Source organism: Apodemus sylvaticus, chromosome 10 (genome assembly GCF_947179515.1).
Source record: "Apodemus sylvaticus chromosome 10, mApoSyl1.1, whole genome shotgun sequence".
In the NCBI taxonomy this organism is placed as follows: Eukaryota; Metazoa; Chordata; class Mammalia; order Rodentia; family Muridae; genus Apodemus; species Apodemus sylvaticus.
The window spans coordinates 65,775,341-65,847,429 of NC_067481.1; the positions used below are offsets into that span (position 1 = coordinate 65,775,341).

The following is a 72,089-nucleotide window of genomic DNA, read 5'->3' on the forward strand; positions in this document are numbered from 1 at the left end:
AAGGCCCATATCTAAACATAGTAAAAGCAATATACAGCAAACTGGTAGCCAGCATCAAACTAAATGGAGAGAAACTTGAAGCAATCCCACTAAAATCAGGGACTAGACAAGGCTTCCTCCTTTCTCCATATCTTTTCAATATAGATCTTGAAGTCCTAGCTAGAGCAATTAGACAACATAAGTATGATAGTGACCCAAAAAACTCTACCAGAGAACTCCTACAGCTGATAAACAACTTCAGCAAAGTGTCTGGTTATGAAATCAACTCAAGCAAATCAGTAGCTTTTCTATACTCAAAGGATAAGCAAACTAAGAAAAAAATTAGGGAAATGACACCCTTCACAAACAGTATAAAGTATCTTGGGGTGACTCTAACCAAACAAGTGAAAGACCTATACGACAAGAACTTCAGATCTCTGAAGAAGGAAATCTAAGAAGACCTCAGAAAATGGAAAAATCTTCCATGCTCATGGATTGGCAGGATTAATATATGGCCAATCTTGCCAAAAGCAATCTACAGATTCAAGGCAATCCCCATGAAAATCCCAACTCACTTCTTCATAGAGTTAGAAAGGGCAATTCTCAAATTCATGTGGAATAACCAAAAAACCCAGGATCGTGAAAAGTATTCTCAATAGTAAAAGAACCTCTGGGGGAATCAGTTTCCCAGACTTCAAACATTACTACAGAGCAATAGTGATAAAAACTGCATGGTGTTGGTACAATGTCAGGCAAGTGGATAAATAGAATAGGATTGAAGATCCAGAAATGAACCCACATACCTATGGTTACTTGATCTTTGACAAAAGAGCTGAAACCATCCAGTGGAAAAAAGATAGCCTTTTTAACAATTGCTGGTTCAATTGGAGGTCAGCATGCAGAACAATGAGAATTGATCCATTCTTATCTCCTTGTACTAAGCTCAACTCCAAGTGGATCAAGGACATCTACTTAAAAACTGACACACTGAAAGTAATAGAAAAGAAATTGGGGAAGACCCTTGAGAACATGGCCACAGGGGGAAAGTTCCTGAACATAACACCAATAGCTTATGCTCTAAGATCAAGAATTGTCAAATGGGACCTCATAAAATTACAAAGTTTCTGTAAGGAAAAGGACACTGTCAAAAGGACAGAAAGTCAACCAAGAGATTGGGAAAGGATCTTCACCAAGCCTAAATTCGACAGAGGGCTAATATCTAATATATACTAAGAGCTCAAGAAGATAGACACCAGAGAACCAAATAACACTATTACAACGTGGGGTACAGAGCTAAACAAAGAATTTTCACATGAAGAATTTCAGATTGCTGAGAAGCACCTTAAGAAATGTTCAACATCATTAATCATTAGGGAAATGAAAATCAAAACAACCCTGAGATTTCACCTCACACCAGTCAGAATGGCTAAGATAAAAAACTCAGGAGACAGCAGGTGTTGGTGCAAATGTGGAGAAAGAGGAACACTTCTCCACTACTGGTGGGATTACAATATGGTACAACCACTTTCAAAATCAGTCTGGCGGTTCCTCAGAAAACTGGACATGACAATTCTGGAGGACCCTGTTATACCACTCCTGGGCATATACCCAGAGGATTCCCCAGCATGCAATAAGGACATATGCTCCACTATGTTCATAGCAGCCCTATTTGTAATAGCCAGAAGCTGGAAAGAACCCAGATATCCCTCAGTGGAGGATACAGAAAATGTGGTATATATACACAATGAAGTACTATTCAGCAATTAAAAACATTGAATTCATGAATTTTTTTAGGCAAATGGATGGAACTGGAAAATATCATCCTAAGCGAGGTAACACAATCATAAAAGAATAGACATGGAATGCAGTCATTGATAAGTGGATATTAATTAGCCCTGAAGCTCTGAATACTGAAGATACAATTAGCATATCAAATGATTCTCATGAAGAAGGAAGAAGAGGGCCCTAATCCTGGAAAGGCTTGATCCAGCATTGTAGGGGAGTACTAGGACAGAGAAAAGGGTAGGGGAAAGATAGGAGAATGGATGGAGAGAACAGGACTTATGGTACATATGGGGGGGGGGACTGGAAAAGGGGAAAGCTTTTAGAATGTAAACAAAGAATATAGAAAATAAAAAAATAATTTCAGATCCATTCACAGATACTGGGATAAATTAATCCACAAAAAATACACTTCATTTCCTAACATATATATATATATATGTTAGGTCCATTTGAATCATAATATCAGGGAGTTTCATTATTTAATCTGTTTAGTTTTGGTTTCAATGACCTGTCCAATGGTGAGATTAAGCTGCTTTTGTCTTCCACTGTTACTATATGAGGTTTTGTGTGTGATTTAAGCTTTAGTGATGTTTCTTTTATGAATGTGTGTGATAGATGCATTTGGGACACAGATGTTCAGAATTGAGAAATCATCTTAGTGAATATGATGCGTCCTTCCTCATGTCTTTGCTTACTTTTGGTTGAAAGTCTATTTTATTAGATTGTAGAATGGCTACTCCAGCTTGTTTCGTGGGTTCTTTTGCTTGGAAATACTTTTTTCATATCTTTAGTCTGAGATAGTGTCCATCTTTGTTGCTAAGGTATGTATCATGTATGCCGCAGAATGATAGATTCTGTTCACACATCCAACCTGTTAGCCTATGCCTTTTTATTGGGAAATTGAGTCCATTGATGTTGAGAGATATTTAAGATCAATGATTATTAGGTCCTGTAATTCTGATGTTGATGGAGGTAGTGTGTGTGTTTCTATGTCTGAGCATTTATGCATGTGTATTTACATGTATGGGTGTTTGTGTGTGTGTGTGTGTGTGTGTGTGAGGGGGAAGAGAGAGGGAAGGAAGGAAGGAAGGAAGAGAGAGACTCAAAGAGAGAGAGACAGAGAGACAGAGGAAGAGCTAGAGAGACAGAGAGAGGGAGAGAGACAGAGACAGAGAGGGAGAGAGAGAGAATCGTGGTAAGCATCCTAGAAACCCACACAGTTTGCAGAGACAGGCATCATGATCTTGACAAAGGCTGAACTAGGACTGACTCTCAGACACTGAGAGCACTGGGACAGTGTTATCATTTAGAATACTAACAATATAGGAGCAAAGTGAAAGCTCTGGGTAGTTTTGCATTTCCTCTTCATGATAGGAATGGTGGAGAGGGATGGAGTTCATTTCACAGCCACAGGAGGCACACAACGATGGACCAGAAAGTGCCATTGTAGTTCTGAAGGCTTTATTATTATCTGACACTTGCAATTTATGTAGCATTTTCACCACACTGTGACCAGCACACATTATAGCAGTACACATGTGTCTAGGTTTTTCATACAAAATCTGTCACTGCGGCTCTGCCCTGGGTATGGAGCAGGTAACATCAAGTCATGACCTATGAGGCTTCTTTATAAGGCCATGTTCAGCATTCCAGATTGTTCTCAGAAAGCAACCATGGTTACCTCTCTGTAGCAAAGTCATTCTGTTCTTAGAATCACAGACTCAGGAAATGTGGCGAAGCACTCATTAGAAATGTGAAACCTTCGGTCCCCAAGGAATTAAATGATAAAAACTAAGATGTATAATCAATGTGCACGAAGAAAAAATATCCCAGAATACAACTGAGTATATTATAAGCGTATTTTGTCCATTGATAATTTCCTGAGATGATGATCATGTTGGCCATCCTCTTCCCTCCACCACAAATGAGGAAAGAAGATTGTTGAGTGTTTTGAACATTACCTCATCAGGTTTCTTCACCACTTAAAACAGTCTGCATCAGCATGGAAGCACACACACACACACACACACACACACACACACACACAAACACACACACACACACACACAAACACACGTGAACAGGCATACATATGCACACAAACAAGGAAATACACAGCTACTGTCATGCACATACATGACTTCATTCCCCTGAAAATATGGGGAAGCCCAGCTTGGTGTCGTACACAACAAAAATTTTAGTTCTATAGATTTGATTTAAAAATCTTTGCATGGTAACTCAAAAAAAAAAAAAAAACACTAAGTCAAGTTAAACAAATTAATTTTATCTTACTTTATTTCATGCATATGGGCATTTGGTGGTATGTATGTCTGTGCAACACTTGTGCATCTAGTACCTATGGAAGCCAGAATAAAGTATTCGATTCCTTTAGAACAGGAATTGCAGACAGTTGTGAGCTGCCATGTATTTGCTGGGACTTGAACCTGAGTGTTTTATAAGAACAGCAGATGCGCTTACCTGCTGAGCCATCCCTGCAACTGCAACCAATGGATTTCTTATGTCATTGTATCTTTTGTTCATGTCCACTTTACAGGAATAAGCTAAATTCATAAGGACTGCAAATGCCTATGGAGATACTACAAGAACATTAATTGTATTTATGATTAAAATTGAGAGGTAAATTATATTGTATTTTATCAACACTGCTCTACTTAATCACAAATGTGACAGAACCCAGAGAATATTTTCCCTGCTAAAGACCTTAGCTCCAATTCCTCAATCACAATCACTATCTTTTGTTTTTGTTGTAATTTGAAGTCACAGATGCTTTTAAGCCACCGTGTGGATGCTGGGAATCAAACTCGGGTCCTCTGGAAGAGCAGTCAGTCCTTTTAACTATTGAGTTATCTCTCTAGGTCCCCTGAATGCTCAACATAGTCTGGTCACTGTTATGTAGTCCAAGATCCAATGAATGAAACGTTCTATGCCCATAAGTACTTGTGTAACATGACTGTTGTGGGGCTAGAGCGGTGGCATCTTTAGTAAAACTGGATGCTGCTATACTAAAAGGCTTGAGTTCAATTGCCAGTACATATGTGAGGTATCTCAACTGTCTGTCACTCCAACTCCAGGGTATCTTGGGCCTCTCCTCCAGGAGCACATATGCACATATATCCATGTCCACTTTCACCCTTGTCCATAATTAAAATAATAATAATAATAATAATAATAATAAATGTTTTGAAATATTCTAGAGATTCATTATTTATTCTTTGTAATTGGTGGCAATAATTTGAGTGATAAATTTAATGACAATAGAAACACCTGTTCTGGGCCTAATAAAAATAAATTGCATCTGTTGCCTGTATGTAGGATCCTATTCTCCTAGCCAGCTGCCCTGGCAGGCCTCAGTGTGAGAGGGTATGCCTGGCCCTGCAGAGAGTTTATACACCATGGTGGGCAGATGTCCAGGGTGCCCCCCACACTCTCAGAGGAAAAGGGGTGGCTATGGGGGATGAATTGTGTGAGGGGGACCAACTAAGCTGCATATCTGCTGCATATGTGTGGGAGTCTAGGGGTGGGTAAATGCAGTTAATAAATGGATTTCTGCAGTGTCTGTTGTTATGTCCCCATTTGGTTTCTGATTTATTAATGTGCCTTTATGCTTTTTAGTTAGTTTGGCTAAGGGATTTTCTATCTCCTTCATTTTCTCAAAGAGCCAGCTCTTGGTTTCCTTGGTTCCTTTTACTGCTCTCTTTGTTCCTAATGGATTGATTTTAGCCATGAGTTTTATTATTTCCTGCCATCTACTCCTCTTGGCATGATTGCTGCTTTTTGTTCTAGAGCTTTTAGGGGTGTTGTTAAGTAGCTAGTATAAGATCTGTCTAATTTCTTATGAAGGCATTTTGTTCTATGAACGTTCCTCTTAGCACTGCTTTCATTGTGTCCCATAAGTTATGGGTATGAAGTTCCTTTATTTTCATTGAATTATAGAAAGTCTTTATTATTTTTTAATTTCTTCTTTGACACAGTGGCCATTGAGGAGAGAGTTGTTCAGTCTGCATGAGTTTGAGGCTTTCTCTTGTTTCTGTTGTTGAAGGCCAGTTTTAATTCACAGCGATCTGATGAGATACAAGGGGTTATTTCAATCTTCCTGTATCTGTTGAGGCTTGCTTTGTGATTGAGTATAACGTCAATTTTGGAAAGTATTCCATGAGTGTCTGAGAAAAACTTCTATTCTTTTGTGTTTGGGTAAAATGTTCTGTAGATATCTGTCAGGTCAATTTATTCATAATGTCAGGTAGTTTCATTATTTCTCTGTTTGGTTTCTGTGTTGATGCCCTGTCTATAAGTGAGAGTATGGTGTTGAACTCTCCCACTATTAATGTATGGAGTTTGATGTGCGATCAAAACTTTAGTAGTGTTTCTTTTATGAATGTGGATGTCTTTACATAAAATGAGACATCATCTTCGATTTTTCCTTTGATGAGTATGAAATGTCCTTCCCCTATCTCTTTGCTTACTTTTTGTTGAAAGTTTATTTTATTAGGTTTTAGAAAGGCTACTCCAGGTTGTTTCTTGGGTCCATTTGCTTGAAGAAATGTCTTTTAACCCTTATTCTGAGATAATGCCCATTTTTGTTGTTGAAGTGTGTTTCTTGTATGCAGCAGAGTGATAGATCCTGTTTCCCCCCACACTCTATTATTGTGTCTTTTTACTGGGGAATCAAATTCGTTGATGTTGAGAGATATTGATGACCAATGATTGTTAGTTCCTGTTATTTTGATGCTTTTGGTGGTTCTCTCTCTCTCTCTCTCTCTCTCTCTCTCTCTCTCTCTCTCTCTCTCTCTCTCTCTCTCTCTATCCCGTAAGCCCTCTTCCCTCCTCCTATTCCCCTATCCACCCCTTCTCATTTCCCTGTTCTGGTATTCCCCTACACTGCTGCACTGAGCCTTTCCAGAACTAGGGGCCACTCCTTCCATCTTATTGGACATTGTGATATATGGATTGTGTCTTGGGTATTCTAAGCTTCTGGGTTAATATCCGCTTATCAGTGAGTGCATACCATGAGTGTTCTTTTGAGACTGGCTTACCTCACTTAGTATGATGTTCTCCAGCTCCATCGATTTGTCTAAGAATTTCATGAATTCATTGTTTCTAATGGCTGAATAGTACTTCATTGTGCATATATACCACATTTTTTTATCCATTCCCCTGTTGAGGGACATTTGGGTTCTTTCCAGCTTCTGGCTATTATAAATAAGACTGCTATGAACATAGTGGAGCATGTATCCTTATTACATGCTGGGGAATCCACTGGGTATATGCCCAGGAGTGATATAGCAGGGTTCTCTGGAAGTGTCATGCCCAGTTTTCTGAAGAACCGCCAGACTGATTTCCAGAGTGGTTGTACCAGTTTGCAATCCCAACCAAGGCAACTCTTGTAAGGACAACATTTCATTTGGGGCTGGCTTACAAATTTAGAGGTTCGGTCCATTATCATCAAGGAATAAACATGCTAACATCCAGGCAAACATGGGGTTGGAAGAGCTGAGAGTTCTCAATTTTCATCAAAAGGTCACTGGGAGAAGATTGACTTCTAGGCATCTAGGACAAGTCTTAAAGCCCATGCCCATAATACATACTTCCTCCAACAAGGCAACACCTCCTAATAGTGCTGCTCATTTGGTCAAGCACATTCAAGCCACTACATTCTACACCCTGGCCCCCATAGGCTTGGTCAAACACATGAGTCTATGGAGGGCAAACCTAAGCTTAGCTTAATGCAAAATACACTTAATCCAACTTTAAAGGTCCCCATCATGTATAGCAGTCTCAAAAATATTAAAAGTCTAAAGTTCAAAGTGTCTTCTGAGATTCATGCAGTCTCTTGCCTGTAATCCCCTGTCAAGCAAAAAATTCTGAACCAAAGCAAGACAGAAAACCAGCTGGGCAAATTTCAAACTCCACTTCTCCATGTCTGATGTCCAAGTACTCTTCATATCTCCCACTCCTTTTATCCTTGGTGACTTCTGTTAGCAGGTCTGGCATTTAGCAGTAACAAACTTCATTCTCTTTGGCTGGTTTCACTCTCTGTTAGCAGCTTTCCTTGGCAGGTATTCCGTGTTTCTAACATTTGAGGTATCCATAGCAGCTTCAGCTTTCCAGCTTTGTATTCCAATGTCTCGGATTCACATACAATTTTCTACGATCCTCCAATGGGCTTGGGTCACTTCTCCAGCTCTGTACTCTGTAACGCTCTAGGCTCTGGTTGAGTGTACTCCACTGCTGCTGTTGTTCTTGGTGATCATCCCACAGTACTCATATCTCTAATTTACTGGAGTCTTCCCCAGCAACTAGGCTTCACCTTATGGGCGAAGAGCCTCTTATGGGCTCTCTTCATGGTGCCAAGCCTCAATTTCTTGCATGACACACTTCAGTCCTGGGCTGTCAACTGCAACTGAGGCTGCTCCTCTACCAATGGCCTTCCCTTGAATTAGTTCAAAAGCAATAGTCCCTTAGGGATGTGACGTTTCCTAGGATGGTTACATAACAGAGTTTCTCCAACACGTGTGTGAAGTTTCTATGGTGGGAGTTGGAGGGCTTCCTTTTTCCACCTTAATTATCATCAAAGCAATGAGCTGTTGCTCATATGCTCTGCCTTTTGTGATCTGGAAAGAAGGGACAAGACATACAAGAGTCCATGGAAGAGAGAGAATCAGACAAAATTGAGGATGTAAGTATCTCTAGGTAAGATGCTGAAACAGGGTGGGTGGTGGTCAGCACACAGAGTCCCATGGCTGCTCTCTCCTTTCTAGGCAGAGGAGATGTTGAAGTAATCTCTAGAGGTCCTGGGCCTCAGCCCTTGCTGGGTTCCCAGTGAAGCCATTGTTTAACTCCAAGTCCACATGATAGATAGATCACAACTATCTGGGACCTCAGCTCCATACGGTCTTATATCCTTTTCTGGCTTCCTATGGCATTGCATTCATGCACACACACACACACACACACACACACACACACACACACAGAGGCATATGTACATACACATGCACACATGCGTTCAGGGACGAGCATCAATAAGAACTGCATCTATCCAAACTGAAGAAGCCAACCCCTGAATCATCACTTCATAGTCCTACAAATGAATAAAATGTTCTACTATATAAAAGACCAGAAAACAGTCTACTAATACTCATCTTAAATTATGCAACAATAGACACATTAGGTTACTTTGGTGACTTCAGATTCCCTTGTCTTAAATCTTCAATACACAGAATATTTAGGATGGACCACAGGAATTAGGAAATTCTAGCTGGAAGTGGAGATGGGCTGTTATAGGTGCCTTCATGAGGGAGAAGGACTCACCTTCTAGGACATAGGTCTTGGCTTAACTTTTAAATCTATTATTATTGTTGTGTGTATGGTGTGTATGTATGTGTGTATGTGTGTGTGTGTGTGTCTGTGAATATGGGTGCGCACATGCCACAGTGCACTAACAGAGATCAAAGGACAACTTTGGGACTCAGTTCTGGGTTCTAGGGAACTGAACTCAGGTCCTCAGGTTTAGACAGCAAGCTTTTCCCCCTGCTGAGCCATATCTTTGGCTTTGTCCTGGCTATTGTTCCTTTTGTTTTCCATGACAGGTTCTATTGTGAAAGCAAGGCAGAACTCTATTAAAGAATTTCCTTCTAGCTTTGTGCAAAACTATAAATACTGTTTTCTATATTTTATATCATGTTCTCTTTTTCCCAATGAGCCTTTGAACCTAGTGTCAGATCTGATGACCATAGAATTTTATCATAGACCTGCCCATTTACAATATTGGTCATTTTGGTGGCCATATCCCATAGCCTAACGAGATTGGGTCACACCCTCCTGAGGAGCTCCTAAAGCCTAGAACTTAAAGGCTCCTCTGTGTTGTGGTTTTACAGCTCTAATTTATGGTCCTTCCAGAACGTGGCTCTTCCCTTCTCAGTTACACTCTCCCAGACTAAATCTTGTGCTATAAAACTCCCACCAGCCCCTGAAAAGCTGTGGAAGTCAGGTATTTCCTTTGTTCAGGTAATTTGTCTGCAGGCTCTCCTCATTTTCTGTTCCCAACTCCTGAGGAAGCTCTGTCTCTGTCTCACTAGTGCTTCAAGCTGTTTCTTTCAATGAAGTTCCTCTCTGGAAGAGAAGTCCCTCTTTCCTTTTTGGGACCAAGCTATGCTGCTTCTGTTAAAACCACACTGTTCCCTTTTCACTTCTATGCTTTGAGGTTTAGTCTTTTGCTATGTATTGTAATATAAGGCCTGGTTGCCCCCAGGGACTAGAGAATCCATAATTACTTACATCAAGTAATATTATGTGATCTTTCTTCCTGATTTACAACTATTGGTAGAATAAAGTTACTTACAACCTACAGATGGGCAGAAGAGAGTTAAGAGAAGTTTTGGTCGGAGGCAGGACCACAACAAGAGAAGGTAGAAAGAGGAGAAGAAGCCAAGGAGTACGTAAGTCATGAAAACATGGCCTGGATGGTTGGCCAATTGGAGTTATGCGCTGCCCAGAAGAAACATGGCGAGTTATAACTCGGGGTTGTTGATGGAGGAGTAGATTCTAATAGCTTAGAGGGTAGATAATCTGCCCAGCTGTAGCAATAAGTCTTATTATAAATATAAAAGCTCTGTGTGTTTTATCTGGGACCTAAATGATCAAAGGCAGGGTAGAGACGCCCAGTTGATATTAAATGATTATTTCAACACTGTCTCAACTCAAGGACTCCCCAAAGAAACCAGGACCTTTCTCCTAAGGACGTTGTTCCTGCAAAGTCACTGTGTGTCATTTCCGTGCCCAAACAAACTGCTGCTGCCTGGTTTTTACATTTGACACGAAATTCAGGATTTAAATTCATGTAGCATTTTGTTTGCACATAAGAGAGACAGCTATTTGTTCTATGGGAGAATTATTTATTTTCACTGTGCTCATTCAAAAGGCTGTTAATACAGAGCAATTTAGTCTTTGATTTTTAAACTCACAGAGAACTGTTAGAATCATATTAAATATATCTTATTGCTGGGGTAGGCAAAGAGTTGGGGAATTGTGAGGGAAGCAAATTCCAAACTTCAAAGTTTTAAACATCAAGTTTGATAAGCAATCTTTAAATTGCTGTGGTTGGTTGGTTTATAATAGATGACCAGGGGCCAGGGAGATGGCTCAGCATGTAAAGACACCTGTTGTTAATCACAGTGATCTGAATTCAATAGCCAGGAACCACGTGGTAGAAGAGAATTTACTCCCCCACATTGTCCTCTGACTTCGACATACATGTTTTGGCATGCATATTCTGTCCTGGGTTATGTTGGTTCTTGGCCCATGGTAGGGAAGAGCTCACTGTAACAGGAATATGTAGCATAGACATCTTACCTCATAAAGATCAGGAACCAGAGTAAGGGACTAGGGGTCAGGTACAGCCTTCAAAGCCTTGCCCCCCAGTGATGCACTTCTTCTAACCAGGCTCTAACCAGGATTCCTTCTTCCACATTTCCACCAGTTCTTAAGAGTGTACTAAAAACATGAATCCATCCAGGGATTGAATCTTTGATGCAGTCAAAGCCTCTGAATGAGATACACCAGAGGTTTGCCTCATTCAGCTGGCATCTCTCAAAATAGCCAAGTTGGTAAAATGACTATCATGCTGCCACCTGTAGAAGAATTTTAATCCAACAACATGGCTATGCTGGCTGGAATTCAGATATAGCCTACTACACACCTTTAATCCCATACAACGTGGGTATGCTCAGTTTGTAGAGGGAAGCAACCATGTTTGAAAATCTAATGGAAAGGCAGACAATGTAACAAATCAGAGAAAGGTTTGACAGAATGAGTCAAGACTATGTCTGTTATGGTTTGACATCACACCCACCCTCCCCACCTCCAGGATCGCTAGCTGTAGCCATTTTGTTCCATGCCTGCCAGTTATTTCATATCATGGCTGTAACATGCCTGCCAGTTAGACACAGATAAGTGACTTGACTCAGGGACATACTGACCACATACACTGTTTTATTCTCTATGTTCTGAATGTTCTGTTTGAGGATTGCTAATCTTAGGAAAGTCTACAAATTAAAGGTTAATATGAACTGTTATGTCTAAAATATCTTGAGTCAGAGCTGACCACCAGGCAGCCCTTCCTTCACCGATGTAAGAGCTCACTGTAGGTTTTGTGGCTGACACTGAAGAATGCTACTAATAAACCAAAATGTTATGATTATAATACTCATGCTCTGTTGTCTCAATGTTCTGAAATTTCCCTATTCACAGCCCAGCCACCCCACCCCATTCCTTACTAAGGACCAATTTCAGCTTAAAGGTTAACTGATAATACTTTTTCTAGTAAGTCAAGTGCTCCCGTCCTTGCCCTTTAAACTTTTGAACCTGATTTTTCCAAATAAAAAGGTCTACTCTGAGAGCAAACTGTATTGCAACTGGGATCCCAAGTTGTTTTGTGCTCCTGGATGTCCAGAATGAATGTGTGCATTCAAAAATTATTCTTGCTTAAATAAATATTTAATTTTTTCCCTTAATTTGGAGTTGAAGATAAGATATATTTCTTGGTCTATGAATATCTTCATTAATTACATGCTAAGCTTTTTATACAATGCCCAAAGAATAACCATTCTTGTTTGTGGAATGCAACATTAGTACAGGTATACACTGTGTGATAAACATTTGAGGGTAGCTAACTTATCTGTTACCATAACATTTTTTAAATGTATGAGTGCTCTGTCTGCATATACACCTGCATGCCAGAAGAGAGCATCAGATCCCCATTACAGATGGTTGAGAGCCACCGTGTAGTTCCTGGGACTTGAACTCGGAACTCTGGAAGAGCAGCCAGTGCTCTTAACCACTGAGTCATCTCTCCAGCCCCATCATGAACATTCATCATTACTTTGGGATAAAAACATTTGGAATCCTCTGTTCTGGGTTTCTTTAACTAAATAGTATTTAGTTAAAGATACTAACTGTTCTGGGTTTACTTTAGTAGATTAGTATAGATTAGATTTAGTTTTCTTAACCAATGAAGGCATTAGACAAATGCTTCCCTTTAACTATACAGATATCAGAAGGCAGGGTTTTTTGCATGTAAATGCAGAAGGTAAGGTAGAGCAGATACTTCTTGGATAAACCTAGTGCTTATCACTCGCTGTTCAGTCAACTCTGTAAATAAACAGGACAGATATTTTAGCCCTTTTTAGTAGATGATTAGCCTGAGTCTAGGTATTCAAATGACTGTACCAAATCAGCTACAGGCTTTAATGATTCAGTTGAGTCATGCCCGTTTTCAAAGAGTAGCCATATAGGCAAATAGTTCTCACATTGTGTGTACTTCTCTAAGTAATAACTAGATCTTCCTCAACACATTGATTGTCACAAATGCCAAAGCTAGCATGAGTGATGTATTTCCAGATGTGAGATCATGAATTCATTGTCACATGTAACTATATTGAAAAGTGGATCACTTCCAAATGGTCATATCCTGATGTTGCCAATATGGACCAGTTACTTCAGGGATCAAATGTCCTGGGATTTAACGTTAATTTGGAAATTAACTTTAGGGAGCAAATAAACGGAAAACATATTTTCAGCTGAAGGTCACTAAAGGGGTTCTCACTGAAGATCCTGAACCCTGACTGTGGAATGAGCTGGGCAGGAGCAGGCACGTTTCATATCGCACAGCTGGCAGGAGTGGGACTGAGCTCTCTGTCGTGAACCGTGGGATCAGAGCTACAGACACAGACTGTCCCGCACAGCAGCTGCCCCTGATGCAGGTGAGAACTGAGCTCCTGAGACAGGGTGCTTAGAGTGGCAGGTGGTGGACTCTCAAGGTGGGTTTTGTTACAGAATACTCCATTTCCACAATTTTAGGACCTATGCCATAATTCATAGCACTTTGAAAGATAGAAAACAATGTAGCCATACTTCATCCCATAACCTCATAAGTATTCTCCATTCCCTCTCTGCCATCACTGTTGGTAAAATCCATAGTGTGACAACAGTCTGTACTGATTAACGTGATATGAAAGGTCATAGGGTTATTATAGTATGTTCCACCATAGCATTCAGTGGGTCTACCCAGCTCTTCTCATTACACCTTTTAAAGAAACTTTAAAAACTTTTATAAATATAGGTTGTTTCCTCCTTTCCTTTTATTTCTTGGAATGAAATCCAGGACAAATATAAATACTTCCCAGGCATGAGTCAGCCCTATGTTCTCCACTTCCAGTTTGCTACAGGTTACAGTGGTTTGGTTTCATTTCACTCTGCCCTGAGGTTGACTGCAATTCAGTCTGTCTTATAATGTGAAACACAGAGAAAAACTCAGGACTGAAGTTAGTGAATAAGTATGATAATTATCTTAATTGTGTTCTTAGTGTCCACTAATACCATATATTTTCAATACTTAATCAAAAATTTATAAATAATATATATGCAGTTTGAAATATTCCAACAGTACTAGATATTTTCATTACTCAATTTAAAATGTATAAAATTGTGTGTGTGCATGCAAATAGTACCAAAGAAGTTTTCAGGAGAATTGAGAGTGAGGCATATTTTAACCCAACATATGCTGGTGTTTTCTATTTTATCATTTAACTACTTCATGCCCTTCCCTCCCGGTCTAGTGATGTCTTTCAATTTATTATTATTATTATCATCATCATCATCATCATCATCATCATCATTGCTTTTGTTGTTGTTGTTGTTGTGTATGCACATGCACACACAGTGGCATCTGAGGACAATGTTGTGGAGTCTGTTGTCTTGTTTTGGTTTTATGTGGGTTCTGGGTATCAAATTGAAGGCATCAGACTTTTCCAGGATGTTATGCCACAGATCCATCTTGATGGATCCAGCATTTTTTGAAAAGCTTCCTTGAGAACAATAGCTAATTTTACAAAACCATATTATTTGTGGCAAAACAGCCTGATATTTAAACTACCTTTTTTTTCTTATAGCAAGGCTGTAAGACAATTAAGTCCCTATCTTAAAATACTGACTGGGGGCTTTTTTTGTCTAAGACAATGTGATTTTCAACCTTCTTAATGCTATGACCCTTTGATGGAGTTCTTCATGTTGTGGTGACCCCTAACTATAAAATTATTCCATCACTACCTTATAGTTGTAGTTGTACTACTGTAATGAATCCCACAGTATACTGAATCCCACAGTATAATGAATCCCAAACATCTGATATTTGGGATATCTGATATGTGACCCCCCTCAGGTGTACAACCCAAAGGTTGAGAGCCACTGATCTAAGAACAGGTTTGACTTCCAAGATCATATGAATACACACCGGATGTGTAGTCTGCAGGTGCATGAACAAGACAAGTGATCCTCACTGACTCCTGACTGATGGTAGAGTCCTTGGAATGCACCAACTGGGTCTTCATATCATTTAATCAACAAAAGTATGCTGGCTTTCCTTGGCCAATGCAGCACTGCTGTGATAATCTTATATTTCCTTTATTTACGAATTAAAACATCACTGACCTAATGACATGCATTTGCCACCCTAGCACCCAGGAAGCCAAGGCAAGAGAACTGCAAGGTCCAGGACATCCTGGGCTACATAGCCAACCTCGTCTCAAAAATTAGATATGTAAAGTCAATTATTCCTTGTTTCCATTTTACAAAATTATATTATTGGTGGCAAAACAGCCTGATATTGCCTTTACTCAGTGTTACTACCTGACAGACACTATAACCTATCTGAATTCAATCTATCAATTATGTGAAAGTTGATCATTTCATCTTGCCCAGGCATTCAGGAGTCTATTGCTTCATTATATTTCTTTTTTGATTAAGACAATAAATAAGAAATTTACTCTTCTCAGCATATAGTGCAGGCAGGGTACAGAAGTAGCAATTCTTCTGACTTATAAAGTTAGCTTGCATTTTATTTTTTGAAATCACATTATTATATTTGCCCCTGTCATGAAATGGCACATTATAATATTTCATTACCTACTTGCTTCTAAACTTAAAACAGCTTCCAATTTGAAGCAGGAGTAATTGTTCTATGACATATAAACATCTTGTTGACTTTCACAAGGTAATACTTTTGCAAAGGTGTAGGAGAAACTTTCACAAATACTAATTATAGACTCTCAAATATTAGCATGACTATGTTAGCTCCAGTCATGTGGGATGGCTCTAGAGTCAGGAGAAACCCATGAAACAAAGTAAAATAGACCAAAGAGACACTAAAAACAGTTTTATTTTATTAGAACAAAAGGAAGGTCAATTGCAAGTTAGTTCTGAAGTAGATACCTTTCTTACTTAAAATATTTGAGTATGAAATGGCTATTCTCACATCATTGCAATAGTTTTCTGCAGCTGTGGGAACCAAACTCAAGTTTTACACATGGAAGGCAGACCCTCCACCACAGAGCTGCACTGATGACCCTGGAAAAATACTTTTATTTGAACTTATTTTGTAATAGTTCTCTCTCATATGTGTGTATGTCTGTGTTTGTGTCTATGTGTCTGTGAGTGTGTCTATGGTTGTTGATGTGTGTGTATCCATGTATGTGTATGTGTCTCTATATGTCTCTGCATATCCATGTCTATATCTGTATATGTCTGTGTCTATGTGTGTCTGTGTCTGTATCTCTCTCTCTCTCTCTCTCTCTCTCTCTCTGTGTGTGTGTGTGTGTGTGTGTGTGTATGTGTGTGTGTCTAGAAGTGGGTCTCATGTGTGCTACAATATGTTTGCAATGCTAGAACACAGTAATATCAATTTTACAGTGATCACAGATTCCACTAATGTACTAAAATATTCTACCCTTCCTAGTACTGTACCAGTGAAAAAATCCAACATCTGAGAAATAGTAACATGCAAGAATTGCAAACACATATAACATGTTTAAAATGATGTAATACTTAAATGATGCAAGTTATTACTTAAAATGTACAAAATAGGTTGAAGATCTACACAAATCGATAAACTACTACACATATTCACAAAATGTATAAGAAACATTTTAGAAAGAAAACAAAAACAATCCAAGATTTTCTTCCTTTCTTTCTTCTTATTTTCTCTCTTTCTTTTTTTCATAATAATATCTCACTGTGCAACCCTAGCTATCATGGAACTCACTATGTTGACCATGTTGGGCTCAGACTCACAGAAATCCACCTGCCTCTGGCTCCCAGACTGCTTTAAGTGTAAAAGTCTGTAACACAATTAATTCTCCCTATTTCCGTGTCTGCATGAAATTGTCAGTTTTGACAGGAGTCTTTGATGGACTTTAGTATCATTTTTTGAGAGTGTACTACGTAAAGGGAAATAATCAGCATGGAAAGGAATCTACGTAAACCAATGGCCCTTCTCATCCAGAAAGAAACCATTATGCCATGAGACACTGCACTGTTGTGTGGTATATCTGTGGCCATTCCAAGTTATATAGGACAGCAGCACCTCACATATGGAATAGAGAAGTTCAGCCATGTGGGTTTCCATTATGACAGGACTTTTACTTTACTTTCATAAGGAAATAGTATAAATTGATATATAAGTGCAAAGGCCATGAGTCAGGTCTTAGCAGTACTCACAACTTTGCAAGACTGTAGGGTTCTTTCAACTGAGAAATACTGAACTGTAGGAAATTTAGATCACACAATAATATTCCTTTATGGCATGATTAAGACAAGCATAGGGGTAAACATACTCTGAGGCATTAGACTGTTTATTCTCTATGTTTTATTTAATTCTGTTGCAAATTACACTATGATGCAAAAGAGGTAGATAGTGAACAGGTAAGGCAAATAGGCTACACAGTGGAATTTGTGTGTGTGTGTGTGTGTGTGTGTGCCCATGTGTGGTGTGGGTTCACTGACAGACCAGAGGCAGGTGTTGAGGTCCTCCTCTATCAGTCTCTGCATTATTTATTTGAGGGTGAGTCTCTTCCTGAACGAGGCTCTTGCATTTGGGTGTGGGGGACATTGACTGGCAGCCAGGGAACCCTAGTAATCCTGTCTCTGCCCTTCACAGAGCTAAGGCTACAGACACATGGGAACTGCACCTAACTATTTATGTGGGTTCTGAGAGCCAAACTCAAACTTGTGCTCTCACTCTCTCATCCATAACTTTGTTAGGTGGTAGAAAAAAATAATTACCCCACTAAGTTATAATATTCCATTATTTGGTTCCAAGTCAATTAAAAAAATCATTCTCAGATCAGGTATGTTGGCACATGCCTTTAATCCCACTGGGGAGGCAGAGGCATGTGGATCACTGCCAGCCTGGTCTGCAAAAGTAGTTCCAGGATAGCCTATCAAAAAACAAACAAACAAACAAACAAACAAACAAACAAACAAAAACCAAACAAAAAAGGCAAGCAACCTTCTGTCTTTCAGGTTTGGCCAAGGCTATGAAGTCTCCTAGTAACAGCACAGAGGTGGACTTCATTCTTCTCGGACTCTTCAGTCACACACATGCCCACTTGTTCCTGCTTTCCGTTGTGTTAGTAATCTTCACCACCTCCCTGATGGGCAACACTCTCATGATCCTTCTCATCTGCAGGGACCCCAGGCTCCACACGCCCATGTACTTCCTTCTCAGCCAGCTCTCCCTCATGGACATGATGCTAGTCTCCACCATCGTCCCCAAGATGGCAGCCAACTATTTGATGAGCATGAGATCCATCTCCCCTGCAGGCTGTGGCTCCCAGATCTTCCTCTTCCTCACTTTGGCAGGGGGTGAGTGCTTCCTCCTGGCGGCCATGTCTTATGACCGCTACATAGCCATATGTTATCCCCTGCGCTACCATGTCCTCATGAGCCCCAAGTTGTGTGCATACCTGACGGTGGGGTCTTGGCTCCTGGGAGCTGCTGATGGGCTGATGCAGGCGGGCACCATCCTGAGTTTCCCCTTCTGCCACTCTCGGACAATCAACCACTTCTTCTGTGAGGCGCCTTCTCTGGTGCGCCTCGCCTGCGCCAACACCATAGCCTTTGAGTTCTTCATGTATGTCTGCTGCATCTTGATGCTCCTCATCCCGCTCGCCCTCATCCTGGCTTCCTACTCCCTCATCCTGGCTGCTGTGCTCCACATGCGATCCTCTGCAGCCCGGAAGAAAGCGTTTGCCACCTGCTCTTCGCACCTGGCAGTGGTGGGGTTGTTCTATGGGGCCATCATCTTCATCTACATGAGACCCAAGTCCCACCAGCCGGGCAAGAGCGACAAAGTGGTGTCTGCCTTCTACACCATCTTCACACCGGTCCTGAACCCTCTCATATACAGTGTGAGAAACAAAGAGGTCAAGGGAGCCCTGAGGAAGTGGCTGCAGAAGACAGGGTGATAAACGAGCAAAGAGAATTGGAAATCAGTTTGCCCCATGTTAGCCACTGTGTTACATTTTAAATAGGGTCTTAGAGATGGGAGCCAGGCCTGCTTATCTTGATTTTAATCATGTAACTCAGTTTTTGTTATAGGATGGACAACGTCAAGAGAAATACGAATAAATAGATAATAATTTTATAAACATAGGCTGATTTTATTGTTATGGAGTACGTTGTACATGAAGTGTAATCAATAATTCTTGTTAAACATGAAACATAATTACATAAACCATATGTCAAAATGTTTCAGGGGGACTAATCTGAGACTATTTATAAGTTATAAAATTCATCAAAGGAGATGAGCAGAAAGAAGTTATCACTTAAAAATAGCTATATTTAACATTTTAAACAACAAAACAAATACCACTTCCTAAAAAATAAGTTGAGCTAAGCAACATTTCCAAATTTCTGTTTAAGAGTGTTTAAAGATGGTATCTTTAAGAAGTGATTAGGACTAAGGGTTCCACTCTCAGGACAGGAGGGTGTTCATGCCATGATAAAAGTGTGGGTTAGCTCAGCATGGTGGCAAACACCTGTGAGGTCAGCAAGTGGGAAGCTGATGCAGGAGAATTGTAGGTTTGAGGGTGGCCTGGATTACATAAGACCCTGTCTCAAATGATAAAATGAAATAATAGTGAGACTGACTCTTTCCATATAAAACAAACAAACAAAAACTAAAAAACAAAAAAAGCCACCATCCAAAACCAACTCACCACAGAAGGAATAATAGGTAATTTATTCGGCAGCCAACAATGAGTGACCATGGCCTGTTCAGGTTTAGTTTACCCAAATCCCACGTTCCATCATGGTGCCAGCCTCAGGAGGTGTCTATAATAATAGAATAAAGACAATACAGACATCAAGGCACTCTTCAAACACATTTTGGGGAAGGGGTGAGTAGGCAGCCTAGAGTGAGGAAGGCACACCTCAGATACAGGATCGTGTGCTGTCTTGGAATTCTTGGCCCTTTGGCTGTTGGAAGCTAGTGCTCTTCCTGTCCCTATAGATTTGCTTGGCAGTCACCAACACATTGGATCACATGCAGAAGAAGACTAAAGATTGCCAAAGAAGTTTGGTCCTGGACTTGCAACTTTCCAATGTCTCCAAAACCACTGACGTACTAGTCAACGGTCTCAAAAGCTCAGTCCACTCCAAGAACTTTCATTGCCAGCCCCCTCTTGCCATTCCCAGGATAGCTAAAACTATTCTCCAGAGTAAAAGAACTTCTGGGGGAATTAGTATCCCAGACCTCGAGCAATACTACAGAGCAATAGTGTTAAAAACTGCATGGTCTTGGCACAGGGACAGGCAAGTGGACCAATAGAATAGAATTGAAGACCCAGTAATGAACCCACACTCCTAAGGTCATTTGATCTTCGACAAAGGAGCTGAAAACATCCAGTAGAAAAAAGAGCCTTTTCAACAAATGGTGCTGGTTCAATTGGAGGTCAGCATGCAGAAGAATGCAAATTGATCCATTCTTATCTCCTTGTACTAAGCTCAACTCCCAGTGGATCAAGGACCTCCACATAAAACCTGATACACTGAAACCAATAGAAAAGAAACTGGGGAAGACCCTTGAGGACATGGGCACAGGGGAAATGCTCCTGAACAGAACACCAATAGCTTATGCTCTAAGATCAAGAATTGACAAATGGGACCTCATAAAATTACAAAGTTAGTGCAAGGCAAAGGACACTGTCAAAAGGATAAAAGAACAATCAAAAAATTGGGAAAAGATCTTCACCAACCCCAAATCCTACAGAGACCTAATATCCAATATATACAAAGAACTCAAGAAGTTAGACCCTAGAGAACCAAATGACCCTATAAAAAATGGGGTACAGAGCTAAACAAAGAATTTTCACCTGAAGAACTTTGGATGTCTGAGAAGTACCTTAAGAAATGTTCAACATAATCAATTATTAGGAAAATACAAACCAAAATAACTCTGAGATTTCACCTCACATCAATCAGAATGGCTAAGTTTAAAAACTCACGAGATAGCAGGTGTTAGTGAGGATGTGGAGAAAGAGGGACACTCCTCCACTCTTGGTGGGATTGCAAGAAGGTTCAACCACTCTGGAAATCAGTCTGGCAGTTCCTCAGAAAACTGGGCATGACACTTCCGGAGGACCCTGCTATACCTTTCCTGGTCATATACCCAGAGGATTTCCCAGCCTGCAATAAGGACACATGCACCACTATGTTCATAGCAGCCTTATTTATAATAGCCAGAAGCTGGAAAGAACCCAGATGTCCCTCAGTGGAGGAATGGATACAGAAAATGTGGTATATTTACACAATGGAATACTACTCAGCAATTAAAAACAATGAATTTATGAAATTCATAGGCAAATGGTTGGAATTGGAAAAAATCACAAAAGAATACACATTGAATGCAATCACTGGTAAGTGGATATTAATTATCCCAGAAGCTCTGAATTCTCAAGACACAATTAGCAAATCAAATGATACCCAAGAAGAAGGAAGGAGAGGTCCCTGGTTCTGAAAAGACTTGATCCAGCATTGTAGGGGAGTACTAGGACAGAGAAATGGGAGGGGGTAATTGGGAAATGGGCAGAGGGAAGAAGGCTTATGAGACCGATGGGGAAGAGGAAACCAGAGAGGAGAACACATTCAGAATGTAAACAAAGAATATAGAAAATAAGAAAAAAAGAAAAGAAAAAAATTAAAAAAAAATAAAATCAACTCAAGCAAATTAGTAGCCTTCCTATACTCAAAGGATAAGCAGGCTGAGAATGGTTAGGGAAATGACATCTTTCCCAATAGACACAAACAATATAAAGTATCTTGGTGTGATTCTAACCAAAGAAATGAAAGATCTGTATGACAAGAACTTCAGGTCTCTGAAGAAGGAAATCGAGGAAGCCCTCAGAAAATGGAAAAATCTTCCATGCTCATGGATTGGCAGGATCAATATAGTTAAAATGGCCATCGTGCCAAAAGCAATCTACAGATTCAATACAATCCCCATCAAAATCCCAACTCAGTTCTCCATAGAGTTAGAAAGGGCAATTCTCAAATTCATCTGAAATAACAAAAAAAAACCCAGGATAGCTAAAACTATTCTCAACAGTAAAAGAACTTCTGGGGAAATCAATATCTCAGACCTCAAGCAATACTACAAAACAATAGTGTTAAAAGCTGCATGGTATTGGTATAATGTCAGGCAAATGTACCAATGGAATAGAATTGAAGACCCAGAAATGAGCCCACACACCTATGGTAACTGGATCTTTGACAAAGGAGCTGAAAACATCCAGTGGAAAAAAGCCTTTTCAACAAATGGTGCTGGTTCAATTGGAGGTCAGCATGCAGAAGATTGTGAATTGATTCATTCTTATCTCCTTGTACTAAGCTCAACTCCATGTGGATCAAGGACCTCTACATAAAACCAGACACACTGAAACTAATAGAAAAGGAACTGGGGAAGACCCTTGTGGACCTGGGTACAGGAAAGTTCCTGAACAGAACACCAATAGCTTATGCTCTAAGATCAAGAATTGACAAATGGGACCTCATAAAATTACAAAGTTTCTGCAAGGCAAAGAACACTGTCAAAAGGACAAAATGGCAACCAACAAATGGGGAAAAGGTCTTCACCAACCCTACATTGGACAGACGCCAAATATCCAATATATACAAAGACCTCAAGAAGTTAGATCCCAAAGAACCAAATGACCCTATTAAAAATGGGGTAGAGAGCTAAACAAAGAATTTTCACCTGAAGAAATTCAGATGGCTGAGAAGCACCTTAAGAAATGTTCAACATCATTAGTCATTAGGGAAATAAAAATCAAAAGAACCCTGAGATTTCACCTCACACAAGTCAGAATGACTAAGGTTAAAAACTCAGGAGACAGCAAGTGTTGGCGAGGATGTGGAGAAAGAGGGACACTCCTCCACTGCTGGTGGGATTGCAAGCTGGTACAACCACTTTGGAAATCAGTTTGGTGGTTCCTCAGAAAACTGGGCATGACACTTTCGGAGGACCCTGCTATACCTCTCTTGGGCATATACTCAGAGGATTCCCCAGCATGTATTAAGAATACATGCTCCACTATGTTCATAGCAGCCCTATTTATAAGAGCCAGAAGGTGGAAAGAACCCAGGTGTCTCTCAGTGGAAGAATGGATATAGAAAATGTGGTATATTTACACAATGGAATACTACTCAGCAATTAAAAACAATGAATTCATGAAATTCTTAGGCAAATGGTTGGAACTAGAAAATATCCTCCTAAGTGAGGTAACCCAATCACAAAAGAATACACATGGAATGCAATCACTGATAAGTGGATATTAGCCCAGCAGCTTTGAATACTCAAGACACAATTAGCATATCAAATGATTCCTAAGAAGAAGGAAGGAGAGGGCCCTGTTCCTGGAAAGGCTTAATCCAGAGTTGTAGGGCAGTACCAGGATAGAGAAATGGGATGGGGTGGTTGGGGAATGGGTGGAGAGAATAGGGCTTATGGGACATATAGGGGGCACTGGGAAAGGGGAAAGTATTTGGAATGTAAACAAAGAATATAGACAATAAATAAAAAATAAATATAAATAAATAAGTAAGCAATAATGTTAAAAAAACTACTTTTTTTTAAAATAAAACTAATTGTGAATTGCATTTTACAAAAAAATCTTCCATTTTTAAATCAGGTCCAATTCCTGCATACATGATGGATTATTAAATTTTGTTTTGTTTTGTTTCTAATTGTCTGTTTTCAGTTATAGAATTAGGGTTTCTATATGGCAGTAAGTAATTAAGAATTTGCAAGGCATGGATCCCAGTGCCCAGGATTCCCAGTGTCAGAAACATTAAAACACTGTGAAATACATTCATGATACATTCAACCTGCAAAGTGTCATCTCTATGAATACAGCCTGGAGATCCTGCCACTGCTATCATCATCATCATCATCATCATCTTCATCATCATCATCATCATATACTCTGAAGACACAAACATGCAAAAACAAAAACAAAACAAGTTTCTTGCAGATGCACACAAGCTCCTGCATATGACCATCCAACCTTAAATGTCTCAAATTGAGCCCAAGAACAAAAACAAAAACCACACAAAAAATTAAAACAAAACAACTCCACAGCTAATTCCCTCTACCAAATTTGTTTTATTTCAGTTGCTATTTGGAAATTATGCTGACCTCATTGGCAGACACCTTAACCTTCCTATCTGCTGATGTTTGTGCATGAAATAGCAGAATCACATGACACCAGAATCATGTGACTTCATGGTTCATACACTGTAAATTGCAATCCCCTTCCAAGGACACTTATTTACATCTTTTTCCTCTTGAGTGATTCTCTTTCATTCCTGTGATTCAAAACATCCTGAGATGTGTAGAAAGTTCACAGTCTCCTGGGAATTTTCAAAATTTCTCAGCACAGTCAACACTTCTGGCAACTGAATTGTCACCCAGCTCTTGGGTATTGATAGGATAGTGTCCGCAGCCCAGCCTGGCAGTGGGCCCATCCTCATGGCACTTCTGCCCAGGCACTGATATAAAGCAGGTGAGGAACAGCATAGAGCAGACCTTCTCTTGAGGTGGGGATGGCCAGGTGCATCACTGAGGGGACAGATCCTGCCTGCTAGGCAGCAGTTCTGACTCTTATAGGTAAATTGTGCCAACTTCTTCATATCTGATTATTTGTGTGTGAAATTTAACTCTAGAAAATACAATTCCAAATCCAAGAACTTGGGAGGAGGAGGAGGAGGCCAGAGGAACAAGGAGCCCTTGGCTTCATAGAATCCACCAAGGAAGATTTCCCCTTTACATGTCTTGGTACCTGATGAATTAAAATGTGTGCAAGCAGATGCTAGCATTTAGTGAAATCATTTTAAAAAGAACCCATAAATATATCAATATAAATGATTCTCTGATACTACCTAATTTTTCACATGCAGGTCAATTTTCATTTCAGTATCCAGAATTTGGACTTTAAATTTTACAATTTAATAGTAACAATTAATTTGGGAAAATGTGGAAAGGAAATTATATATCTTGACTTGTCTGTGGTTTTTCAAGAGGCTTTTGGCAGAAGAAAAGGCAGGCATCTGTCTCTGCCCTTGACTCCAAATGCAAAAGATGGGAGTGCAGCTGTAAGTGAAGACGCCACAGTGCTCACAGCATTCTAAGAGAGAACACAGGGATGCAGGAAGGAGAGGTCTAACCTGTGAACACAGAGCACAGAGAGTAGAAGGAAGTCCTTGGTTCTCCTGTGAAACATTTCCCCAGTTCCCTCATCAGTCAGGTTGGAGGTCTCAGAAATGGGTTTAGCACCTTGCCCAAACAAGCTAATGCTTTAGGACCAATTTTCAACCACGATTCATTTCCATGATCAGATTATTTAAGAACTTATCCCAATAGTCTACTCTGTGGATGTTTATAAACTTAAGCTAGTAGTAACCTGTCTCATTTGTATATAGAGATATAGGTAATAATTGTAATAATAAGAACTTGACCATACAATTAAAGTCATAATTACTGATCATTTTTGATCCTTTATTGCATGTTTAAAATGTACACATAATCACCTGTCTGCACTAAAAAGCTAAACAGATTTTATAATTAAATGTAAGTAGAAAGTTCAAAATATATTTTTTCTAAGACTGGGTATAGAAATCAGTGGTAGAGGGTGTGCCCAGCATGTATGAGGCCCTGTATTCAGTGTTCAGCATTGTATAAACAGAACAAAACAAAAAAAAATGTGTTTTTTTTTTTAACAGAGAAGTGGAGCGGCGGTAGAACCAACTCTCTGAGAACACGTACACCTCTCTTGCATGTTCTAGACAAATATTCATCATTGCTGTTTTGTGTGCTATCTCATTTCTTTATCAGCACACACTCCAACATCTGTTGCCAATCATCTCAACAAAGGGAAGGAAACACCTGCTGCAGGGGCCACTGACAGGTGACAGGTCAAGACCCTGGTCCTGCATGATTCCAGAGTCCGAGCTTCCCAGTGTCACAAACAAGATAGAGATGGTGGCTGTCAGCAGCTGCCAGGTGGTGGGTGGGGGTGATGGGGAGTTTTGCTGAGTGGGGCTGACTTCTCATCTGGAGGCATTAGGAGAGTTTATAAAACAGATTCTAGTGGAGAAGGTGTCTGTGAATGCCATATACACCGTATACAAAATATTTACATTGATGCAGAAAGTAGTTTAAGAAAGTTGCAACATGCTCAGGGACTCAGCCTGGGGTTGAGAGAGTCATGATGCATTGTTTCAACCATAGGATGATCTGACCTTAGGGGAGAGACAGGGAGTACCCCGGAGGTCACAGACTGCCTCTAGACACTTGAACAAGTCAACAGACCTTGAGAATGAATTAGTATCCACATCTTTGTAGCTGTGAACCTTTTAGTTCAATAAACTCAAACAGCCAGGGCACCAGCACGTCAAATATTAAAATGAAAGTAAAGATTTAAAGTCTCAGAAGCAGGAAAAACTCGGGTCTCTGAGTGATCCACTAAATGGTGAGATTGCGTGATTGTGAAGAGGGAGGGCCTGTCTGATTTGGAAATACTTTGGAACAGTTTGTTAAACTGTGCATTTAGCATTACAGCTTCTGTAATGTAGAAACACCCAAGAGGGGCATTGTTTCTTGAAGGGTCACCTTCTGTAAACAGAACCTAGGAATGTCCCACCCAGGGTGAGTTTAGCCTCTATCCATAGATTCTTGTCTTTTCTGTTTCTAGATCTAAGAGCAAACATACTATTGTTTGGCAAGACCTTTGTTATTCAGTGTTAGAAGGAATTATGTGAACTTGGTCTTTTCAAGAAACTTCGACAGGACCAAGATGTGGTTTACGTAGAGTTTTAGAGCACCATGCACAAAGTCCGGTGGCCAGTCCCCAGAATCACATAAACCAGACATGGTGACACAGGCCTGAGATCTCAGCACTCAGGAGGAAGAGCCAGGAAGATCAAAAGTTCCTGGGTCATTTTCTACTAAATAGAACATTTGAGACCTGCCTGGTATACAGGAGACCTTGTATCAATAAACAAAAAATTGGATATATTATAAATGTGTCAGCCATATTAACAAATCCCTAAGTTGTGTATCTACTTAATTTAATGAAACAACTAAGATCTGATTATGCAAAATATAATGTACAAGAAAATATAAAAGACAAATTGTTCTCAACCATTTATGTAGATATCAGGTAATGGAACGTCAGGAGTCATTTGCAACTTACTTAAATTTGATTTGTTATATCAGTTCGATCACTGTTCTGGCAAGATGTTTGTCAGGGAAACCTTGGAAATGAGAAAAATATAGAGATTAGTTTTGTGAGCATGAAATATTTTGCAAACATGGATGAAGGGTTTAAAGTGGGTTTCACCGGTTCTCACAGGCAACCTTCTGAACATGCGTACTTCACACAGCATCACAGGTGAAGAAACTCTTCTGTCCTTGCTTTCACAGTGTTGCTACAGCTGTAAACCATGGACAAGGGGAACACCACAGCAGGCTTCATCCTCCTAGGACTCTTCAACCACACCAGAGCCCACCTGTTCCTCTTCGTGCTGGTTCTGACTGTGTCCTTCAACTCTGTGGTAGGCAATGCCCTCCTGCTTCTCCTGATTCACCAGGACCGCCGGCTCCACACACCCATGTACTTCCTCCTGAGCCAGCTCTCCCTCATGGACATGATGCTGGTCTCCACCATAGTGCCCCAAATGGCAGCTGGTTATTTAATGGGCAAGAATTTCATCTCTGCTGCTGGTTGTGGCTTCCAGATCTTCTTCTTCCTCACACTGGGAGGTGGAGAGTGCTTCCTCTTAGCAGCCATGTCCTATGACCGCTATGTGGCTATATGCCACCCATTGCGCTATCCGGTTCTCATGAGCTGGCAGTTGTGTTGGAGACTAACCTTGGGGTCTTGGCTCCTGGGGGCAGCTGATGGAGCCATGCAGGCTGCAGCCACCCTGAGCTTCCAGTTTTGCAGGGGGAATGAAATAGATCACTTCTTCTGTGAGGCCCCCGTGTTATTGCGTTTGGCTTGCGGAAACACATCAGCATTTGAGTTTGTCATGTACATTTGCTGTGTGTTGATGCTTGTGGTCCCCTTCTGCCTCATCCTGACATCCTACGGCCTCATCTTGGCCGCTGTCCTCCGCATGCGGTCCACAGAAGCCCTCAAGAAGGCGTTCGCAACCTGCTCCTCGCACATGGCGGTAGTGGGCCTTTTTTACGGAGCTGCTACGTTCAGCTACATGAGGCCAGCATCCTCCAGGTCAGCGAAGCACGATAAGGTTGTGTCAGCATTCTACACTGTTGTCACCCCCATGCTGAACCCCCTCATCTACAGTCTTCGGAACAGCGAGGTCAAGGACAGCCTGAGGAAATGCGTGGCCCGCTGTGCTGCCCTAACTAGTAAGGATGACGTGGTTGGCTGGGATGTCAGTGGTGATTCTAAGGGGAAAGGGCTGCAGTAGTGCCTTCACCGCAGAGGTTGTGTCTCAGGATGGCCAGTGGATCCCTGAAGCCACTGAGAATTCCAAACTCTTGCTATGTATCGTTTCCACCTTAACTCAACACTTCTATCCTGTGCCTAGAATTTGGGGAGTCGGTGGAGCCCCAGCAAAAATAGAACTGTGTTTCTTTGTCCTTCTCTTAGGTTTCATGGACGTGTTTGTTCTTACTGTGGGAATCAGCAAACCCAGCAGAATATCCCCCTTAGTAACTGTGGAATGCTCCTGTAGTTTAACTTAGTAAGTGCTTTACAGCTTGTCTTTAACAAAGAAATTTCAGCATCACGACTTTTGCAGTTTGGGGCGTTAAAGGAATCTCAACTTGCTACTCAGAAGGTAGCAATGTAAGGAGAGTTGAATATTTCTGGAAATTTATTCAGTTGTCGGTTGTCCACAGGTAGCTGTGAGCATGGAAAGCAAAGCCACCACTAAAGTGTGTGTGTACACCTGTGCCCACGTCTCCATCATTTTCTGTGTTACTCTGAGAATTTGGCTAAAGTTCACGCTGTCAGCTGATTGTGGAGTCACCTTCTCATTTCAAACTGAAGTCTCAAAAAGCTGAAAAAAACACAAATTCTCAGTGAAAAGTTCTCACACCTCCCCACACAAGAATGTTTATACGAACCACAAGGAACAGAGCAACCTTGAGGACTAACTGGCACTTTGTTTCACGCTGGAGGGACTGAAGGCCAGCTTTCCAGCTGACAGGTGCACACAACAAGCCGTATCTTCCAGTTAATTCTACCCACCTCTCCCCTTGTACCTGTTACCAAGAGATGCAAAATTCAAAACTGCACAGAGCCCCTTTGAGCCCATTTCTAATGAAAATCTGTCCATGGATTCAAACACCAGGCTAATTAATTCCATTCCCATCCTACCCTGTCCCATTGCTGGACACCAATGGCACTCGTTTATGAGTTTGTGTGTGTGTGTGTGTGTGTGAGTGTGTACATGCACCCACATGTTTGAAACCTTTGTTAAGATTCTCTATTTTTACACACTCCAGTAGCTATTCTTTTTAATTAATAATATGCTAGTATTTCAAAACCCACTATTTGTCCCCTGCTTTGTGACTGACATGTGGATGACCTTCAACCTATCTTGAATTACATGCTTTTGCTCCACTTGGTTGATGATGACAAACCTTCTATCCCATTGATTTCCAGTTCCCACACGCAGGTCACAAAGAGTGCAGCTTTCCTAGGCGTCACCAAGCCTCTCTGCTCAGGAAGTGTCCTGAGTGTGGCAGTACCTGGTTCTCTTTCCTGTGTGTGGTTTCCTGTTGCCTGTTGTTGATGTGTTTTTATACTGATTTACTACTAGGTGAGATATCATCTTTTGTTAACTTTGTAATTCAGTCTTGGAAAATAAAACATAAAAATAGAAGTCATTGCTATTACCACAGCAAACAACTTACGGTGAACTCATACATTCAAAGGAGGATTTGGAATTGAAAAATAAAACTGTTAGAATGTTGGCAATCAGTTATCTGGAGACTTTTCTTGGACTTAGTGTGTACTTGGGGTTCTTTTGAAACTCTTCCACTTTACTTGAAGCAATGAACCTTGGCAGTTGGTTGGGCTGTATTATAACACCAGTTTTAATTCCACTGAGGTATTCAGATCCTGAAAAACCTGACACCTTTCCTATAAGGAAGAGTGTCCTGAGGTGTGACATTGCAGGCACAGGATGAGAGCAGTGTTTTAAGTCTAAAGCTTTAGATGGCAGAGCACACACCCCTTCACCCCATGAGTAGTTACAGGCCTACAGCACGTCCTCATATAAGTTTGGTACATTTTCAAACTATCCATTTACAATCATATATTAATACATTCTAAATATTTATAAGTGCATTTTGTTTCCCAGAGACAAAACAAACACAAAAGCTAAGATCATGCTTCACAATGATAGAATGATCAATCCTTTTATCCCTCTGCTTTTGTTAATTTTGTTGATTCTGTTTTCATCTGGAGTCCTCTCCTCACACAGCATTAATGAAGTCCTATGCATCTCACAGAGCATCCCAAGCAGGGGGTGCAGGATGAACTGGAAGACATGATGTGATCCAGCTCCGCAGGTCCTGCGGTCGCTTTTTAAAGGCTTCAAACAGGGACATGAATTCAGGACTCTGAAGCAGTTCAACCCACTTGTGAGGTAAATTCTGTGCTTCCTGCTCTGACACAGGTACACTTGCTGAGATCTTGACCACAATACTTAAATTCTACATTATCTTTAAGATACATTAAGTAGGTCAGTGTACACTTAACCTGGATGGAAGAGAAACTTTTTAACTTGTCATAAAATAAATAATAAACTTATAATTGTAGCAGTCTTTCATTCCCTTCTTACCTATGTGCTGCGTTTGTTTGCTTTGGGCACTTATTTCCCCTTTTACTGATGACCAACAGCTTTAGTCAGGTTGATGTAAACCATCACGATGAAAACAAAGACATACCATATGTGTTCTTTACGGATGAGTGCATATTAGCCCAGAACCTTGGAATACCCAAGATACAATTCACAGACCAAATGAAGCTCAAGCAGAGCTGAGCTGGTCTTGTTGGTAATTAAAGGGAGGAGAGGTCCTTGGTCCTGAGAAGACTGGATGTCCCAGTATAGGGAAATGCCAGGACAGGGGAAAGGGGGGTGGGTGGGTTGGTGCATAGTGGGAGGAGGGATGGGTTAGGGTGTTTTTGGAGGGCAAACTAGGAAAGGGGGTAACATTTGAAATGTAACTAAAGAAAATAATTAAAAAAAAAAGAAAACAAAGACAGCTAATTAGGGCAAAGTACATTGGTTTCCTCTTCCTCCTCCTCTTCCTCTCCCTCTTCCTCCTCCTCTTCCTCCCCCTCCTCCTCCTCCTCCTCCTCCTCCTCCTCCTCCTCCTCCTCCTCCTCCTCCTCCTCCTCCTCCTCCTCCTCCTCCTCCTCTTCTTCTTCTTCTTCTTCTTCTTCTTCTTCTTCTTCTTCTTCTTCTTCTTCTTCTTCTTCTTTTTTCTTCTTCTGCTTCTTCTTCTTCTTCTGTTTCTTCTTCTTCTTCTGTTTCTTCTTCTTCTTCTTCTTCTTCTTCTTCTTCTTCTTCTTCTTCTTCTTCTTCTTCTTCTTCTTCTTCTTCCTCCTCCTCCTCCTCCTCCTCCTCCTCCTCCTCCTCCTCCTCCTCCTCCTCCTCCTCTTCTTTTTCCTTTCTTTCTGTTATTGTCTGTTTCTTGTTCCGGTTTGTTGTATTGAACTTGAATTCCTGATTTACCTGCCTCTGACTGATGAATGTTAAAGACCAAGTCCTATAGAGAGCTACCAAGTGTTTTGGGGTGCTCTGCAGTCCTAAACCAAAGCAGGAAGCTCACATGGATAAATGTCACTTCTCTGCAGCCTGTCACATCCATGCACAGGACATGAGCCATCTTGCCAACCCCTTTTTATCATCACCTCCCTTTCTTATTGTAAAGCATAGATCGTCAGAGACTCTTTCATTTATTTCTTGTTCCTGTTAGTTCATCCATATCATGTCCTCTTATACTCTGTCTTCAGGAGATGAGGCACATAGATCTCTGAGTTCAAGGCCTTCCTGATCTATATAACAGGTGCCAGGCCACAATAGGACTCAATTTAAGGAGGAGGAGAAGGAGGAGGAAGAGGAGGAGGAGGAGAAAAGGAGGCGGAGGAGAAGTGTAAAAAGCTGCTTCACTGTGCATACTCATTATGCATGGTATTATGTTACACAAGGACATTTTCATTCACGTATATGTTGAGCTTTGAGCAAATCCACCTCATATTTCCTACCCTGAACTTTCTCACTTCTCCTCCCATCAGTGAGTCAATCTTGTTTCCCTGAACAAATTCACTTGTGCATACAGAGGTTTATGTGTCTCTTTGAAATCTGGAAACTTCATATGACAAAAACATACAATGTTTGCCTTTGCAAGTCTGGTTTAATTCACTAATACAGTTATTTCTGATTTTATTCATTTCCTTGGAAGCTACATAGGAGCTATATGACTATACATATTCATTTCCTTGGAAGCTACATACAAGCTATATGACTGGAAGAGACTCTAGTGTAAAACGCATTTCTCCCATCCATTACTCTGATGGTGGACACTGAGGCTGGTTCCATGCTTTATCATGTCTGAAAGTGCTGAGGAAGCTTGACAATGCTAACCAGAATCCTCGGGGCACTAGCTCTGTTCTCAGTTTCTTTAGTCATCACCATCTTGATTTTCACAACAGACAAGACTGGTGTGCACCCTCACCAGCATTTGCTTTTGTTCCTTGAATGTGGCCATTCCAGCTGGGGTGAGATGGAACCGGGTGTGGCTCAGATGGAACCAGGTGTAGCTCAGACTTGCCATTCTCTGATGGCTAGTGACACTGGACATTTTTCAAGCATTCCTGGCCATTTTTTCATCTTTTTGAGAACTGCCAATTTCTACTGGGCTACTTGTCGATTGGATTATTTGATATCTTGCTCAATTTTCTGAATTACTGGTATATTCTAGATACTGATTATCTGCCAGGTGTACAGATGGCATAATTATGTGGGCATGCTCTTTGGTTGATTGATTCATTTACTTTGCAAAATTCCATGTGCCCATTGTACTATCTGTAGAGTGCTGGCTAGTTTAACTGTCAACCTGACGATATAGACAATCTAGAATCTCCTGAGAGCCTTAATGATGGATTATTTGGATAAGGTTGGTCTGTTGACATATCTGTGGGGACTGTATTGATTGTTAATGTGGAGTGACCCACCCTGAAATTGGAGGGCAGCACCATTTCATGACCAAACGGAGGAGCAGAAAGCAGAAGCAGAGGCACAGGTGTCAGGTAAATGCCCTGACTCTGACTTGACTCTGACACCAGGGCCAAGAAAGAGAACCTGACCCTGATGGCCTTTAGCTTCAAGATAAGGCCACAGAATCCCTCCAATCTCAGGCCACCCTAGAAAGCTCCGCCACAATCCCCAAGAAACTCTATACACACCCTGCCTACTGCTGAGTCAGCTGCTGTGTCTTGATGGAGCAGAAGCAGTCACTGTTTCGGGATTTTCCCTCCCAATAAATCTATTGTGTGATATTTGTTTGCAGCGTGACTTTATGGTAGACCTTGGATCCTGAATGCCAGGAGACCCCTCAGAGCAGAGCTGTTACACTTGCATTCAGGAAACCTTCCCTGCAGAGCAGGGTTCTAACACTTGTAGAAGGTTTCTCTTTGCTCTTAACTGAGGATCTGATGTAACTTGCTGCTTGAGTCTCTGAACTGATGGGACTGTAGTGCCAGTAAACCTGCCCCCCACTACTGTAGATTTCTGCCCAGTATTTATCATGAACACAATAATGAACTTCGGCCTAACTCGGTATGCAATGCACTCTGTCTCTCTGTCTCTCTCTCTCTGTCTGTCGCTATCATCTATCTACCCGTCTCTTTGTGTCTCTTCCTCTGTTTCTTTGTCTTTGCCTCTGTCTCTCTATCTCTCTCTGTGTGTTTATCTCTCTATTGCTGACTCTCTCTGTCTCTTTGGTTTCTTGAAACAGAGTTTTTCTGCGCAGTCCTGGCTGTCCTAGAACTCACTCTGTAGAACTCACTCTGTAGACTAAGCTGGCTTCAAACCCAGAGATTTATCTACCTCTGCCTCCAACCAATATATTAAACGTTTTTGCCACCATCACCCAGTATTTTGTTTGTTCAATTTGTTTTGTGTGAGATCTTCTCTCACAACAAGTATCTGAGCTTCAGCCCATTACCAGTCGTCATCAGCTGTTCCAACCATTACAAATAAGATGGACATAGGTCATAACCAATCAGGTTGTCTCTTTACCTCACTTCCCTTCTCTGTGGGGCCTCCTTTTTCCTCTGCCTAGGTGATGGTGCGAGGCCTCCTGAATCATTTTTCCTCAGATATCACCTGACCTTAAATCATATTGTTATGATCTATGAAATAGTCTTCTGTAATTGTTGATAGAAGTAGCATTTATTTCTGTAGGCAGCACATACACTGGGATTCATTGTGCAAGTTCACTCCACCAAGACAATGCTACTTCCGGTGATCATCTTCCCCCAAGCTCCACAGTTTAGCCTTGTACAGAGTGATGTCATGGTAGACACTGAAGTTGTTCAACCTGCAGTCCTGCCGATCTGGGTTGATCTAAAGGAGAGGAGTCAGGATCAGAAACAAGTCTGTCAGAAAGGGAGCAGTTCAGGGTTGAAATGGTATAGAGCTGGATCTGAATCAGGTTCCATCTTCCTATGAAAACAGGCCTTTTCCTTGCTAAATCCTGCATTATGACCTGGACATTTGAACACTCACCTCAAAGACCCCAAAACTGGAGAGCAGTAACTTATCAAGGCTGAGGTGTTCCCCTCACTGCTACCTGAAGGAGACCTTGCCTGAGGATTCACCGTCAATGAAAAGTACCTCGTAGAGAAGAGACCTTATAGATATTACTGAAGCCAAACTACTAGGACAGCACCTAGCATGGACCACGTAAGGAAAGTCTGAGCTTGTTGTAGAGTCTGGAGCTAATGTGAGTACTCTGACATGAAAATATTCTAGGCGCTACACTGTGCAACTAAAGAACATACTTGCAGCATCCACCTGAAGGCATGAGGCTGAGAGAGGCTCACGGAATCATGAGTCCCCAAATGATCCCATACTGAAGTTGAGGTCGCTGCCTGAACAGGAAGAGGTCCTGAGAGGGCATTCGGTGCTATAAATAGTGGCCAGTCAAGCTCCTTCTGCCCCAAACTGTGTCACTCTGAACACCAGATAATGCCTCTTATGATACCACAGGCATGGACCTAATAGATTTTGAGGGGGTTACAGTTAGATAGGAAGTGACCCCCTGAAATGCTTGGACCAAAGAGTGGCATTATTAGAAGGTGTGTCATTGTTGGAAGAAGTGTGTCACTGTGCCTGTGGGCAATGAGACCCTTCTCCTAAGCACATGAGAGTCAGGCTTCTCTTAGTGGCCTTCAGATATAGATGTCGAACTCTCAGCTCCCCCTGCACCATGCCGGCCTGGACACTGCCATGCTTCAACCTTGATCATAATGGACTGAACCTCTGAACCTGTAAGCCAGCCCCAGTTAAATGTTGTCCTTATGAGAGTTGCCTTGGTCATGGTATATGTCCATAGCAGTAAACCCTTAACTAAGACACCCATCCAAGCATTTGTCAGAGGTGAGCCTCTGGGAGAGAGCATGGGGGTTCAGACTGCAGTAATCAACTGATGGATACAAACCTTGAGTAAACCACTGAGAGGTGGTAAACTGAGGCCTGGCTGAGGGAGTCATTGACTGGGGTATGTCCTCGGGGCCTAGAGCTTGCTGTGGTCCCTTCCTGTCATACTGTTTGTACTTCCTGAATGCTGTGAGGATCAGAAATGTCTGCCAGCGAGGGGGCAGGCCAAGGTTCGCATGATCTGGAGCTGAGTCTGAATCAGACCTCGTTCTGCCATGGTGTTCTCCCTCACTCCAGGCCCAGGATCAATGTAAACAAGCCAGCATGGGTCGAACCTCTGAGACCCTGGGCCAAAATATTCCCTTACTCCATGAACTTTCTCATGTGTTGCTATGGTGATTATGTCCATCTTGGAGTGTACTTCCTTTATACATCAACAGTGCCATCTGATGCCATTGTTCCAAGGTCAAGGTGATGAACAGAAAGGACTAGTTGCAGATACCTTGCAACATTGTATTATCTGTAAGGCCTAGAAGGGTCTGCGCAGGGCATACCTGGCTGGCCCAGCCTACCTGCTGGTCAAAGACACATTTCGACTAGATACTTTGATTCCAAAGGATTTATCTTTAGTCTTTAAAAATGAAAACAAGAGGATAATATGCTTTAGACTGGCCAGGTCCCTCTGGGGAATCTGCCTTCAAACTCAGAGAGGCATGAATTTTTTTTCACCTGTCTTCTGGAGGCTGGCCAGAGCCTGTGCCTACTTTCTCTGGTACTTTCGGCCTTCTCTCTCTTTCTTTAAACCTTCCATCTCCACCATGTGGATACTTGCATTATGCAAATAAGCTCTCTCTCTGTCTCTCTGTCTCTCTGTCTCTCTCTCGTAACCATCAAAATATCTACAATAAACTCTCTGAAACTCAAAAAAAAGTGGGGTGGAATGGGAGTGGGGATGCTAGGTTTGTAACAATTTGTGCTTGTATGTTATCTAATTAACCTAATTTCTACCTTTGACACAATTTTCTTTCCTTCAAAACTTTCTCCTGGCTTGGAGAGGATTCTCTCAGAGATCAAACTGCTCATGCTGACCTGCGCTCTCTCTAATTAGGTCTGCCTCTTAGAGCTCCCATATCCATTCCCATTCTTTCCAGTTCTGGCAAAAGTCTTGCTGAACCCGCTAACAAGAGCCAGCCCCTCACTGGCATCTTCTACCAGGGCCCACTGTCTCCACTCTCCCACACGTGAAGTGGGATCACCTTTTTTCCCTTCAGCATGGATCCTCTTAGGTTAGGTTAGCCTGAACGAATCCCTCATGCCCCAGCCTCCCCTTAGCAATCTCCATCTGTGGACCCCATATCTCGTCCTTAGTCTCAGGCTCTGGCCTGTCCACGCTGCCTCTGCAGCCCAGCCCATTTCTGTCCACTGCAAATCCCAGTCTTGGTCTAGAACCCACAGCAACATTGTCCCATCCAAATAATCCCTTCCTTGTCTTTTTACAAACAACCCCTCAAGAACTTTGATTCTTTGATCCATTTTCAATATCATCATTAATAATATCTTCTTTCGTACCCTTCCCTTATTCAATCAGTTTCCTCTTCTGCCCTTTGCATTTTGCTTTGAGTGGCCTTTGCTTCTCCAGCGCTCTAGCCATCGCCTTCTCCATTTTAAATTCAGTCTTCATTGTGCAAATTCTAAGGCCCTGCTGACATCTTTCTCCCATTTCCTGAAGGGTTCTCCCTCCCAGTCAGTATCCCATATATGAAGAGGAGCTATTGTAGAAACTCATATCTGAAGGTGAGCAATGGTAAAACCTGTAGAGTCTTTCATTAAAATCCCCATGATTTCAATGGCGTTCCAGCGCCACCTGCTGGAACGAGAGCTGTATAGTGGGTGAGAAGCCTTGCTTCTCACATAAAATGCAGAGGTCTCTTGGGAGTGAGGGGTGCCTGAAAGTCTCTTAGTGAGTGAAGAGAATGGGTATTAAGCCAAGAAACCAGAGTCACCATCTGACTTGGGGATCAGCAGTGCTCTGGACCCCGTCTTCTGATTGTCCCCATCTACATTACAGTCGCCCACCTGGGTTTATTGAAAAGAGTCTATGTGTCAGGTATAGTTCTAGGTACCTTACAAATATTGCCTTCTATATTGTGCTCAAAATCCCTGTAAGACAGATTCTATAGGATTTCCATCTAATGACTATGAATCTGAGTCACAAAGCAACGTAGTGAGTTGCCTAAGGTCACACAAGTTGGGAATGTAACCCAGAATTCAAATCTAGGTGAAATTGCCTCCCCAGCCTGTCCTCTTATCTACCACTGTCAAGGCTGTCATGTTCCCAGGTACCATTATGTGAAGGAGATGTACTCGCCAAGGGATTAGGGTCCCATTTGATTTCTTGGGCTTCAGTCTGTGTCTCAGAATTATTTCTTTTTTGGACCCTGTGCAGCATGGTGAATGAGGTTCAGGAACTTATCTGGGAAATGAGACAGTGTTAAAAAAGGAATCAGAAACTCCAGACACCAGGATGGCATGATAATCCTAAGTCTGCAGGAACGGCCTGCATATCTGCAGTGGTAACCAAGAGCTCTACAGTTGGTCTTACATCCTGCTCAACAGGCAGGAAATCAGACCTGCTACTGGAAAACTAGCCAACTGCCCTGGGAAAAGGGATGTGACCCTCGTCCCTTGGTGAGTTCATGGAGCAGCTCCCTCAGCCACCAATTCACTAAAGCAACAAGGTCCCTAGCTACATTGTAACTATTTAGCCTTGTGCCCACAGAAAAGTGTAGCTCTCAGTCCTCATCAAGGAAACTCTTCTTTGAAACAGAGGGAGACCATGAAGAATTGGACTGCTCCAGCTGCCAAGAACAAGAGCTTGTGGTGCTCGCTCTTGAGAAGTTGATACATCTACAATATAATTCCTGCACCTAAGGCTCAGAAGGCATGCAGGTGAGGAAGGGTGGTGGAAAGTTTGGAAGAGCCGGTGAACCAAGAAGTTTGCTGTGAGACTATGTATCCTGGGAATGCCAGAGAAGCTACCCCTTGAAGTCCCACCAACATGGTTGCTGAAAGGAGACCTGAGAAAGGGCAGCTCCAATGCACGTGCTGACAAGGAACGGTGGAGGCTCGTGAGACCTCAACCAAACTCGACACAAAAACTAGAGGTAGTGAAGGAATACTGAGATCAGGAGAAATGGTCTAACCTAGGGAAAAGCCTCCTGTTGGTTATCCAGTAATACCAAGTTGGCAGCCATGAAGTCATATAATACAACTAACATGATTTGACTGAGCAGGGTGTGTGTACAGCAACAATGAAAGAAAAAGTTAAGGATTTGAGGAAAACAAGGAGGAAATATATGGGAGACGGTGGAGGGAACAAAGGAGGAAAAGATGTAGTTATAGGATTAAAAAAGTTTTAAAATTCATGTCAGAGCCTTTGACCAAAATGTGTTTCTCTGTCATTGACCTAGCCATGGGTTTCTGTAAAGAAAAACATGGCCCCTGAGGCTAACCCAGGCCCCAAGGTGTGGGAATCTGGTTTTCTGCCCATCTTTCAGTTACTTTGTCAAGTTGGATTCTAGGTCCTGGAGGCAGAGCCTTGGGCAAGACAGACATGAGCCCTGCTCGCCTATGGCTTGGCATCTGGATGGAGAACAAAGCATACAATATTTAGGCATACTCATAAACCTTCCGAAGAGTAAGCCATGCTTTAGAGAAAGGAGCAGGTACTGCAATGCCTCCATTCCATATAAAGAATCCAAGTCACATAGCATCTTAGTAACTTACAATGTCACACGCCTAGTGAGAGAAGGGGGACTCTGGATGCTGAGCAGAGAGCAGCCCTGGGAGGAGACAGATGGAAAGTGCACTGTGGGCAGCAAGGACAGGGCCACACTGGGCAGTTTGCGGACCTGCTGTCACCTCTGCTTTCTGTGCTTTTCACACACCATGAAATGTGCTTACACAGGCTTCCCCTGGAGGCTCTGTCTCTACCTGGAGTCTCTGAGAACTCTTCCCAGAATGCCTCTGCCTGACAGAACCACCAGTCTGTGACATTGTCACATTCCCTAAGGCTTCTCCACGTATGCACAAACCCACTTCCTTCTCCTAGCCCCATTCCATGGTCTCTTACATGGTGATTATGAAAAGAACAGCCAACATTCACTGACCACCACATACACACCCCATCCCAAGTACTTGCATTATTTTGCCTAGACTTCATAACAACCCTAAAAATTGTTTCAGAAACACTTACAAAAAAACAAGGACTAACTAGTTGTCATTGGTTAAGTATCAATTTGACACAGCCTGGAGACATCTGAGAGGAACTCCTGGATTGAAGAACTGCCTAGATCAGGTAGGCCTGTGGGTGTGTCCATGGGGTGTGGCTGTCCTGATTGATAATTGGTATAGGTGGGTCCAGCCCACTGTGGGCAGCACCAACCCTACACAGATGGTCCTGAGCTGGATAAGAAAGCTAGCTGAGCATAAGCTTGTAAACAAGTGAGCCAGAAACGGAACCAGCAAGCAGCCTTGTCCATGACTTCTGCGTCAAGCTTCTGTTTGGGTCCCTAACCTGTCTGGTCTCAGGGGAGCAAGACCTGGAAATAGAAGATGAAAGAAGCCCTTTCCTCCACAAACTGCTTTTGGTCACAGTGTTCTACACAGCAACAGAGTAAAACTAGAGCACTGCCTGAAGTCAACTGCTTAGTGGGCAGTGGGATTGAAATTTGAAACCAGTTAATGTGACTTCAGGGTGTTGGATGGGTGGATAGATGTATGTATGTATGTATGTATGTATGTATGTATGTATGTATATAGAGATGGGTGGGTGGGTAGGTGGGGTGAGTGGATGGTTGGATGGATAGATGGATAGATGATGGGTGGATGATAGGTGGATGGATGATTAGGGAATTGGAAACATTATCATTGGCTTCATGCTTAATAACATGGCATTGTGCCTGAATAAGTTGGTCTCCTGTGACCTTGGTTAAATCTAGTTTCTGAGGACCCCATACTTGCCCCCAGGGTGGCAAAACCCTGAGAGGTGTCACCAGCCTGCCTGCCCCTCTGTGCTCTGAACCTTGGTGTTCTCAATCCCAGTACCTACCATCTTCTGGATCCTCCAAGTTATCATGCCAAGACATGGGCTTCCTGGTAATTGTGTGAACTAGAAAAAAACCAAGCAGCACAATTCACATTAGCAGATGACACCTGTCCTAAACTCACCCGCAGCCAGGTCCCCTGCTTAGCATTCCCTGAGGGCTGTGCCATATCCCAGTAACAGTGCTGGGCACTAAGGAGCAGGGCCTTACAGCAAGCTTGTCACTCTGGTGCCACAGCCAGGAGTGTCTACTGGAGCTGAAATGACCAAAATGAAGCACAACTAATGGTCAGTTCGTGGTCACAGGGACACCCTCCAAGTGTCCCAGGTGGATACTGACTTCCGGTTTCCAGCATAGAAAACCAGTCTCTGGACCAGTGCTGGTTGGCAGAGAAGCAAGCATGCCTGAAGGCCAGTTCCCGAGAAGCAGACAGGAATGGACACACAGGAGGCCATTGATAAGAGGAACTGGGTCCATGTCCTCCAATTCCTGGTGTGGACGGGGACACTGCACACAGGAATGCTCTCCCTGCTCTCAAAGCCTTCTTTCTAAGTGTGGCAACTGACAGCACAGCAACACTGATAACACGTGAGGGAGTGCCTGAGAGCAAGCTACATGCTTAGAGGAGAGGACATGGCTGTGTGCTGGGTGTCCCAAGGAGATGCTTGCGAGTCCTGAATGAAGGAGGAGGGGTCCATTGTGTGAGATCATGTGGGAAGAAGATAAGCGACAGCCAGAAGTCAGAGAGTCAAAAGGGGACGCTCAAGTGGAGGCGGCTGGTGAAGAGCAACAGGAATGAGCAAGGGGGTGGGAAGCAGACTGGCTCGGACCTTATCGGCCATCTTCATCCCAGCCACACACACAGACGCCTACCATGTGCATTTGGGTCGCTCCCTTTGCTGTTACCAGTGCATTAGCAAAGTCCTTACAGAGGGCAGCAAGCACCAGCACACTCTAGTCAATTCCCATTTTATTCCAGTCGACCTAGGGAGTCTGGGGAGGAGACAGTGTCTGAGAAAGCCTGTGTGCAGCCTTCAGGAGTCATCTCAATCTCAGAATGGACAATGTTTACACAGAACTGGAGAATAATTTCCTCCTGGCTTTAGTGATCAGGGATCCTGGAGAAAACTTGGTTACAGACAAAGTGAAGTCTGCACTTCTACAGACAGCCAGGCTGCTGGGCACTATGGCTAAGGAGGCGCAGACATTGGGGACAAGGACCACGAAAGTATAAGAGATGGTCTGACACATTTAGGAAATCTATTTCTACATAACTGAAGAGAGGAAGGAGTGTGTGTGTGTGTGTGTGTGTGTGTGTGTGTAGCACTTTCAACTGAGCAGAGTGGGCACTGGGGCTTTACTGGATCTTGGGTAGGATGGGATGGATGGGGCTGCATGTGGGGGTTCAGAATGGATGGAGATGGAGAGGAACCAGAGCCAGATCCAATGGAACCTTAGAGGCTGGTGGGTTGAAATTTCAGCTCAGAAACTGAAGGAGGCAGCTAAAATGTTTACATAGGGATTAGTCTGCTCTGGTCTTTTAACATATGTAGCAATAAAAAAAAAGAGTGGGGTTAGGGAGATTTCTACATGGAAGAGAGTAGGTTGGACTCCCTCAGACTACCTCAGATCCTCATGGGGTTAAGACAACATGGCTGCCTACTCAGATGGTCTTAGAGAGTGAATGTCCTAAAGGGACAGAGAGCAGCATGAGCCTTCTGACCATTCACTGGGTTGTGCAGATGTTAATTGGGAGAAGTGTGGGGATGGGGGTGGGGGTGACCACTGTGTGTGATGAGGCGGAGCAGTGTGAGGAGAACTGCTTAACTAGTGAGCAAATCAGTTAAACCAGGCCAGCAGAGCAGTGGGGGATGGGAAAGATTCACCCAGCAAGGCACAGGGAGCTGCTCCAGGGAAGGCAGCTGGGGGGAGGGGGTAGGATGGGCAACACATGAGTCTGTTTCAGGCCCAGAAGCATTTTCACAGAGCCCCGTGAAGTCACAGAGGAGGGAGACTGTGGGAGGCCAGGAGGAGGGGTGCCTTTACTGGGGTAGGAGGGGGATTGTCAAGCTCTGCACCTGGTAGCCCACCATTTCTGTCTTGAAGAGGCCTGTGGCAAAAAGTCAAAGCAATAATAGCGAACCACACACAGACGAACCCCCTTAGGCGTATTCGAAGGAGACCAAACTGCTAACAAAAAGCAGACATAAAGACCCTGAACAGTTATTTGAGAAGCAAAAATACCCCATAAATCATCTATTTTTCTCCTACGTCTAAAACGTTTAGTTCTGGATGCATTTTAATGCATCTGTTGTGCCTTGGGTGATATGGGGAGCGATCCCTTCAAACTCAACTGTCTGAATTCTACAGAGATGACTACAGAGAACCAGGGTTTGCTTGTTCCCCCACTCCTTCCAAGCCTCTCGGGCCTGCTCACCCTTACGCAGGGGATTTAAGTGATACTGTGTGTTCAGTTTCTGTGCCTGTAGCTCTTTGAGAAATAGTTCCCTCAAGATCTGATTCTGGTGAACCTCGTCCTGATTCTTCATCTGACCCACTCGTCCTACCATAGTCATTCTCTCCCTCTGAGAAGTCAAGCTATCTGACCTGCCCTTGCCAGGAGAAAGGTTGGTTGCCTTTTACTGTTGCCAGGCAACCAGTGTTCCTCTAGTGTCCAGGCCACAGCATGTGTTCTGTCTCTAGGCAACAGCACAGACTCTGCAGCACCCCCTCCTGAGCAGCCTTTCCCTGGCTAATGTTCACTCCACCCCTCCCAGTCTCAGGTTTCCTGGTGTCTCATCAGGCCTCCTTCACTGTCCTCAGACCCTGATTCAGCCTCTGGATCTGGAGCGGCCCCTGTGCCCTGTGCACTGCTAGGAAAGAGCTGCCGTTCTTTGGACCACGCAGGAATAAGAGACTGAAAAGTGCATCTCAGCGTGGCTGGTGGCTTCCTAAAGATGATTTGTGGAGGAGCCAGAGCCAATAGGTTTGAAAGCTGGTGCCCAGAATTAAAATATACAAAAACCACCTCTAACACACACATATTCACACACGTGTGCACTGGTGGGTGGAGGAACAAAGAGAGAAAGAGTGTAAAATAAAGTGACTGGGACAAGGAAACAAACAGGCCCTCTACCCAATCAAATGTAAGTAATTTAACATCTTAATGGTTTATTTTATTATCTTTACAACACTAGGGGTTCAACTCTATCTGACTGTGGGTCTATGCAGTTTGGTTTGCTTACATCATTGTATACTCCCTTAGAACATTCAGCTGGTTGTATGACACTGGTTTAAGGAGATCAATACAGTGCCTTTATGACGTGTCAATGTGGCCCACATCTGGCTCCTGTAACCTAAGAAAGGCTAAAACCAGGCTCTCGGAGTCTTCACTGACATCCTGAAAGTAAGAAAGAAGCCACGCCTTCAGAGCCACATGGTTCATTTGAGGATAATTGCTAAGATTTCGCTTGGACTCCATCCACAGTGTCCTGTAGCCTGAACTGTCAGCCTAGCGTCTGGGATGCTCCATACAGGGCTGGAGGAAGGAATCCTAGTCTAGGAAGACATGGCAGCTAGAGCACAATGAGCTGTTCAGAGTGTGGGGGATGAAGATTATTGTTTAGATAAAGGTAATGGACTTAATGTTTAAAATTCATCAACATGGGGCAAAATCGAGGATGGTTCAAGTGTGTGGACAAGTAGAAGAGTTTGACATCGAAGAAACAGTTTGAGTGATAAAATGTGTTGCTTATGGGATATCCCGTGCCAGGAGGCCTTCCGCACTGAGGGTCCAAGCTAACAGGGCAGCCAGCCCTCAGAGGTGAGTCAGTGAGGGGAGAGAGGAGTGAGTCGGGCATGCTGTTCAGGGGACTCTCACAGCTCTGACTAGCAACCAGGAGCTTTATTTCTACAGGTTTCACAGATCAAAGACTAATGATTTTCCAGGTGCTACAGATTAGGAAATTGAGTCTTTTTCCTGTACCTGTCCTGGGTTACAAACTCAGTTACAATGAGAAAATACAAATAGAACAGAATTTGTTCTTATTATTAGCCTTATAACTCCAACTAAAGAATGTAAAGAATGTCACCTCCAAAGCAAACACATACATTATGTGACATCCTGCTTTTAGGCTGGCAGTGTCTGTTGTTTTAAGGCACTCCAGACAAACAGAAAATACCTGAACTGGTCTTCTAATGAATAGTAATACCTAAATTCTTTTAGTATACATTTCATCATCTATGCTATAAAGTAGGAAAAGGTTATTTTAGTCCATATATCTTATTTACTGAGTTTTATTCCTCCAGGGGTGTGCCCTGTATGACCTCCCTTTCCTTAAACTACATTTCAGAGAGCGCCAAGCCTATAAAAAAAGGAACCTTGAATGTGTAACCTGTTCTTCAAGACAGAGTTTATCAGTTGTGTCTGTTTACCCTGCACCAAGGACACAGTTTGTTTGCTCAGGGGCTAATGCCCCAAGAAGATTCCTGGAGCAATGGCTTCATCTAGCGATGTGCTTATCTGTGCTTAATGGTCTCCAGGGCATAAAGTTGACTTGCGAATAGTGGCCAGATAGAGTTAATTTTAGGATTTTCCTAAAAAGTCAGACATAATCATTCTTAGCATAAAGTCCCCCAAAATGCAGCACAGAGACCAAAACCCAAAAGTTAGAGATAGGAGGACAGCAACTGTAGCAATCCATCCATCTTTTCTGGAGCTGTGTTTGGCTGCTGTGCTGACTTCAGGACTCTTGACGTTTCCAGGGGATACAGCTGTACCAGTCTGGGAAAATGAAGTCTTAAAAAAGGATGGACATTCATATTAGTGCCCTTTACACCAGGCTGATGATAAAGGCCTGAGATTCCTGTCTCATGTAATGAGTACACCTTGGGGAAACAAGAATCCCACAATGATAGTAGGTGGAAGATTTAGTTGCTTTGTTTTTTATTTTTTATATGTAGAAGTGTTTTGCCTACATATATGTAGTTTAGAGACTCCTACAGGTCCTCTAGTTTGATCAACAATATTAGTGACATAGGGATGGATAGGAAGTTTGAGGGGATAAATTACCTGGCTCCAACAACAGCCATCAGACCCTAAGCCACAAGTTGTAGTCTTCTAGGACTCAGTTCTTCCTCCCACAAAGTTTCTGTAGAGCACACTTCATATCTTTGTTCCTCAGACAACAGACAACTGGATTCAAGGAAGGTGTGACTACAGAATAGAAAATAGAAGCCAGGGGATCCAGAGTCGGGGAGTACTGAGAGGCAGGCTTCAGGTACACAAAGCTTCCTGTTCCATAAAACAGGATGACTGTGGTGAGGTGAGAGGAGCAGGTAGAAAAGGCTTTCCACCTGCCATCCACTGAGGGGATGCGAAGAACTGTGGCCACAATGCCAATATAGGAGACCACTGTGAGGGCAAAGGCGCTCATGACAGTGCAGGTGCCAACAGCAAAGCCCACCTCCTCATTGACATGGTAATCGGTGCAGGAGAGTCTCATGACAGGAGGGATGTCACAGAAGAAGTGTTCAACAACATTGGGTCCACAGTAGGGGAGGGAGAACGTGTTGAGAGTATGAAATGTTGAGTAGCAAGCCCCACCCACCCAGGCAGTGACCACCAATGCAAAGCAATATTTCTGGCTCATGATGGTTCCATAGAGCAGTGGTCTGAGGATGGCCAGGCACCGGTCATAAGCCATGGCTGTGAGCAGAAAGCATTCAGTAGCACAGAGTGTGATAAATATATAAAGCTGTGCTACACACTCGAGATAGGAGACGACCCCTGAGCCTGTGAAGGATACAACCACTGCCTTGGGGATGGTGACTGAGGTGTAGCACATGTCCAGGAAAGACAAGTTCTTCAGGAAGAAGTACATGGGAGAGTGGAGCCGACTGTCTCTCATCACAGCTGTTATGATGGAGAGGTTCCCCAGGAGGCCAATTATATAAATAAGAAAAATAGAATGACCACCAATCTCAGCTGTGGGACATCTGAGAAGCCGCTGAGGATGAAGTAAGTTACTGTTGTGTGTTTGGATATGTCTGCCCAAATTGTATTCAGATAAAGTAACCACACAGAGCTGAGGGAGGGGACAGAAATATCAGGCAAGCTCAGGACATGAGTCCACCCCATGTTGACTACAGAGGCATGACTTTTATCAGAAAACTAAGACAATGAAGCAGCCTATCTAAATGGCAATTCAAAGATTTAAGGAGGCACTTGGAAAGGGTCCCCACAGCATCTGCCAGACAACACCAGGTACACAGAGATATCCCAAGTATAACATCACTCGGGACACAGCCTGCCAAGATTCTGCCTGTGCCCAAGGCCAGGGCAGCTCTGAGGGCTGTCAGTGTGCCAACCCTGTCCTGGTCCATTTGCCCTGCAGAGTGATCAGCACTTGGAAAGGGTACCTGCAGCATCTGCCATCTTTGCTCCCAGACGGACCAGACAGGCAATACCAGGTACACAGAGACAACCTGAGTGTAACATTGCTTGGGGCAAGGCACACCAGGGCTCCAGGGGCACCCAAGAGTAGGGCACCACATCAGCAATCTGTGCCAGGGGAAACCCAGTCATCCAGTGGTGCAGAAATAGTGTTACAGGCTCACAGGAGGTTCAAGTACAAGCCAGTGACAACAGGACCAACTAATGCCAGTAATAACCAGATGGCAAAAGGCAAACATAGGAATGTTACTCAAAGAAATCAAGGCAATATAACAGCATCTGAACCCAATTCAACAACAGCAAGTCCTGGATACTCCAACACACCAGAAGAACAAGATCTGGACTTAAAATCACATATCATGATATTAGAGGATTACAAAAAGGACATAAATGAATATCTTAAAGACATACAGGAGGACATGAATCAAAAGATAGAAGCCCTTAACAAAAAAAAAAAAACACAAAAATTTAGGAGAATATGGGTCAACAGATAGAAGGCAATAAAGAGAAAATGCAAAAATCACTTAAAGAAATACAGGAGAACTTGGGACAACAGGCAGGAGCCATGAAAGAGGAAACACAAAAATCTCTTAAAGAATTACAGGAAAACAGAAACAAGTAAAGGAACTGAGCAAAACCATCTAGGATCTAAAAACAGAAGTAGAAACAACTAAGAAATCACAAAGGGAGACAACTTTGGAGATAGAAAACCTTGGGAAGAAATCAGGGGCCATAGATGCAAATATCAACAATAGAGTACAAGAGATAGAAGAAAGAATCTCAGTTGCCAAAGATACAGTCCAAAGCATTGACTCGACTGCCAAAGAAAATGCAAAATGCAAAAAGCTTGTAACCTAAAACATCCAGGAAATCCAGGACACAATGAGAAGACCAAACCTAAGGATTATAGGTATAGATGAGAGTGAAGATTTACAACTCAAAGGCCAGCAAATATCTTCAACAAAATTATGGTAGAAACCTTCCCTAACCTAAAAAGAGAGATGCCCATGAACATAACAAGAAGCTTAAAGAACTTCAAACAGACTGGACCAGAACAGAAATACCTCCTGTCACATAATAATCAAAATCCCAAATGTACTAAACAAAGAATATTAAAGGCAGTAAGAGAAAAAGTCCAAGTAACATATAAAGGAAGACCTATCAGGATTACACCAGATTTCTCATCAGAGACCATGAAAGCTAGAAGATCCCGGGCAGAACTCATGTAGATCTCATGCAGACTCTAAGAGAACACAAATGCCAGCCAAGACTACTATACCCAGCAAAACTCTCAATCACCATATATGGAGAAACCAAGATATTCCATGATGAAACAAAATTTACACAATATCTTTCCACAAACCCAGCCCTACAAAGGATAATAGGTAGAAAACGCCAATAAAAGGAGGGAAACTCCACAGTGGAAAAAGCAAGATAGTAACCTTCTTTCATCAAACCCAAAGGAAGATAACCACTCAAATATAAAAATAACATCAAAAATGACAGGAAGTAATAATCTCTATTCCTGAATATCTCTTAACATCAATGGATGCAATTCCTCAATGAAAAGACATAGACTATCAGACTGGATAAGGAAACAGGACCCTACATTTTGCTGCATACAGGAAACACATTTCAGTGTGAAAGACAAACACTACCTCGGAGTAAAAGGCTGGAAAACAATTTTATAAGCAAATGGTCTCAGGAAACAAGCCAGTGTAGCCATTCTAATATCAGATAAAATTGACTTTCAACCTAAAGTCATCAAAAGAGACATGGAAGGACACTTACTGGTCAAAGGAAAAGTCTACCAAGATGAACTCTCAATTCTGAAAATCTATGTGCCAAATGCAAGGGCACCCTCATTCGTAAAAGAAACTTTACTAAAGCTCAAAGCACACATTGGACCTAACACAATAATTGTGAGTGACTTCAACACTCCAATCTCCTCAATGGACCAATCAGAGAACTTAACAGGGACACAATAAAACTAAGTGAAGCTATGGACCAATTGGATTATGTATATATATATATATATATATATATATATATATATATATATATATATATATATATATAAACATTTCATCCTAAAGCAAAAGAATATACCTTTTTCTCAGCACCTCATGGTACCTTCTCCAAAATCGACCATATACTTAAGACAGGCCTCAACAGATATAAGATCAAACTAATCCCATGCCTCCTATCAGATCACTATGGAGTAAGAGTGGTCTTCAATAGCAACAAAAACAACAGAAACCCACATACACATGGAAGCCAAACAATACTCTATTCAATGATACCTTGGTCAAGGAATAAAGAAAGAAAGAAATCAAAAACTTTTTAGAATTCAATGAAAATAAAGGTACAACATACCCAAATTTATGGGGCACAATGAAAGCAGGAAATGTTAAGAGGAAAACTCATAGCCCTGAGTGCCTCCAAAAAGAAACTGGAGAGATCATACACTAGCAGCTTAACACCACACCTGAAAGCCCTGGAACAAAAAGAAGCTAATTCACCCAAGAGGAGTAGCAGACAGGAAATCATCAAACTCAGGGCTGAAATTAATCAAGTAGAAACAAAGAGAACCATACTAAGAATCAACAAAACCAGGAGCTGGTTCTTTGAGAAAATCAAGATAAACCCTTAGCCACACTAATCAGAGGGCACAGAGACAGTATCCAAATTAACAAAGTTAGAAATGAAAAAGGAGATATAACAACAGAAACAGGAAATTCAAGAAATCATCAGATTCTACTACAAAAACATATACTCAACACACCTGGAAATTCTGGAGGAAATGGACAATTTCCTAGACAGATACCAAATACCAAAATTAAATCAGGATCAAATAGATCATCTAAACAGTCCCAAAACCACTAAAGAAATAGAAGTGGTCATTGAAAATCTTTTTTTTTCTTTCTTTTCTTTTTTAAAAATTTTCTATATTCTTTGTGTACATTCCAAATGATTTCCTCTTTTCCGGTTCCCCCACTTGTCCCATTTGTCCCATAAGCCTTCTTCTCTCCACCCATTCTCCAATCACCTCCCTCCTTTTTCTCTCTCCTGGTACTCCCCTAAAATGCTGGGTCAATCCTTTCCTGGATCAGGGCCCTCTTCTTTCTTCTTCATGGGAGTCATTTGTTATGCTAATTGTGTCTTGGATATTCAGAGCTTCTGGGCTAATTAATATCCACTTATCAGTGATTGCATTCCATGTGTATTCTTTTGTGATTGGGTTACCTCACTTAGGATGATATTTTCCAGTTCCAACCATTTGCCTATTTGAAAATCTTTCAACCAAAAAAAAAAAAAAAAGCACAGGACCAGATGGTTTTAGTCAGGGAGTGTCAGCAGGAGAATTGTAGGTTTGAGGGTGGCCTGGATTACATAAGACCCTGTCTCAAATGATAAAATTAAATAATAGTGAGACTGACTCTTTCCATATAAAACAAACAAACAAAACTAATAAACAACAACAACAAAAAAAAGCCACCATCCAAAACCAACTCACCACAGAAGGAATAATAGGTGATTTATTCGGCAGCCAACAATGAGTGACCATGGCCTGTTCAGGTTTAGTTTACCCAAATCCCACGTTCCATCATGGTGCCAGCCTCAGGAGGTTTTTTATAATAATAGAATAAAGACAATACAGACATCAAGACACTCTTCAAACACATTTTGGGGAAGGGGTGTGTAGGCAGCCTAGAGTGAGGAAGGCACACCTCAGATAGAGGATCGTGTGCTGTCTTGGAATTCTTGGCCCTTTGGCTGTTGGAAGCTAGTGCTCTGCCTTTCCCTATGGATTTGCTTGGCAGTCACCAACACATTGGATCACATGCAGAAGAAGACTAAAGATTGCCAAAGAAGTTTGGTCCTGGACTTGCAACTTTCCAATGTCTCCAAAACCACTGACACGCCATGGTCAACAGTCTCAAAAGCTCAGTCCACTCCAAGAACTTTCATTGCCAGCCCCCTCTTGCCATTCCTTATCCTTCTACCTTCTGTCACATGATAGGGAAGCAGGCCCCTGACAGGTTAGGACCCTTGAGTTTGTTAGGACCCTTGAGTTTGACTTCCCCATTTCAAAACACTGAACATTACCGTTCCTTATTGGGTACACTGGACATGGAATTCTGCTATGGCCTCACAGAGTGGAGGGGACACTAAATCCAGGTGGATTCCTGGACACAACAGAGTCTAAGGATAGGAAGGAAAACAGGAAACCCAGTCCCCTCCCAGAGGCAAACATCACAGTCCATCACCTTGTTGACTGCTCTGAGTCAATCTTCAGTCTCAGAGCTTGCCATACGACAGACAGACAGATGTCCTTGACAGACTGACAAGTGTCCTCAAGGATGGGTCCACAAGGGAGGCTCCACAGTTTGTATGATATATGTGTTTGCTGTGTACTAGTTTTTCTACCAAAGGACTCACAGCATTCAACAAGGCAAAGGAACACTGTGTGAGCCACATCCTTGAATCTCATGAGAACTATTGGCAGCAGAGTGTAAGCTGACCTGGGGACACTCTGACTAAAGGCAGACCTAAACATTTTTACATCCCCTTCCTGTCCCCAAAGTGGAAAACCTTTCTCTCCTGCACCTTTAACACTCGAATGCTGAACTTAGGGCATGCCATGAGTAAGACCATGCACTTAATGTGTGAATGCCAATTAGATTCCAACCTTCCTCTAGAGTTGATGCTCTCGGGAACCCCTCTATTAGGTGGACTTCTGGCTTTTGTTAATCTGTCTTCTCTGTGCACTAATAAAACAACTGCCCCCTTGCCCTATGGAAGTGGCTTATGAGTAGTATCTGGGTTTCTGTCGTGGGTGCTGCATAGCAACCCGCCCCCACACACACACACAGCAGCTTTAGTACTTGAAGTCCTGCTCTGTAGTAATATGGCAGTGCTTAGCTGAGTCCTCTCAAAGTATTTTTTCTTGTTGGGAATACCCACTAAGATCAAGGTCACAGTCTATCCCTGGGAGCAAATCACAACCAGTGTCCACACAGTGACCCTAAAGCAGAAGAGTGTGACCACTGCATGGCTCTCAGAGCCTGTGCTACCACGTTCTCAGGAGCTCAGCGGCGATAGCCTGGGGCAGCACTCTTCATTTCTCGTCCTTTGCTTGGTTCTGCATGATTCTGCTTTAGGTGATGATCCTAAGAGGTCTTCCAGTCAACTTCCCAGATGTCCCAGCCCTCCTATGTATTCTCCAGGGATCCCAGGAGAGCTCTCTGTGTGAGGTGTGGAGCAGCAGAGTATGTATTCCTCCTGTGTTCAAGATGGGTGGCCTGGGCCTCTTGGCTGTGTCTTCTGAATGACACAGTCCATCTTCAGGATGAATGGTCTTGCTTCTCTCTCTTAGTGGGTTTAAAGGATATAAACCCACTGTATGTAAGTACCTACAGTCCCAACACCTGGGAGGTGGAGGTAGAAGGACTAGGAGTCCAAGTCTAACCTGTGCTACTAAGCTAGTTTGAGGCCACCCAGAGCTACATATCACTCAGTTAAATATAAATAAGTAATAATCTTGAAAAACCTATACTTTCCTTTAAATAAAACTAAATATGAACTACAATTTACCAAATTATGTTTCATTTTTAAATCAGGTCCATTTCCCTCACATATGATAGATTTTTAAAATTTTTTGTTTTGTTTTGTTTCCAATTGTCTGTTTCCAGGTGTAGAATTGGGGTTTCTATATGGCAGTGGTAATTAAGAAATTGCAAGGCATGGATCCCAGTGCCCAGAATTCCCAGGCAAATCATTAAAGGCAAATGGCCATCAGTGTAGCAGTAAAGGGCAAAACCAGGACAGGGAAGTAGGAAGGAGTGGGTGGGAGAACAGGGGGGAGGGAAGAGGGCTTATGGGACTTTCGGGGAGTGGGGGGTCAGAAAAGGGAAAATCATTTGAAATGTAAATAAAAAATATATCAAAGAAAAGAAGAAGAAGAAGAAGAAGAAGAAGAAGAAGAAGAAGAAGAAGAAGAAGAAGAAGAAGAAGAAGAAGAAGAAGAAGCAAATGGCCAAACATTGTGGAATGCATTCATGATACATTCAACCTGCAAAGTGTCATTAATGTGAATACAGCCTGGAGATGCTGCCCCTGCTATTATCATCATCATCATCATCATCATCATCATCATCATCATCATCATCCTCTGAAGACACAAGCATGCAAATACAAAAACAAAACAGTTTCTTGCATAAGCACACAAGCTCTTGTATATGACCATCCAACCTTAATTGTCTCAAATTGATCCCAATAACAAAGACAAAACCCACACAAAAAATTGAAACAAAACAACTATACAGCTAACTCCCTCCACCAAATTTGTTTTATTTCAATTGCTGTTTGGCAATTATGCGTACCTCAATGGCAGATACCTTAACTTTCCTATCTGCTCATGTTTGTGCAGGTAATGCCAGAATCACATGACACCAGAATCACGTGAGTTCATTGTTCATACTCTGGAAATCGCAATCTCCTTCCAAGGACACTTATTTACATCTTTTTCCTCTTGAGTGATTCTCTTTCATTCCCGTGATTCAAAACATTATGAGGTGTGTAGAAAGTTCACAGTCTCCTGGGAATTTTCAAAATTTCTCAGCACAGTCAACACTTCTGGCAACTGAATTGTCACCCAGTTCTTGGGTATTGATAGGATAGTGTCCGCAGCCCAGGCTGGCAGTGGGCCCATCCTCATGGCACTTCTGCCCAGGCACTGGTATAAAGCAGGTGAGGAACAGGATAGAGCAGACCTTCTCTCGAGGTGGGGATGGCCACGTGCATCACTGAGGGGACAGATCCGACCTGCTGGGCAGCAGTTCTGACTCTTGTAGGTAGGTTTTGCCAACTTCTTCATATCTGATTATTTGTGTGTGAAATTTAACTCTAGAAAATACAATTCCAAATCCAAGAACTTGGGAGGAGGAGGAGGAGGCCAGAGAAACAAGGAGCCCTTGGCTTTATAGAATCCACAATAGTACCTGATGAATTAAAATGTGTGCAAGCAGATGCTGGCATGTGGTGAATTTTTTTTTTAAAAAGAACCCATAGATGTATCAATATAAAGGTTTGTCTGCTACTACCTAATTTTTCATATGCAGATCAATTTTCATTTCAGTATCCAGTAATTTAGACCTTAAATTTTACAATTTAATAGTAACAATTAATTTGGGAAAATGTGGAAAGGAAATTATATATCCTGACTTGGCTGTGGTTTCTCGAGAGACTTTTGTCAGAAGAAAAGACACACATCTATCTCTGTCCTTGACTCCAAATGCAAAAGAGGGGAGTGCAGCTGTAAGTGAAGACGCCACAGTGCTCACAGCATTCTAAGAGAGAACACAGGGATGCAGGAAGGAGAGATCTAACCTGTGAACACAGAGCACAGAGAGAAGGAAGCCCTTGGTTCTCCTGTGAAACATTTCCCCAGTTCCCTCATCAGTCAGGTTGGAGGTCTCAGGAATGCGTTTAGCACCTTGCCCAAACAAGCTAATGCTTTAGGACCAATTTCAGCCATGATTCATTTCCATGATCAGATTTTTTTAGGAACTTTTTTTTGGGGGGGTACACTACAGCTTTTATTTTATGTTATTTTATTTTATTATTATTTTCTATATTCTTTGTTTACATTCCAAATGATTTTCCCTTTCCTGATTCCCACCATTAGTCCCATAAGCCCTTTTCCCTCTGCCTGTTCCCCAATCAACCCCCTCCCACTTCTCTGTCCTGGAAATCCCCTACAATGCAGCATCTAGCCTTTCCAGGACCAGGGCCCTCTCCTTCCTTCTTCTTAGGAATCATTTGATATGCTCATTGTGTCTTGAGTATTCAGAGCTTCTGGGGTAATATCCACTTATCAGTGACTGCATTCTATGTGTGTTCTTCTGTGAATAAGTTACCTCACTTAGTATGATATTTTCCAGTTCCAACCATTTGCCTAAGAATTTCATGAATTCATTGTTTTTAATTGCTGAGTAGTATTCCATTGTGTAAATACACCACATTTTCTGTATCCATTCCTCCATTGAGGGACATCTGGGTTCTTTCCAGATTCTGGCTATTATAAATAAGGCTGCCATGAACATAGTGGAGCATGTGTCCTTATTGCATGCTGGGAAATCCTCTGGGTATATGCCCAGGAGTGGTATAGCAGGGTCCCCCAGAAATGTCATGCTCAGTTTTCTGAGGAACCACCAGACTGATTTCCAGAGTGGTTGTATTATCTTGCAATCCTACCAGCAGTGGAGGAGTGTTCCTCTTTCTCCACATCCTTGTTAACACCTGCTGTCTCCTGAGTTTTTAATCTTAGCCATTCTGACTTGTTTGAGGTGAAATCTCAGAGTTGTTTCGATTTGCATTTCCCTAATGACTAATGATGTTGAACATTTCTTAAGGTGCTTCTCAACCATCCAAAGTTCTTCAGGTAAAAATTCTTTGTTTAATTCTGCACCCCATTTTTAATAGGGTTATTTGGTTCTCTGGGGTCTAACTTCTTGAGTTCTTTGTATATATTGGATATTAGCTCTCTGTTGGATGTAGGGTTGGTGAAGACCTTTTCCCAATTTGTTGGTTGCTGTTTTGTCCTTTTGACAGTGTCCTTTTCCTTATAGAAATTGAGTAATTTCCCATTTGTCAATTCTTGATCTTAGAGCATAAGCAATTGGTGTTCTGTTCAGGAACTTTTCCCCTGTGCCCATGTCCTCAAGGGTCTTCCCCAGTTTCTTTTGTATTAGTTTCAGCGTGTATGGTTTTATGTGGAGGTCCTTGATCCACTTGGAGTTGAGTTTAGTACAAGGAGATAAGAATGGATCAATTTGTATTCATTGTATGTTGACCTCCAGTTGAACCAGCACCATTTACTGAAAAGGCTATCTTTTTTCCACTGTTTTCATCTCCTTTCTTGAAGATCAAGTGACCATAGGTGTGTGGATTCGTTTCTGGGTCTTTAATCCTATCTCATTGATCTACCTGCCTGTCACTGTACCAATACCATGCAGTTTTTAACACTATTGCTCTGTAGTATTGCTTGAGGTCCAGGATACTGATTCCCCCAGAAGTTCTTTTATTGTTGAGAATAGTTTTAGATATACTGTTTTTTTTTTTTTTTGTTATAACAGATGAATTTGAGAATTGCTCTTTCTAACTCTATGAAGAACTGAGTTGGGATTTTGATGGGGATTGAATTGAATCTGTATATTGCTTTTGGCAGGATGGCCATTTTAACTATATTAATACTGACAATCCATGAGCATGGAAGATTCTTCCATTTTTTGAGGTCTTCTTCAATTTCCTTCTTCAGAGACCTGAAGTTCTTGTCATACAGAACTTTTCCTTGTTTGGTTAAAGTCATACCAAGACACTTTATATTGTTTGTGGTTATTGTGAAGGGTGTCATTTCCCTAATTTCTTTCTCAGCCTGCTTATCCTTTGAGTATAGGAAGGGTACTGATTTGCTTGAGTTGATTTTATAACCAGCCACTTTGCTGAAGTTTTTTATCAGCTGTAGGATTTCTCTGGTGGAGTTTTTGGGGTCACTTAAGTATTATCCCAGTAGTCTATTCTATGGAGGTTTATGAACTTAAGCTAGTGTAACCTGTCTCATTTGTATATAGAGCTATAGGTAATAATTTTAATAATAATGAGTTGATTATACAATTGGAGCTACAATGATTGATCACTTTTAATCATTTATTTCATGTTGAAAATGCACACACATTCACCTGTCTACACTAAAAAGCTGAACAGATTTTAAAATAAGTAAGTAGAAATTTCACAATATATATTTTCTAAGGGTGGGTATATAAGTCAGTGTTAGAGGGCGAGCCAAGCAGGTATGAGGCCCTGTATTCAGTCTCCAGCTTTTATAAACAGAACCAAATGGAAAAGCTGCATTGTTTTTTTTTTTTTAAACAGAGAATTGGAGCAGCGGTAGAACCAACTCTCTGAGAACACATACACTTCTCTTGCATGTTCTAGACAAATATTCATCATTACTGTTTTTGTGTGATATCTTTTTTTTGAATTTCAAAAATAAGGCATCTTTAATATTTGATTGCTTTGAGTGCAGCACATGGTTCAGAGGCTAGCAGAGCAGCATGGATAGGAAATGGGACAAGAACATAGGCCCTGTCTTTCCCCTGGGAGGATCCAAGCATAGCAGCAGCCCCCTCTAATGACATACTGATTCATCTCCTCCTGGTACCGAGAAAGGATTATTATATATTTGGAACATTCATTAATAGTATTTATTGTAAAGCTACATAATTGACATGGTTTGTAAAGATTCATACTTGTTTCCACAGATGTATATTCTTTTTTTTTCTCCCTAAAGTATTTTTTATTAGATATATTCTTTATTTGCATTTGAAATGATTTCCCCTTTCCTGGTTCCCCCCTCCCTCAAAAGTCCCATAAACCATCTCCCCTCCCCCTGGTCCCCAATCCACCCTCTCCCACTTCCCTGTCCTGGTATTCCCCTACACTGCTGCATCGAGCCTTTCCAGGACCAGGGGCCTCTCCTCCTTTGATGTCCAACAAGGCCATCCTCTGCTGCCTATGCATCTGGAGCCATGGGTAACAACACCATGTGTACTATCTAGTTGATGTTTTTGTCCCTGGGAGCTCTGGGAGTACTGGGTGGCTCATATCATTGTTCCTCCTATGGTGCTGCAAACCCCTTCAGCAACTTGAGTCCTTTCTCTAGCTCCCCCCATTGGGGACCCTTTGCTCAGTTCAGTGGCTGGCTGAGAGTGACCCCTCTGTATTTGTCATGCATTAGCATAGCCTCCCAGGTGACAGCTATATTCAGCTCCTGTCAGCAAGGACTGTGAGCATTGATAGTGTCTGGGTTTTGTAACTGTATATGGGATGGATCACTAGGTGGGGTAGTCTCTGGATGGTCTTTCCTTCAGATTCTGCTCCACACTTTGTCTCTGTTTTTTCTTCTGTAGGTTCCCCCTTCTAAGTAGGACCAGAGTATCCATACTTTGTTCTTCCTTCTTCTTGGGCATCATTTGATATGTGAATTGTGCCTTGGTATTCCAAGCTTCTGAACTAATATCCACTTATCAGTGAGTGCATACTGCGTGTGTTCTTTTGTGATTGGGTTACCTCACTTAAGGACAGTCATTAGCAGTCTGCCTTTCAGTTGTCTGTGTCTGACCTCATTTTACTATATTCAAGCACCTAGTAAGTCACCCTGGTTGCCATTTTTTTTATTGCCATGAGCCAAATACTTCAATTGATTAAGCCATTTATTTTAATGGCTGCCTTCATTGTTCTTCTCTTGCTATCCATTTATAGTTAGTTGGCAGGTGAAGATGTAGCCACCTTTTTGGGAAAGGCTAAAAGTGAACATTTTGAAAGTTGTTTTTAATTGGCTAAAGAAAATAAATAGTAAGAATAATGCCACCAGAGACTTCAGTGGAAATTGCTCATTTTAAGGTGCCATTCTTAGAAGCCAAGAATTTGGCATTTAAAGTTTATATTGAGAGAACAACATGTAATATAACTTGAAATAAAGGTATAGTAACCTTAAGGGCATCATAAGGAAAACATTGATCGGTGGTGAATTTGTAAAATGAATGACTTTGAAAAGCTTTTATGCACAGGCAAATGTATTCATTAGATTCTGTGTAGTGATCTTTCCCTTTGTAATTTGTAGTCCTAAAAAGATTTTTTTAAAATAAGGTGATTCTTACATTTAGGTTTCATACATCAGTTTTTTTTATTTCCCCCCATAAATTCCATTGATCCCTAATAGTGAGCTGTATGTTGTGCTTTCAGATGTCAACTGTGTATAAGCATTAGTAACAATTTTTCCTTAGAATTCATACACTAAACACCTCACAAATTCTAATGTAGCTAAAACTACATTGCTATTTCTACAACCAGATCTTTGCATGTTACCAACGCTGAAAGCACACCCTGTTTATTATATACCAGGTATAGTGAAAGAGTGTGGGATCTTTCAGAACTACATTATGATCTTTGATCATTGATCTTCCCCCCTTTTATACACAGTAATGTTTACTTAATATAATATAGCACATGGTTAAGGTACCTGTAAGCACAATGTGATATATGAAATTATTCTCATTAAGTTTAAGTGCCAACCTGTGGCCTCCAATGTGTAATTCCTAATGGAGATGTTAAAACTGTACTCTGAATCATGATTGGGTAACTGTTGATTGAATTCCTAACTTGGTGTCAGTTTCTATGGCCTTTAATATCTTGGATACTGTACTGTGTCTTTAGAACTGATAACTGTCACCTTACTCTGGGATTATTGTTCTAGAAACATTCTGTTCTCACAAAATTTCCAGATACCAAAATGCCACATAATTTACTCATCATTATGATAGTAAGGGGAAATGCACGTGACCAAGAAATTAACTTATATCAGTGTTAAAGCTTTTTCCATTATTCAAACCTCCCAGAAACCTTTTCCCATAATAGCACCCCAATAAATTTTAACATAGATACACTTTGTATTGTGTCTGTGCTTTATACATGAAATAGAACTTTTTTATATATCCAAAAAAAAGCTACCTCGGCATAAGCTTGTAAACAAGTGAGCCAGAAACTGAACTAGCAAGCGGCCTTTTCCATGACTTTTGCTTCAAGCTTCTGTTGGAGTCTTGTACCTGACTTGTCTCAGGGGAGCAAGACCTGGAAATAGAAGATGAAATAAGCCTTTTCCCCTCCAAATTGCTTTTTGTCACAGTGTCCTACATAGCAACAGAGTAAAACTAGAGTCAGTTACTTAGTGGGTGATGAAATTGAAATTTGAAACCAGTTAATGTGACGTCAGAGTGTTGGAAGGGTGGGTGGGTGGATAGATTGATGGACTGATGATTGGGTGGGTGGGTGGGTGGGTGGATAGATTGATGGACTGATGATTGGGTGGGTGGGTGGGTGGATAGATTGATGGACTGATGATTGGGTGGATGGGTGAGTGGGTGGATAGATTGATGGACTGATGATTGGGTGGATGGGTGGGTGGGTGGGTGACTGGGTGGGTGACTGGGTGGGTGGATGGGTAGGTGCGTGGGTCAGTGGGTAGATAGGTGGATGGGTCAGTGGGTGGGTGGGTAGAAGGATGGTTAGGGCATTAGAAATATTATCATTGGCTTCATGCTTATTAACATGGCATAGTGGCTAAATAAGACAGTCTCCTGTGACCTTGGTTAAACCCTGAGAGGTGCCACCAGCCTGCCTGCCCCTCTGTGCTCTGAATCTTGGTGTTCTCAAGCCCAGTACCTACCATCTTCGGGCTCCTCCAAGTTATCATGCCAAAACATGGGCTTCCTGGTAATTGTGTGAACTAGAAAAAAACCAAGCAGCACAATTCACATTAGCAGATGACACCTGTCCTAAACTTGCCTGCAGACAGGTCCCCTGCTTAGCATTCCCTGAGGAGTCTGACATATCCTAGTAAGTGTGCTGGCCACTAAGGAGCAGGGCCTTACAGCAAGCTTGTCACTCTGGTGCCACAGCCAGGAGTGTCTACTGAAGCTAAAATGACCAAAATGAAGCACAACTAATGGTCAGTTCGTGGTCACAGGGACACCCTACAAGTGTCCCAGGTGGATACTGACTTCCAGTTTCCAGCATGGAAAACCAGTCTCTGGACCAGTGCTGGTTGGCAGAGAAGCAAGCATGCCTGAAGGCCAGTTCCCGAGAAGCAGACAGGAATGGACACACAGGAGGCCATTGATAAGAGGAACTTGTCCATGTCCTCCAATTCCTGGTGTGGACGGGGACACTGCACACAGGAATGCTCTCCCTGCTCTCAAAGCCTTCTTTCTAAGTGTGGCAACTGACAGCACAGCAACACTGATAACACGTGAGGGAGCGCCTGAGAGCAAGCTACATGCTTAGAGGGGAGGGCATGGCTGTGTGCTGGGTGTCCCAAGGAGATTCTTGCGAGTCCTGAATGAAGGAGGAGGGGTCCATTGTGTGACATCATGTGGGAAGAAGATAAGCGACAGCCAGAAGTCAGAGAGTCAAAAGGGGACGCTCAAGCTGAGGCTGCTGGTGAAGAGCAACAGGAAAGAGCAAGGGGGTGGGAAGCAGACTGGCTCGGACCTTATCGGCCATCTTCATCCCAGCCACACACACAGACGCCTACCATGTGCATTTGGGTCGCTCCCTTTGCTGTTACCAGTGCATTAGCAAAGTCCTTACAGAGGGCAGCAAGCACCAGCACACTCTAGTCAATTCCCATTTTAATCCAGTGGACCTAGGGAGTCTGGGGAGGAGACAGTGTCTGGGAAAGCCTGTGTGCAGCCTTCAGGAGTCATCTCAATCTCAGAATGGACAATGTGTACACAGAACTGGAGAATCATTTCCTCCTGGCTTTAGTGATCAGGGATCCTGGAGAAAACTAGGTTACAGACAAAGTGAAGTCTGCACTTCTACAGACAGCCAGGCTGCTGGGCACTATGGCTAAGGAGGCGCAGACGTTGGGGACAAGGACCACGAAAGTATAAGAAATGGCCTGACACATTTAGGAAATCTATTTCTATACAACTGAAGCAAGGAAGGAGTGTGTGTGTGTGTGTGTGTGTGTGTGTGTGTGTGTGTGTGTGTGAGTCTCCTACAGACCAGAGTGGGCACTGGGGCTTTACTGGAGGATCTTGGGTAAGATGGGATGGATGAGGCTACATGTGGGGGTTCAGAATGGATGTAGATGGAGCGGAACCAAATCCAGATCCAATGGAACTTTAGAGGTTGGTGGGTTGACATTTTAGCTTAGAAACTGCAGGAGGCAACTAAATGTTTACATAGGGATTAGTCTGCTCTGGTGTTTTAACATATGTAGCAAAACAAACAAACAAACAAACAAACAAAAAAAGGAGTGGGACAGGGGAGGTTTCTACATGGAAGAGAGTAGCTTGGAGTCTTTCAGTCTACCTCAAATCCTCATGGGGTTCAGACAACATGGCCGCCTACTCAGATGCTCTTAGAGAGTGAAAGGCCTGAGGGGACATAGGGGTTCTTTCTGACCATTCACTGGGTTTCCCAGAAGTTAATTGAGAGAACTGTGGTGATTGGGGTGGCCTGACCACTGTGCATGATGAGGCAGAGCTGTGTGAGGATACCTGCTTAGCTAGTAGAGATCTTTAACCCAGGCTAGCAGAGCAGTGGAGGATGGGAAAGATTCACCCAGCAAGGCATCAAGACCTGCTTATGCAATTGATTTTTCCCCCTACATGTCCTGGGTTGCAAGTTCAGTTACAATTAGAAAATGCAAACAGAACAGACTTTGTTTTCATTATTAAATTTGTAACTCCCATTTAAGGAATCTAAAGAATGTCACCTCCAAAACAAATGCATACATTATGTGACATCCTACTTTTAGGCTGGCAGTGTCTGTTGTTTTAAGGTACTCCAGACAAACAGAAAATACCTGAACTGGTCTTCTAATGAATAGAAACACCTAAATTCTTTTAGTATACATTTCATCATCTATGCTATAAAGTAGGAAAAGGTTATTTTAGTCCATCTATCTTATTTACTGAGTTTTATTCTACCAGGGGTGTGCCCTGTATGACTTCCCTTTCATTAAACTACATTTTCAGAGAGCTCTAAGCCTGTAATAAAAAGGAACCTTGAATGTGTAACCTATTCTCCAAGACAGAGTTTATCAGTTGTGTCTATTTACCCTGCACCAACGACACAGTTTGAGTTTGCTCAGGGGCTAATGCCCCAAGAAGATTCCTGGAGTAATGGCTTCATCTACCAATGTGCTTATCTCAGCTCAATGGTCTCCAGGGCATAAGGTGGACTTGCAAATAGTGGCCAGATAGAGTTAATTTTAGGATTATCCTAAAAAGAGTCAGACACAATCATTCTCAGGAAAAGCCATAAACTGAATCATAATGCATGAAGTCCCCAAGAATGCAGCACACAAAGACCAAAACCCAAAAGTTAGAGGTAGGAGGATAGCAACTGTAGCAAACCATCCATCTTTTCTGGAGCTGCTGTGTCCGGCTGCTGTGCTGGTTTCATGACTCTTGACGTTTCCAGGAGATACAGCTGTACCAGTCCAGAAAAAATTAAGTCTTAAAAAAGGATGGACATTCATATTAGTGCCCTTTACACCAGGCTGATGACAAAACCTGAGATTCCTGTCTTGTAAATGAGTACACCTCGGTGAAACAAGAATCCCACAATGATGGAATAGTAGGTGGAAGATTTGGTTGCTTTGTTTTTTTTTTATTTTTTTATATGTAGACATGTTTTGCCTACATGTATGTAGTTCGGGGGCTGGGAAGGCTCCTACAGGTCCTCTAGTTTCATCAACAATGTTAGTGACATAGGGAAGGATAGGATGTTTGAGGGGATAAATTATCTGGCTCCGACAGCAGCCATCAGAGTCACACACTGTGGTCTTCAAGGACTCAGTTCTTCCTCCCACAATAAAGTTTTTGCAGAGCTAATTTCATATCTTTGTTCCTCAGACAGTAGACAACTGGATTCAAGGAAGGTGTGACTACAGAGTAGAAAATAGATGCCAGGCGACCCAGAGTCGGGGAGTACTGAGAGGCCGGCCTCAGGTACACAAAGCTTCCTGTTCCATAAAACAGGATGACTGTGGTGAGGTGAGAGGAGCAGGTAGAAAAGGCTTTCCACCTGCCATCCACTGAGGGGATGCGAAGAACTGTGGCCACAATGCCAATATAGGAGACCACTGTGAGGGCGAAGGAGCTCATGACAGCGCAGATGCTCACAACAAAGCCCACCTCCTCATTGACATGGTAATCGGTGCAGGAGAGTCTCATGACAGGAGGGATGTCACAGAAGAAGTGTTCAACAACATTAGGTCCACAGTAGGGGAGGGAGAAGGTGTTGAATGTGCGGAAGATTGAGTAGATGGCCCCACTCATCCATGCAGTGACCACCAATGCAGTACAATATTTCTGGCTCATGATGGCTCCATAGAGCAGTGGTCTGAGGATGGCCAGGCACCGGTCATAAGCCATGGTTGTGAGTAGATAGCATTCAGTACATACCAATGTTAAAATTATGTAAAGCTGTGCTACACACTCGAGATAGGAGACGACCCCTGAGCCTGTGAAGGATACAACCACTGCCTTGGGGACGGTGGCTGAGGTGTAGCACATGTCCAGGAAAGACAAGTTCTTCAGGAAGAAGTACATGGGAGAGTGGAGCCGACTGTCTCTCATCACAGCCGTGATGATGGAGAGGTTCCCCAGGAGGCCAAATGTATAAACGAGCAAGAAAAATGGGATGACCACCAATCTCAGCTGTGGGACATCTGAGAAGCCCCTGAGGATGAAGTGAGTCACTGTTGTGTGATTGGACATGTCTGCTCAAATTGCGTTCAGATGCAGTGCCACACACAGCTGAGGGAGGGGACAGAAATAACAGGCAGGCTCAGGATATGTGCGCAGGTCTATATTGACTACAGAAGCATGGCTTTTATCAGAAAACCAAGATGATGAAGCAGCTTATCTAAATGGCAATTCAAAGAATTGAGCAGGAAGGGGAGAGTAAGAAGAAAGGTAAGAGATGAAATGGAGACAGGAGAAAGAAATCACACCTGCCAAAGCTCTCTTGCTTTTAAATTCTCCAGAGTCATGTGAGAAGCAGTTCCATGTACATACTTTCTATGTATTGAACCAAACAAACTTTTATGGGCATTTCAATATTGAGAGGATAGGCATTGTTGTTTCTTAATTTTAATCACTAACACTTGTCCTGTTGATATTCTGAGTTTCCTCTTTTTATTGCTAATTAACATCATACATCTTTCAGTATAGATTCTATTATTTTTTCTTAAGAGTCTTTTTTGGATGGAGCTAGAAAATATTTTCCTGAGTAAGGTAAACCAATAACAAAAGAACACACATGGTATGCATTCACTGGTAAGTGGATATTAGTCCAGAATCTTGTAATACCCAAGATACAATTCACAGACCAAATGAAGCTCAAGAAGAAGGAAGAACAAAGTATGGATACGCTGGTCCTTCTTAGAAGGGCGAACAAAATACACACAGAAGGAGATAAAAAGACAAAGTGTGGAGCAGAGACTGAGGGAAACATCATCTAGAGACTACCCCACCTAGGGATCCATCCCATATATTGTTACAAAACACAGACACTATTGTTGATGCCAAAAAATGCTTGCTGACAGGAGCCTGATATAGTTGTCACCTGGGATGCTCTGCCAATGCATGACAAAAAAAGCTTAGGACACTTTCAGTCAACCATTGAACTGAGCACAGGGTCCCCCAATGGAGTATCTAGAGGAAAAAAAACCCAAGGAGCTGAAGGGATTTTCAGCACCATAGAGGGATCAACAATATGAACCACCCAGCACCTCCAGAACTCCCAGGGACTAAATCACCAACCAAAGAATACACATGGAGGGACCCATGGCTCCAGATGCATATGCAGCAGAGGATGGCTTTGTTGGGCATTAAAGGGAGGAAGAGCCCTTGGTCCTGAGAAGGCTAGATGCCCCAGGATAGTGGAATGCCAGGACAGGCAGGAGTGGTGAGCAGGGGGAGAGGGGATGGTTTAGGGGATTTTTGGGGGGGGGGAACCAGGAAAAGGGCCAACATTTGAAATGTAAATAAAGAATATATCTAATACAAAATGAAAAAAGATCCTTTTTTAAGTTAAAAAGTAATTCTACCAACACCACTGGACAATTGTCCTCTACTGAGGAGCACATTTAATGTAAAACACTTGAGTTTCAGGTTTGTATAAATCCCTGTTCCTAGAAATCACAACTTCATGTATTTATTCTACTGCTGTTTTCCCCTCTGCAATTGCATTTGTAGAAGCAGGTCCTCTTTCTCTGCATGCAGAGATGGTCAGTGTCTGGTGGTGAGCACTCTCTGGATGATTAGTGATTAGGCAACCAAAGCAGTTATCTGCTCTCCCTTAGACATCAGCCTGGAAGCCTAGCTCTGAGCCAGAGCTCTCTATGGAGTCAACTAAGAGAGAAAGAGCTCAAGTGTGGAGACAAACATAACCCTCACTGGATGCCAAACACATAGCCCACGGATTACATTTAATAGAATATGTTGCATCCATGGAATTTTTTGCCGTTCTGTCCTTTTCCTGGTCTATCACCAGCTCCAGAGATGATGTCAGCCACAAGTGGCTTAAAGGGAGAGCAGTGGTGGAAATACCCACCTTTGTCAGGTATTTCCAACCCTTGACTGCACTCCTATTTGGCTGAGGCTGTCCTGATCACCACCATGTCAGCTAGGAGCAAGCAATGCAGTCATGAGGGCTGATGAAGGCGCTGGCTGCAGCCTGGGTGCTATACTAGAATCGGGGTAGCTGGGGGGGGGGGGTAATGTTGGAGTTTCCCTTACAAAAGGCAAATGTGCTTAGTGCTTGAAAAAGGGCAAAGTTTACAGAAAGTTCAACTACTAGTGTACTCTGGGTGGGTAAGAGGTGCCTTTGATCTTACCTGGAATTCCTGATACAGCTTAGCACAGATGTCCTGTCAAATGTGAGAACACTTGAAGGAGCTGTGTGAGAAGGAATAGGAAGTTGCCTCCAGTTTTGAAAATATCACAAAAATAAAACACAACTATATTCTCCTAGCACAGAACTGAGAACGCTTCTGTATGTCTGGTGGGCATGGGTGCACAGTGCCCGGCCTCTTCTACTCTCAGGATCCCTCACTCTTGCACCTTTGCCTTCAGAGCCAGTTCATTAGGATGTGATGCACGACACTGCAGTGTTCTGCTGCCAGCACAAGATGCAGCTCGGCCCTTGACCCACACTATACAGCATCTGTGCACTAACCCTGGGGAGACACTTTCACCTAGGAAGTAGCTTTGGGGAGCAGAGAATCCCTTGGCTTAAGCTTTCTCTCATTAAATTTTTGGAATTCTTATTAGGTGACTCCTCCATTGAATCAGGTTTCCCCCAGGATGTTTTCCCACTCTCCCCATGCTGGAGGTTTCTCTGTGGAGATGCCGGTCTCTCTAGGGCAGCCTGGACACCAGCCTGCCTTAAAATGTCCTCTGCCAAACAAATCCATTATCTCCCAGTTCAACCTCCTTTGGGTTCTCAAGACAGAAGCCAAATAAAGTCAGATTCTTTATCACTGGAATGCTCCCATCCCAGATACTGATAGAGTCATTGTCCCCTATGAAATCCCATGACCTGAGCCTCTACTGTCATTTTCCAGGATTCTGTTGTTCCAAAATCTAGCTGTAACCCTCAGTGGCTTTTTCAGCCCAAATTTCCAAGGTTTAGAAGCTAGATAGTCAGAGTTATCACAACAATGGCCATGCTTCTCCAAACCAATTTTGCCCTAATTTTGTTTCATGTTACTATGATAAAAAAAAAAAAAAAAAAAAAACAGCCGAACGGGTTTCATTTAAGATCAACATTCCAGGGTATAGTTCACCATTATGGAGAAATATGAACTTGACATTACAATTAACAACTGCAAACATCAAGGAAAATATGGGAGCATTTATCTCAGGTCAGGTTGTGAAGATGGCTGTAAGCCTATTGTAAGAAACAGCAAAATAATATCGTGAATATATAAAATTTCACAATAATTATGTATGTGATTCAAAACTAGTTAACAAGAAAATTACTCTCTATGTGCAATTAAAAAGCACAAGGTATTCCTTTTCTGGAAGCTGTTCTCCTCTCCTCTCTGTTTCTTCTGCCCACTCTGTCTGGGTCTCCTTACTCCGCTTGCTAATGAGACAACAGAATCAGGCTCCGCTGGCTCATGAAGCCACTGGTTTGTGGTTGCTTTGGTGGCCGTTGACAATCCAGGATGCTAGCACACTGAGGAAAGTTAAGTGTTTGTTTATTAATGTTAAATTAACAATTTTATAGAATCAAACTGTGTGAAGTACAAACAATATAGTTCAATCTTTTTCTATTTTATTACAAAATATCTTATGCACTAAAAAATAGAAGCAAATTGTACTTAGTAAGTATTGATTCAGTGTATTTCCAATACTTAGCACTATTACATTAAATATGAGTATTGTCAAAATTGACTAATAAGACAGGCAATCAGGCAGCTTTAGTAACTGCGAATGGTCCTTGGATTTGCTAATTCAAAGTTGACTGTAACTTCAGACCAAAATCTTTAAAAAAATACTATTTCCTTTTTTGTGAAGGTTTTAAATGTCGAGCCAGGTTGCTGTGAAGACCTTTGATGCAAACCCACATATCACACCAAGATCAAAACATTGGGTTAGTAAAGAGGACACAGGCCCCTTAAGCAGGAGAGATAGAGGCCAGGGTCTTCCCTCTGCCTGGGGCACAGAGCCACATCCTGAAGGCTGGGGGTATGTGTAGCTCAGGAAATAGAGCCTCTGCAGTATGTTCTGTGGCAGCCTGGGTTTCTGGCTCACACAGGCACGCATTTCCAGAATCAACTTCCTTACTCAGCGTCTGCTGTATTGAGCTCTGCTTTCCTCTGGCTCATTGTCTGAAAACTGGTAGTTTTTAAAGGCAGATAATGTTGTAGATTTTATTTTCTTTATCCAAGAGTTTGTAATCTTTGTTCCTGAAAGCTGTGAGCTAGCTTAGATTCTAAACAAGGGGAGGGAAAAGACAATGAAATTTAGTGCTGAACCAGAGGGTCAGTTATCCTTAACCCAGGAGCTGCTGATCCTGTGCTCAGAGCAGCAGCCTCAGCGTTGTCTCTAGAACTGGATGCCACCATCCCACACTCCAGTGATTTGACTGGCATCACTAATTTCTGCAGATTTTGCAAGTCTTCATTGATTACAATTCTATTCTCAGCCATTTTGAAGTTGGTGCTTGGAGAACGTGGAATTCTGACCCTGGAGGCCCTGGCAGGCTGGAAAGGGTGGTAGCTTCATGGTGGGGCAGGTAAGAGGCCAACGTTACCTGAGGAGCATGTCTGCTCAGAAGTAATGACGGACAGCTGAGAGACTTGAGAAACGAGGGAGCTTGGGCTACGTAAGCTCAGGCTTGTGAGACCTCCTTATGATACTGTAAACTTTTTAGGTTACTGATGGTTGGTGCTTTATTAGAAAGCTGTTTTAGTTACTGAACTTAAGTAGTTTAGTAACCCTAACCCTAACCCTAACCCTAACCCTAACCCTAACTTTAACCCTAACCCTAACTTTAACCCTATTATATGTGTCACCAAAACACTTGACTCTTGGGAAGAAGTTTTAGAGAACGAAACCTTCAGCAGGGCAGGGCAGAGCTGGGCAGTTCACACCCAGGAGGACATCTATCAAGACACACAGAGAATGCATAAATCAAACATATGTTTTAGAAAAATTGACTTCGGGCTTAAATGTAGGATTCGTTCTCCACTGAAGTCCTAGATCTTGAAGTAAAATCCCTTTAGTATATTGCTGTAAAGTTACATTGCAAAAGAACTAAATAGAAGTGAAGATGAAATTACTTCAGCTAGAAATAAACTTGTAAAACACTTTCAATCACCCTTTGCAATAAACAATCTGTGTGTCTTATAAACCTCCTGCAGTCCAAGACAGAGGACTTGTTTCTGCCTGTAAATCTGTTTACTACTTATGTTTCTCAACTTACAACAGAGCACTATTGAGATGAACATGTTATAAACTAGAAATTTTTTAAAAAATCTTTTTTATTTATATGTGTGTGTATGTGTGTGTATACCATGTGCGTGTGTGTACCATGTGTGTGTGTACCATGTGTGTGTGTACCATGTGCGTGTGTGTATACCATGTGTGTGTATGTGTGTGTGTGTACTATGTGTGTGTATGTGTGTGTATGTGTGTGTACCGTGTGTGTACCATATGTGTGTGTGTGTGTGTGTGTGTGTGTGTGTATACCATGTGTGTGCAGTTGACTGGGCTATGGATTCTTGTTTTCTTTATTCCTTCCTCCCCCCCTTCCCATGGACAAGCACTCATATATAAAATGATAGGTATGTGGGTAGATAGATAGACAGACAGACAGAAAGAACAGAGAAAGTTTTTTGAAAGTACCTGTAGCTTAGGTTTGAAAATAAAATATAATTGTGAGCCATCTCTTTCTGTCTCTAAATCTGTATTCATCTGAACGTACTCTCCTCACTTTCTCCATTTTCTCTCTGGAAAATTCCTTGTGTTTAAGAGTGCTTGAAAAAAAGAAAACCTGAGTTGAGCTCCCAGCATCATATCACGCAGCTCACACCTGTTGCAACCACAGTTCCTGAGGATCCACTATCTTCCTTCTGCCCCTGCAGACACTTACACATACAGCACATACACACATTCACACACACACCTACACACACACACATACACACACACATACACAAACACACATGTACACAAAAACAAAAAAATAAATCTTATGATGTGTTCATCTCAGTACATCCCTACTATAAGTTGAGGAACATCAGTAATTTAAAGTTTTTTGAAAATAGAAACAAAAGAGCTCACCCCATTCTTCACCTTGTGTGTGGTGTAATAGGTGAGGAAGAGATGCCCTTCTCCCTCTGTGCCCCCTCACCTGATGCCCAGAGGTCGCTAGAGCAGGATGGCTGCTCCTACCCCCACACTGGCTGCAGCACTCCGGAGAGCTGGCCCCACCCCTCATCTGCCATGGGGTAACATGGATGAGACAGAGATGCTCCTCTTTGGCCCTCACTGTCCCCTGTGAGGTGAGTGGGCCTATTCCTCTCCTGGGCAGTACAGTAGAGCTGACCATGGTGGTAGATGTACAGGTGAACTGACCCAAGGGCGTGAGAGCAGGAGAAAGGACCCTACCTCTTGCCAACTGAAGCACTGGGTAAGCTGGCTTGGGCCAATGCTAGAGAGCTCTGTCTGGTGGTACCGACCCAGGAAAGCTGGCAGGCTGACCAGCTCCCAGGCCCAGATCAAAGGTTTTGTGTTGGCCCACTCGAACATCTCCCTCATCTGTGACCTGCTAGACTGAGAGAAAGGGCCCGTCCTGCAGACTCAGGATCTCCATGACACAGGGCAACAACAGGACATCCTGGAGGAATCATCATCAGGATCCAGTATTGATAGTGTAGCTGAAGCCAGAGGCCTCAAAACAGACCAATGGTTCATTGCAATGAACACTTGCAAGGAAAGATACAATTTGCAAGTAAAATACAAAAATTTTATTTTTTGAACTTTTTTCCTTTCTTCCATATTTCTATTGGTTATTTTATTTATTTGCATTTCTAATGTTATCCCCCTTCTCATTTTCCTTACACAAAGTCTATCCCCATTCCCCATGTCCTGCCTCAAGGTGGGTGCTCCCCAACCTGCCCATCCACTCCTGCCCCAGTGGCCTAGCATTCCCCTACACTGGATCATCAAGCCTCGGCAGGACCTAGCAGTTCCCCTACCATTGATACCAGATAAGGTAATCCTCTGTTACATATCCAGCTGGGGCCATGCATCCCCTGATGTGTACTCTGTGGTTGGTGGTTTAGTCCCTGGGAGATCTGGGGGGTCTGGTTGGTTGGCATTGTTGCTCTTCCCATGGGGTTGCAAATCCCTTTAGCTCCTTCAGTCCTTTCCCTAATTCCTCTATTGGGCTCCCTGTGCTCAGTCCAATGATTGGCTGCAAGCGTCTGCATCTGTATTGGTCAGGCTCTAGCAGAGACTCTGAGGGGACAGCTAGTCCAGCCTCCTGTCAGCAAGTGCTTCTTGACATCAGCAATGGTGTCTGGGTTTGCAGTCTGCAGATGGGATGGATCC

General features: G+C 42.4%; 4 protein-coding genes and 1 pseudogene across 4 annotated transcripts; 2 read left to right on the plus strand and 3 right to left on the minus strand.

Moving 5' to 3' along the window:
- Positions 1-18,152: 18,152 nt before the first annotated feature.
- LOC127694429 (olfactory receptor 2T33-like) lies at positions 18,153-19,082 on the plus strand. Its single transcript, XM_052195958.1, has one exon. The coding sequence runs from the start codon at positions 18,153-18,155 to the stop codon at positions 19,080-19,082; it is 930 nt and encodes a 309-aa protein (XP_052051918.1).
- Positions 19,083-27,615: 8,533 nt separating this feature from the next.
- Positions 27,616-28,608, plus strand: LOC127694975 (olfactory receptor 2T8-like). Its single transcript, XM_052196798.1, has one exon. The coding sequence runs from the start codon at positions 27,616-27,618 to the stop codon at positions 28,606-28,608; it is 993 nt and encodes a 330-aa protein (XP_052052758.1).
- Positions 28,609-34,674: 6,066 nt separating this feature from the next.
- On the minus strand, positions 34,675-43,501 carry LOC127695525 (protein FAM183B-like; annotated as a pseudogene).
- Positions 43,502-46,051: 2,550 nt separating this feature from the next.
- LOC127694430 (olfactory receptor 1019-like) lies at positions 46,052-47,064 on the minus strand. Its single transcript, XM_052195959.1, is given in 2 exon segments — positions 46,052-46,893; positions 46,896-47,064. Coding segments are annotated over 2 exon segments (1,011 nt in total).
- A 16,745-nt stretch (positions 47,065-63,809) lies between these two features.
- LOC127694431 (olfactory receptor 5A2-like) lies at positions 63,810-64,736 on the minus strand. Its single transcript, XM_052195960.1, has one exon. It carries the CDS (start codon positions 64,734-64,736, stop codon positions 63,810-63,812), a length of 927 nt encoding a protein of 308 aa, XP_052051920.1.
- Positions 64,737-72,089: the final 7,353 nt, after the last annotated feature.

Coding starts and splice junctions, on each gene's coding strand:
- LOC127694429 (XM_052195958.1), top strand. CDS start 18,153: ATGAAGTCTCCTAGTAACAGCACAGAGGTGGACTTCATTCTTCTCGGA.
- LOC127694975 (XM_052196798.1), top strand. CDS start 27,616: ATGGACAAGGGGAACACCACAGCAGGCTTCATCCTCCTAGGACTCTTC.
- LOC127694431 (XM_052195960.1), bottom strand. CDS start 64,736: ATGTCCAATCACACAACAGTGACTCACTTCATCCTCAGGGGCTTCTCA.